The sequence below is a fragment of the Lissotriton vulgaris genome, chromosome 3_1, assembly GCF_964263255.1.
Source record: "Lissotriton vulgaris chromosome 3_1, aLisVul1.2, whole genome shotgun sequence".
In the NCBI taxonomy this organism is placed as follows: Eukaryota; Metazoa; Chordata; class Amphibia; order Caudata; family Salamandridae; genus Lissotriton; species Lissotriton vulgaris.
In genome coordinates this window covers 1452354010-1452426098 of record NC_141689.1, presented here as the reverse complement: position 1 = coordinate 1452426098, position 72089 = coordinate 1452354010, and the positions used below count along the sequence as shown (strand labels likewise).

Here is a 72089-nt window from a genome sequence, read left to right as displayed (position 1 = left end):
AGCGGATTGTTTTCAAGTCCATGTGTATGGTCTATAAAGCCTTGGCCAAAAGCAGCCCCACAGGGATCAGAGCCCTCCTGACATACTACAACCCTGGTAGGAGCCTCCGCTCCTCCAATCACTCTTTTCTCCACATCCCTCGTATTCGGAAAGCCAGATGGGGTGGTAAGGCTTTCTCCCTCCTGGCCCCTAAATGGTGGAATGATCTTCCACTAGAACTTAGGTCCCTCCCTTCCCTCCAAACTTTCAGAGCAGCCCTCAAACACGCCTCTTTATCCAAGCGTACATGTAAGTGCATGACTGCCCGCTTTCTGATCTTTTTGTTAGGCGCCTTGACACCTTCGGGTTTTAGTTTGCGCGGTACAAGATGCAAAATAAATAAATGGTGGCCCAAGTGGCTAGACAAGGATCTACCTCAGGAGGTGTGAAGCAAACTGGAATCTTGCAAATCCTAGCAGAACACATCATTTGTGTAGGTAGAGGGATGATCTTTTTAGGTCTTGCGACCTATCGATGCGCACAAGCGCATCGAGCGTAGCGAGAATTCATGTCGGCGAAAACATCTTCAAACCAAAGGGCTTTCAGCCCCGCGGTTTTCATGCAGTGCCCGTGTACATGCACGCGCATCGCATGCAAGCCCAGCCTCTCCCGCCCCATCCGGCATCAGGCTTCTCCTCCCCTAGCAGCACTCCTCCCACACCAGCAACTCCCCCCTCCCACACCAGCACCTCCCCTTTCTCTCCACGCAATCACAGCCTCCCCCTCCCACACCAGCACCTCCCCCCTCCCACACCAGCACCTCCCCTCTCTTTCCACGCAATCACAGCCTCCCCCTCCCACACCAGCACCTCCCCCCTCCCACACCAGCACCTCCCCTCTCTCTCCACGCAATCACAGCCTCCCCCTCCCACACCAGCACCTCCCCTCTCTCTCCACGCAATCACAGCCATGCTGCACTGCCGAGCCTGGGCTTTTTTATTTAATGCCGGTTCTGTTTTCCTTAGACATCCCTGTAAGTTTAACTTCCTTTTCCTCTCTGTGTGTGACCTACGGTGCATTTCTCTGAAGCAGTCAGTGTTTTTTAATGCCGGTTTTGTTTTCCTTAGACATTCACATTGATGCCATACCTTGAAGTAGTTTCTGCATTGAAGTTTTCCTTGCTACATGTTCTCTGTTTAATGCGACAGGCTTCCCCTACCAGCAGCATCTAGTTTTGCACAGCTTTCGTTTTCCGCTTGTTTTTTTTGATGCCCAGCATGCATCTGCACGGAGCTCTCACGAGTGCTACGCTGTTAGTTTTACATAATCAGCACGGCGCCCGTCATCATGCAATTTTATACACATTAGGTTGTATTTTTGTTATTTATTTAATTATATTTGTTTTCGTATGCGTCTGGTATTTAATCAAATTAATGATGCCTGCTCCTTTAAATCCTGGCTTGCGTTCAGCAGCTGCTGTACTTTCACCCCGCCCTCTTCCCCCCTTTCCATGCTGGATTTGTCCAGGCCCCAGAAGCATCAGCTCCTCGTCCTCCCTGCGGCAATTGAACATGTGGGACTCCTGTGACCCTGCACGGAGCTCTCACGAGTGCTACGCTGTTAGTTTTACATAATCAGCACGGCGCCCGTCATCATGCAATTTTATACACATTAGGTTGTATTTTTGTTATTTATTTAATATATTTGTTTTCGTATGCGTCTGGTATTTAATCAAATTAATGATGCCTGCTCCTTTAAATCCTGGCTTGCGTTCAGCAGCTGCTGTACTTTCACCCCGCCCTCTTCCCCCCTTTCCATGCTGGATTTGTCCAGGCCCCAGAAGCATCAGCTCCTCGTCCTCCCTGCGGCAATTGAACATGTGAGACTCCTGTGACCCACATCACTCTTTATCGTATTTTTCAGTGTTACTTTCCACTGCAACAGGGGTGCCTTGCTTAATATTTGAGCAGGCGCCTACTACACTTGCTGAGTTTGCCAATGCCTTTTTTCATACCTTTCCTTTAAGGGCAAAACAATGAAGAAATGGGGGAGAATTCATGTGCTCCATCGGATAGTCAAACCACCGCTTTTTTCCGTGGCGTTTTCTTCGAGTGCACGTACAGGCACGCGCATTTGGCCCATACACTTTCATGGCCATCTGTTCCTGTTCCTAATGGCCCTCCCCCCTCCCCCAGCACAGCGTGTACTTCTTCCTGTGTTGCTGTCTCCCTCGTGCTTTTCCCCCACCACTCGTGTTGCTCTCTCCCTTGTGAACCCAACCCACCCCCCCCCCCCGCCGCTTGCATTTCCCATACTTGTTTTTATTTTTGACTAAGAAGTCCACGAGAGTGCATGTGCTTGCCTGATATCTCCCTTGTGTGCATCTCTCCTGTTCCTCCGTATTGCGCTCTCTCATATGTCTGCGTCTCTGCCCCCATTCTCTCCTTCACAACCAAATGCTTCTCTCCCCTACGCTGTGATGTTCTCTTGACTGTTGCTGTCTGCCATGTCTGAATTTTGCCCACTCCCTGTGTTGCTGGCTCCTTCGTGTACTTCTTCCTGTGTTGCTGGCATTTGGCCCATACACTTTCATGGCCATCTGTTCCTAATGGCCCTCCCCCAGCACAGCGTGTACTTCTTCCTGTGTTGCTGTCTCCCTCGTGGTTTTCCCCCACCACTCGTGTTCTTCTCTCCCTTGTGAACCCAACCCCCCCCCCCCCGCCGCTTGCATTTCCCGTACTTGTCTTTATTTTTGACTAAGAAGTCCACGAGAGTGCATGTGCTTGCCTGATGTCTCCCTTGTGTGCTTCTCTCCTGTTCCTCCGTATTGCGCTCTCTCGTATGTCTGCGTCTCTGCCCCCACTCTGGACTGCGCACTTCGAAGATCCTTTGCAGAGTGTAAACGAAAATACTGCATCGTTTAAATGCATTATTTTCACATCATAGCAATACGGTACAGCACCATTAAAAGCGCATAGCAGGCTGGGATAGCTTGTTTTTTACTTGGGCAGCGTTACTTTCGTTTTGCAGGTTTCAACTTTTAATTTTCTTTTTGTAGTAGTATGTGCGGTGAGCACAGGGAGGAGGGCTCATGGGAGAGTCCTGCAGTGCAGAGACCTGTAATAGAACTTCATTTTCTGTTCGGGGGTTTTAGGCCTCAATATAGACTGCTTTAGCTGTTTAGCAAAACCTTATGTTGGCACATTACACTACACCACACCACACTTGCATACATACAGTAAGAGGCTTTTGGTCAGCCCCCTTCAGCCATTGTCTTGTTTCCGACAGTCCCCTTCAGGCATTGGCTCAATCGGTTTTCATTCATGTTTTGGGTCCGCCCATGGCCTATCACAATGTTCACATCATCCTTTAAATTGATGACGCATGAAAATGCATTGTTTTTTACCTGCCACAACTTAAATGCACTTGTATAAACATCCACACCACTCAGGGACACCACCACAGCACTGAGGGACACCACCACGGCCCTCAGGGACACCACCACGGCCCTCAGGGACACCACCACGGCCCTCAGGGACACCACCACGGCCCTCAGGGACACCACCACGGCCCTCAGGGACACCAACACGGCCCTCAGGGACACCAACACGGCACTCAGGGACACCAACACAGCACTGATGTACACCACAAAATCAATCAGGGACACCACCACACCACTCAGGGACACCACCACACCACTCAGGGACACCACCACACCACTCAGCACCATAACAGCATCACTCAGCACCGTCACACACCCTCACTCACCCTCACCCTCACACACCCTAAAAATAACACACCCTAACGCTCCCACCCCCTTACACTCACCCCCTCAACCTCACCCCCTCACACTCACTCCCTCAACACCCCACCCTCACCCCCCTCACACCCCCTCATTCACCCTAACACACCCTCACCCCCTAACACACCCTCACCCTCTCACACACCCCATCACTCACGCTCTCACACACCACATCACACACCCCCTCACTCACCCTCTCACGCACTCCCTCACTGACTCTCTCACACCCGCTCAGCCTCACCCTCACTCTCCCTTACACTCCCTCAACCTCCCTCACTCTGCCTCCCCTCCCCTCACACTCACCCTCACCCTCAACTCCCTCATACTAACACCCCTCATCCACAACACCCTTAACAATAACACCACTCACCCTCACCCCCCTCACCCACCCTCAAACTCTCACCCTCACTCACCCTCAAACACTCAGCCTCACTCACCCTCAACCCCTCACCCTCACTCACCATCACCCACCCTCAACACCTCATCCTCACTCACCCTCACCCTCACTCACCCTCAACCCCTCACCCTCAACCCCTCGCACTCAACTCCTCACTCACCCTCAACCCCTCACTCATCCTCACCCCCTCACCCTCACCCTCACACACCCTCAAACACTCACCCTCACTCACCCTCACCCTCACTCACCCTCACTCTCACTCACCCTCACTCACCCTCAACACCTCACTCACCCTCAACACCTCACTCACCCTCAACACCTCACTCACCCTCAACACCTCACTCACCCTCAACACCTCACTCACCCTCACTCACCCTCACACACCCTCACACACCCTCACCCTCAACCCCTCACCCTCACACAGTGCAATAGGTCTCGGACCATTTGAGTTAGAGCTTTTAGAATTGTTTATGGCTTTTTTTATTTGTAATTCTTTAGCATTGGCTACAGAGAACAAAAAAGCTAAAGATTTACAAAAAAAAAATCATAAACAATTCTAACAGCACTAACTCTAATGCTGCGAGACATATTGCATTTCCAACGCCACTGTCAACTACGCAACGCTACTACTCAACACAACTACGCAATGCCACGAAAAGACGCAACACTACTCAACTACGCAACGCCACTCAACTACGCAACGCCACTCACATACGCAACGCCACTCACATACGCAACGCCACTCAACTACGCAACGCTGCCCACTCAACTACGCAACACCACTCACCTACGCAACACCACTCACCTACGCAACACCACTCACCTACGCAACGCCACATACCTACGCAACACCACTCAACTACGCAACGCCACTCAACTACGCAACGCCACTCAACTACGCAACGCCACTCAACTACGCAATGCCACTCAACTACGCAACAACACTCACACATGCAACGCCACTCACACATGCAACGCCACTCACACATGCAACGCCACTCACACATGCAACGCCACTCACACATGCAACGCCACTCAACAACGCAACGCCACTCAACTACGCACACATGCAATGCCACTCACACAGGCAACACAAATCACACAGGCAACGCCTCACACACAGGCAACGCCTCACACACAGGCAACGCCACTCACACACAGGCAACGCCACTCACACACAGGCAACGCCACTCACACACAGGCAACGCCACTCACACACGCAACGCCACTCACACACGCAACGCCACTCACACACGCAACGCCACTCACACACGCAACGCCACTCACACACGCAACGCCACTCACACACGCAACGCCACTCACACACGCAACGCCACTCACACACGCAACGCCACTCACACACGCAACGCCACTCACACACACAACGCCACTCACACACACAACGCCACTCACACACACAACGCCACTCACACACACAACGCCACTCACACACACAACGCCACTCACACACACAACGCCACTCACACACACAACGCCACTCACACACGAAAAACACTCACCTTGCCAATAGATCGCGCAGTACGACAGGTGGAACTATTACAATGGCAAATAACAATGCCTTTCACTGTTGTTATCATTTTGAATACATAAAGGGCTTTGTCATTTACACAACCAATAGCTCAAACTTTCCTACTGCGAGACCTATTGGCAACGCCAGTGCTTGTTATTGTTGTGGCTGGATTTAGATTTTAATTTACCGGAAGACCTCCGGTGCATAGCTCAGTTTGGGCACAAAACTGACTGCTTGTGGGAACAGTCTCTGGGCAGACTAGGCCCACGACTAGGCACAGGATCCACACTAAAGATGTGACTTCTTGTGTTTTATGAAATATAGCTTCACCTCCCAGATAGCATTCAGGTGTTCAAGGGTATACTGAGCACATACGTTTGAGTTGTAGCTCGAGCTCATACACCTCACGCAAATCTGACAGTTGTCTCCAGTCACGGCATTGTTTGAAACCAGTCGCTTGTGTGAGGACATAGCTCTCTAGCACATTGTAATTTTTTTGTGGCATCCTAAAACTGATTACAATATGGAATGGAGCTCCAGATCCACGCTGCAAAAAGAAATAACAGTCATCATAACACAGGGGTGCTGCTTATATGCAGCCATGGTCCATCACTTGGCAGGTGGTACAGAGCCACAAGATGCCACCTAGCAGAACATGGGAAAACTGCTGAAGTTTCTGGATTCAGTCTGGTGCCTGGAGAGTTTACGGGTGAGGAATCTGCAGCTTGAAGTACCGATCAGGAAAACATTCCACACATGTCATGGATTGTAGGAAAGTCCTTTGCGACTACTAATCCTCAAAGTCACTCAATATCTTGTTTGCATCCATTTCCCAAATACACACACACACTGTTGTGAGCCTTATTGTACTCAAACAAAACATTCCTGCAGAAGCGTAGGCATCTACATGTCCACTAAATTGCATCTCTCCAAATTGCACAGAAAACATCAAACCAATATTTGCCAGCATCACTACATTGGGGTTTTTGCCAGCATCAAAAATTAGGCACTGGTGAGATTTTTAAACGCAGCTAAAAAATAGTGAGAGTGGAACCAATATCACCCACCATTATGATTTCTCCCATTATATATGATAGCAGAGTCTGGACCGCCCTGCTAGTTATTGAAGGACTAGAAAAGTGGTCAACCTTCAAATTGCTACGCAGGTTTTCGATCAGAGAAATTAAAAGAAAAACCAAGGTGAGAAGGGTTCAAAGTGAACCAGGAGAATGCAAGGACTAACAGTTTACCACTACCATCCTTCAGAATGGCGGTAAGCAGTTCAGTTTTATTTTCTCATTGAAAGTTCACACATTACTGACTGCTTGTGAGAGCAGCAGGATTCCAGCAGAAAAGACTTGTGGAAACCGGAGATATGTGCCGAGCTCTAGCAGCAAGCGATGTATGTAAATAATGGTATGGAAACTTTCAAAAGAACTGACACACCGTGTAATGATAATCTTAGTGTGTGGATGTTAAGCCTAGTCTGAGCAGAACATCAATTCTAAAGAAAGAACTGTGCAAGATGGAAATGGTTTGGAGTTGCTGCTCAAACAACAAAATCATAGAGGAAGGATTTGTGCTGCTAACAGTTTTCTTCCAGGCAAGGCAGCAAGTTAAATTTAAACTGTGTTAACTAATTATCGTTCTGTAAAAGCCAAATGAACAGCATAACATTTGACGTTAGCTTTTTTTTCTTCCAGAACTCCCTATCCCCCAGCACCCTCCCCAATTCTATGGCAGGACCCAGAGGCGAGGATTAGGCTTTTCCTTCCTCCGCTTTTATTCACAGAAGCCTTTTATCAAAGTACTAAACATTGGAACAAACTATGTGTCCCATGGTGCATTGGGAGAATCAATGAGAAAACAGTCTATCCAATAAGGACGCCTCTGCTTGTATAACGGTTCCCCGCAGATGCTCCTTCGCTGCTCCAGCAGCATCCAGATAAGTTCTCTCGGTTTCCCTTATTGTGATCGTTTTGTACAGTATTTGATGTTTTACTAAGGAATTTAACCTTCATGGCTTAACCGCACCTTGTACCACATACTAAATTGTTTTGTTGGGTTATCTCAAATGTTTTCAATTTCAGGGACCACGGGGAGCCTCACACAGCTCCTACACGGTCACACTCTTTGAATGCTTGCACAAGGTGCGGTCAGCCAAACGCCAGTGGGCCCGCATTCTTCCACTTAGTCAGCTTGCCCCACTGCCTCAAGGAGGTACAATGGAGAGCTTTGAGGAGGATGAGTATATGGAGGAGGAAGTTACTTACCTCCCAATCGACTATCACTTTTGCTAGGTAATGGGTGCCTCCATAATGAAGGCAATATCACAGGTGGTGGTCATCCCTGGAGAAGAGACTCCTGGCATTGCAAGCCCAATGCCAGAAACCACTCAACCAGAAGGAAGACGTGGCTGTGTCTCGAGCCCTATACCCTCCAAGGAACCACACCAAGTCCAACCCAGATAAACGTAAGTGCACGGAGGGGTCCGGTGTAGATCTGGATGCTTTTGAGCACTGGAGGGTGCGTTTTAGATGCCCAGCCCACTCAAGAACCTTTGGTTCAGGGCGCTCTTGAGGAACCCCCAATGTACTCCAGGGGGACTCCCTGAATACTTTAGACAGTGACTGGGAGCAGTCCAGACCCTGGAGTTCTATGAGACCCCCCTTCCAAACCCACAACCCAAGGTCTTCCCAAGGGATTGTCAGGCCTGGATCAACTTCGAGATAACAGATCTCGTGGAGAAGGGAGCTATCATCCCCATTTCCAGACTCCCCAACGGGTCCCTGAGCAATCTCTTCCTAGTAGAGAAGAGAGAGAGGCCAGCATAGGGGGAATCAACCTACAGAGTTCAATGGGTGGCTCGTATAGTGTCACTTCAAAATGGAGGGCATTCACCTCCTCCTGGCTCTTCTGCGGAGCTCGGACTGGATGGTCCGTTTAGACTTAAAAGATGGCAACATGACCGTGCCGATTTTTCCACCCCACTGGCACTTTCTGAAATTCCACTAGGGATCCCAAGTATTCGAAGTCACCTGCCTTCCTTTCAGACTCTCGTCCGCCCCTGGGTGTTTTATCAAGCCAATGAGACCCGTGGCAGAGTTCCTACAGGCATGAGGAGTGCGACTATGTGCAGATGGCCCACTTGAGTTCCTGGGCTTCGTGATCAACATGCGCAAGTCCACTTTGATCCCTGCTCAATCGATTCCATTTCTAGGTATCCTTACCAACTCGGTAGAGGCGACCCTCAGCCTCCATTGCCAAAAATTGTCCAAAATCAGACGCGCTAAGGAGACCCCATACCAAACCTCAGCTCACTCTACGACAGCTGGCCCGCATAGTGGGGCTGCTCTTGGTTTCCAGCGAGTGATATTCCCAGGACCCTTCCACAACGCTTAAAGATAATACACCCCCGGAAGAGTTTATCGTACTCCCGAGACCCACTCTCGGCGGAAGCGAAGGAGGAATTAGTGATGGATCTCCAATATGGAGGACTAGAATGGCCGGGTGATTTCCGGCTACTAACCAGGCCTGGTGATCAAATCAGACGCCAGCAGCTCGGGCACTCGCTGCGGCGAGTTATCTACCGGAGGAAAATGGTCTTCTGAACAAGCCCTTCATATCAACTGCCTAGAGCTGAAGGCAGTACAAAAGGGGGTGGTGATGGACGGAGCATCTGAATCAATCAAACACTCACACCCAGTCAAAAGATCTGAGTTTAATCTATCACTGTTCTTTAGCCCACTCTGCCACCACAGTTCAGACATGGCTATATGCAAATCAGTCTGACCCTGTGCCTCATGGGAACAGTACAGCCTGAGCTGAAGGCAGGTTCGTTTGCATTCAGGTGCTGGACGAAGGACATGGTCCAGTGCACAGTTCTCCTGAAGATTGACATAATGGACCGCTGATACATTTTCCATCATCTATGGCAGGGGTTCCCAAACCGGTCCTGGAGGGCCGGATCCATGCCAGATTTTTTGGATATCCCCATTGAGATAAATGTAGTAATTTTAAAAATCTGGCACGGATCGGCACTCCAGGACCGGTTTGGAGACCCCTGATCTATGGGGTACTCGCTCAAAGGCCCTGTCGGACCTGGCTGGACTCTGTGGGAATATGGTTTGTTCAATCACATATCCCTGACGGAGGAACACCTTCCAGGCCAAGCCAACCAGATCGTGGATTGGCACTCCAGTCACTGGAGAGATGTCAGCCTGTGGCAACTGAACCCCTTAGTCTTTCAGCAGCTTCTGAAAGTTTGGGGCCCTTCTCAATGGATCTCTTTGCCTCCCACCTGGACTTTATTTTTATTTTCCAAAATAGACAATGCCATTACATAACATCCCTTTCAACAAAATCACATTGAATATATGACAAATACTCAAATGTATTCCAAAAATTAAAATACTTCAGTGTCTCCATATGTCAGGGAAGAGGTCAAACGATATCAAAAACAAACAAAAGAAAGAATAAGAGAAAAAAAAAACCAAATAAAAAGGAAATAAACCACATCCTTACACATGAAATAATCCTAAGTTACAGTCGTGTTGGGATAGTGCATCCTTTTCTGGTCACCATTTAGCCCGCCCCCCTCACCCCCGCATCATTTCTCAGCATCAGTCGCTCTTATTCAATAAAAATAGACGCAGTGGCTCCCAAATGTCTCTCAGCCGTTGGCAATTCTTCCGCATGTTTTTCCATAATTTCCCTACAATAGACCACGTCTTTTAACCTATGTTAGACTTTGTCGACACCTGCCCCCACCCCCCCACCACACACACACACACACACACACACACACACACACACACACACAATCGCCACTCGCCGTGCCGCCAGTAGCAAAGCCAGTCACACGAATCTCCTGCTCACTCCCTTAATGTGCGGTACGCAGCAAAGCAAACAGACAAGTGGAGTGCACTGAAGCTCCAGTCACCATGTCCTTTAAATTTCTCACGACAACTTCCCAAAACTCATACACCAGTCTACATCCCCAGGCTAGATGCAAAAAAAAAAATATGCGTTCTCTCCGCAACGCATAGTTATCAGACTCACGCAACCCAAAGCTGTGCAGGAGTGTAATATACCTGATGTATGTATTTAAAATGTATGATAAGTAGATTCCCATTCATACTGAGAGTCCCCGTCAATTCACATACATATTTCCAATCCGCCTCCGAGATCGGCTCGGGTAAACTAGCATTCCATCTCTCCCAGCTCTCGTCCGATTCAATTATGCTTTCATCTCTAATCATCTTGTAGAATCTGGATATCAATGGGAGAGGCAAGTGCAAACGGCAAGGATAACAACGTGGAGGGTTCCTGTGGGTAAGTGGTGTAGTGCCGCCTGCCGCAGTCAATGTATTGCAAATATGAATAGCAATGACTGATTACTAATGTATCGTAGAGTGGCCTGTGTGTTATACAAGCCATTTGGATATATGTATCAAGCATTCGCCCGAGTCCCGCCTCATGAAGTAAACGCATTGACGGCGCTTCGTGAGTTACCAACATCGCAGTGTGATGCTCCAGATACATTTGGCGCATACAATGGCAGTTTGTGCCAGGTGCCCTATCCTCTGCCAGGCGGCTACAGTGATATCCACTGCATTTATTTCCGTTCTCGGGGTTCCACACGCCCGGTGAGAAAGCACACTGTGCAGCAGAACCGGAGAAGCATCCCCTTCCTCCAACGCGAGATGTGGGGTGTACGCATGTGGTCTATGCAAATAAAATACATATGGAGCCTGTGCACTCCGATAATAAATATAGAAGTCCGGTGCTCAGAACCCTCCCTTCTCATACCCCTTAGTGAGTACTGACCATTTCACGAAAGCACTTTTGCTGCCCCACACCAATTGCAACAAGAGCTTGCGAATATTATGGAAGAACCCCATTGTTAGTAACACCGGGATGTTAATAATGAGATATAGAAACCATGGCAAGACCACCATCTTGATAAGTGCAATGCGATCTGTCAGAGACAACGGTAGTGAGATCCACATGTCTACCTGCTTCTCTAGTCTAGTATATACTCTCCCATAATTCTCCCGAACCACTGCGTTTGGATCTCGGTAAATCCAGACTCCAAGATATTTCACTGGGTTTGTAGACTGCCTCCCACCTAGGCTTTCAGGTGGAGAGGTTATGCAGCAGGCGACCAGACCCCTTGGCAGTAGCCACAGATGCTTTCCTTCAGGACTGGAGCACAGAACGGGCCTATGCTCTCTCGCAGTTTGTAATAACACCACTGACGGCCCAAGTGCATAGGAAAAGGAGAGATCTGGTCTCCAGTCTGGAGGTCGCAAGCCTTGTATTCAGTGATCCACATCTCCTGAGAGATCCACAGGAAAACTCATTCCCTGATACTGGGGGGGGGGGGGGTTCCTCCGGTTAACATCATGGGGGATTACTGGGACCGATGGAAAGTCCTGTGAATTTTAGCGGAGGCTTCCGCACTCACGACAAGGTGTGGGCAGACAGTACCACCAGATGATGCAAGTCGGCATGGTCTAAATGGGTATACTGGGGTCTCCAAAGCCAAATGGATCCTGTGGTGACAGGGGTTGTAAACATCCTGAATTTCCTAGCACATAAGGCCTCACAGGGCTTAGCATACAGATCCATTAACTCCTTTCGTTCAGCAATCTCGGCGGGACACCTTCCCATAGGCCACCCAGTGGGGGAACACTCTTAAGGGGTATTAGGTTAGGTCTTCCCCCCAGAACCTAGATATTACGAGATGTTGGACTTGAACGAAGTCCTAAATGTATTCACCTCCTAGCCTTCCAATAGATACTTGTACAGGAAACAAACGGTCAGCGAAATTGGCAATGCTGCTTTACCTCATATCCTGCCGCAGTATATCGGAAGTGCTGCTTTGGATATTACAGGTAGGATTTTCACTCCAGATGGAGTAAATTATCAAATTTCTAGAAGAACAAAATGCAACAAGTGGTGTCTCATTCAGAATTTCAAAGAGTTCCAAAACTTTGTGTGGTCCGGACCCTTAAAATATATAGAAAATGATCAAACAGTAGAGAGAAAACACATTGATTTTGTATTAACCCCTTCGCAGCGCTAAAGGGGCGGGGCGGCCGCATGCTGGTGACTGAGCCGCTCCGTCACCAGCCGCGGTTGAGCTATGCTGGTGACGGAGCGGTTCCGTCATGACCCGCCCCGCTCATTAGAACGCCCGCACAGGCATGAAATCAGCGCCGCGCAGCGCGGCGGCTGGGCCATGACGGAACCGCTCCGTCATCAGCACAGCTCAACTGTAGCTGATGACGGAGCGAATCCGTCATCAGCAGTGGAGGGGTTAATGTAATTATGTTTGTTTTTATTTTGTACGTGTGTGATGCATGTATTTTTGGTATAAGATTTGTTTTTGTTATCTGTGTAAAAATGTTGTAGTTATATTTTTTTGTTCTAATTTAGCATTTTTAGTTCCATAGTGGAATGTGGGTTTATAGGGGAATAGGGTGGGAAGTTATTTAATTGCCTCAAATTGTAAAGCGCTCTGATATCCGGGGGGGGGGGGGGGGGGGGGGGGGAGGGCTGACAGGACAACTGCAAATTGCTTTGACTAAGCCTCAGAGTGGTTTCCTTCCCTACAATTACCAGATGGATTAAATGGGTAACTTAGGATGCGGGATTAATACCTCCCAGTTTGGCGCCCACTCAGTCAGAGGATCTATGGCTTCTAAGGTCTTGTCCTTTGGTGCTTGATTAGAGGATATCCTCAATGCAGCAGACTGGTCTTAAGACTCCACTTTTAAACTGTTTTACTTCAAAACGGGTCTCATCCCTGGCAACCGTAGTGGTGAACCAGCTTTAAACTAGCCTAATCCTCGCCTCCGGGCCCTGCCACAGAATGAAAAGTATCCTAGCCATCGTAACAGAAAGTTTCTATTTTATTAAGGACACAGAGGCAAGGATTAGCCCACCCGTCTAGCCAGGGACTGGCTCCCGCCGACCCACATTAAGACGCAGATCTTAAGGTTCTCAGTGATGCAGGAACTGATTGTATGCAAGTTGAATTATCGTTCTGATTGTTGGTTTGCACTACATTTTTTCATACGATGTTATGCTCATTAATTAGGATGTTCTGCAATTCAATTGACGAACCGACACGTGTAGAAGAGTGCCTCAAATTTCTCTTTGTGCATCTTTCCAAGATCGGAGTTCACTAAACAAGAATATTCAAATTGGGAAGCTGTGTTGGCAGGAAGAAAGAGGAAGGAGGAGCATTTACGGGGACAGTTATACATGCAGAGGCGTTCTGATTGGAGACCTCTTTGATTCTCCCAATGTACCATGGGAAATGTAGTTTGTTCCAATGTTTCGTACTTTGATAAAAGGCTGCTGTGAATAAGAGGGGAGAAATTAAATGCCTAATCCTCGCCTCCGCATCCTTAATAGAATTGAAACTTTGTTACAACAGCTAGGAAATGTCTAATTCCCTTTGCCTCATTTGGCCACTTTTAAACTCTGGAATTTTAAATGCAATCTGTATTGCCAGAAGGTGGGCATTTTAAGGGTATTGCTTTCAAGCAACGTGGAACCCTGTAAACATGTAGACCTCCCATTATCAAGTTTGACAAATTTGCTGTTGAAGGTCCATCAAAACGTAAACTAGATCCTCCTAATGGTAATAGAATGTCTCCTTACCTTATTTTCTAATCCCAAGCATCTCCATATCAAACAGTGGAGATGAGGGGAGTGATCTGAAGACTGGGGCAAGGTAGAGTGACCGGATGTATGACATTCAGACATGCCTTTACAACGCAGGCAAAATAACATACACGCCATTACCACGCATTCCATTACAACGCAAGACGTTACACTGCGTTGCCTTAGGTAAGTGATGAACTTTGGAATAGTATATTTTACTATTCCAAGCCTTGTGCAACAGTAGGGAAGGTGTTGGACTTCAAATCCAACAATGAATTCACTAAAGCAAGTCGCTCTACTTGTGTTGTAATGGAATGCGTGGAAATGACACTTTTGTTGTGCCAGTGGCACAGTTAGTTTAGCTTAATGTCAATCCTATACTCCATATATGGGTGGTGCCCAAAATAAAATTACATACTTTCCCAAGCCAAAAACTAGACGGAGGAAGAGCATGCCCATCTAGAAATTTTCAATTCTGTTCCCTTTCTGTTTGTTGCCATTTCCTTCACTAAGTTAATCGTCCAATTTGCTCACACTGCAGAGATGCAACCACAAGATTGTGACTCGTGGAAAGCAGAGGCACAGAGCAAGGAAAGGATGATCCTAGAGTTACATCAAGCATAGGCTAGGGTCTGCAAAGTAGGTTTCATCAAGTGACAGGTGCAGTATGCCTTACGAGCGGCTAAAAGTGCTAGAGTGGTGAAATGCAAAGTGCCTAGTTGAAAAAGTGCAATTTAAGTCAAAGGCAGAGAAATAGAATTACAAGAGAGAAGAAATTAATGCTCATGGCAATAAAAACCAACATTACCAGCAGCTTCTTTCTCCATCAAATTACTACTAAAATCAATAAAGAATTACAAGCATTGTGTGAACATGTATTAACTGAAACACAATTTTCCGTGGTAGATTCAGCTGTTATCACTTGAATCTTCAATTTCAAAAGTTGCAGAATGTTTCCATAAATGGCACGCAAAATGGTAATTCGCTTTTTCATTCTACCTTTATTACATTTTTCACTTTCCAAAATAAAACAAACCAATATTCTTCTAAAACACTGAATACATGTCCTTTTTTATAATTAAAGTGCATTTTCACCTTTGAAGAGTGTACAAAAATATTTTGTAAAACACATGCATGCAGAAAAGAAATATTTACAAGGCACTTCCAGGCACAACCAAAGGGCTAAGGGAAAAGGAAGGGCAAGTTCTGCACATATAAACATTCACATCCGATTGAGCATTTTAATTTCAGAGGTTGGTTAAAACACTTAGAAACTTTTTTTTATGTCAAACCCTTAATTCATTTAAGTTCACGCCCCCAAAAAATTGGTTAACACCAGGTGGCGCATAGAAGACTAACAAATTCTGCATAAACAGTGTTTTTATTTTGTTAATACATTTGTTTCCTTCCCCTATCCAATTAAAAACCTATAACAAGAAATTTTGTCTAAAATGTGGTGCTGAATATGTGACCTGCTTAAAGGTTTCAGCACTTTTTAAAGTTCGGATTCAAAACCCATATCGAAAGTGTTGCAAAACACTACTATCAAATTCACCTCTATACTGTGACAAACTGCATTTCTGAGGTATATAAAGTCCACCTTTGTTTTACACAAAGGGACATATGCATGTATTGTCGTTACGTGAAGTACAGATTCAGTACTCACAATAAAACGGATTAAGCTAGTATGTTATTTCTGCTCCCGTCCAACAGGAAATGGATAAAAAGTTTTTCACCTCTTAAAATGTGTGTTTGTCACCTCTTAAAACGAAAGGCAGAGCCTGATGAGGACATTTTGCATGCTTCCAGAACCTGCACTAAAACTGGAAAGGCAGCTCCAGAATCTGTTGCCAATGAAGATTACAATATTGGGAGCACCTAAAGTAGTTAAAGCTGATATACCGGAAAAATATATTCATATAAGATTTCTCTAACAAAACATACTTTTCTATCCTGAACGCAAGCTGAAAACCCTGAAAGATTTGGCATGACAGTAATGAGGCCGCAATTTATATAGCATAGCTATAAAAAAAAAAAAAAGCTTAAAAAAAAACTCAATTTACATTATATGGAAGGAAATCTGTGATAAAAGTCCTGCTTCTATTCTTTAGAACTTGCAATCCCATTAAACCCCACCTTGCTCCTCACCATCCCCCAACTAATCGAAAGACCCATTTATTCAGTTGTGGGCACTGTATTTACTCACATTTATGACGGTAAAAATATTAGAAAAATTGTGCTTAAAAACATTCAGTGATTAGAAATCCCCTTGGGATATAAATAATTTTGAAATACATGATGACCGTGTGCCCATACAGAAAATTACAGTGCAAATCTGTGTCATCTACAGTGTCTTTGACCCTAGACAAATGTAAGGTCAAACCTACCTCCCAAAAAGATAAATCCTAATCTGAGGAATTCAACATGATGCTTTTTTTTTTAATTAACATTGTACTTTCTACTACTGCTAAATACAGGAAAGTTCCATACCAAAATGCCCAAGAGGACAACTTCCACGACACAGGTGCTCTAGACGGCGCAAAGCAAAACACACCAAAACTAAGGAAGGAAACAATCAAAAGGCATGATGACTGACAAATTTCATAAAAGACCAACAGGCAATCTACACGATGCTCCAAAAGGGTAAACAGCTAATCTGTGCAGAGGCAGGTTAGTTTTCGTACCTTTGAGACAATACATGCATTCAGATACTGAACACACCTGGTCAAAAAGGCTTACAAAACGTTGGGAAAATTTGATTACCAGCTACTGCCTACTTCATTTTGAACAGTAGCTAAAATAAAGCAAAAAATCCTATACCCTGAAATGTACTAAAGTTCAAGTCCAACTACTGCTTTCCCAGTGACTTACACCATGCTTGTCTTTGGCTAACATGGGGAGAACTACAACTTACTTTCTTCTTCAAAAAAAGAAATATCTCGTAAGAAATTCAAATAAACATACTTGACCGAACAGTATAGGAAGACTTGACCAAAGCCAATGTGTTCATAATCCGAAGAAAGCTCTCCTAATCAAAAACTGTACCTCATTAAATGATCAGCAGAGCCAAATATTAAAAAGGTACAACACGTAGACCATCTAATAACTCACGATTGCACGCTTATCCCAAATATTCCCTGATAAGCCTAACACTGGAAACAATATATTGCAGCCCGCCACAGCAATCAACCTTTGCCCTTTCTGGTGCTTGAGAAAGGATGCGATGGAAAGATATGGTGCTCTATGCTGCTACAGATCTGGCTAAGGTGGCCACTAAAGTATTCCATATCAACACACCTCGATTGTATTGAAAATGTAAAGACAGATGTTAACACAGGCAAACAATGTGGATGGGCTAAAGTCTGTCAAACCCAAGACTACAATGCAAGCCAAGAAACAGTTTAAGTTGCTCTATAGAGGACTTCTTACATGTTACACAGGATAGGATTAGCAGCACCATGTAAAACGTAGCATTTTCCTCTTCTTATCGCTCTCCGCTGTGCAAAAGGAGCTTATGGTACTTTGGGTGATTCATGATGCACAACCCACATATTGATTCATCATTCATCACCACCAAAACCTGAATATTATCAACACAAGAATGTGCGATGTGCATGGGTGGGTTCTTTATCTGGGAGGGCGTCCCAAACATCTTCACCCAGACCCTCAATTTACAGAGGCTCTTGACTTGCAAAAGAAAAGCCAGCTAGACTGCTTCGATTCTCATCAGTAGTACGGGCCACGTTTGTCATAACCTGAATAACTAGGCCACTCTGGAAAGATGCCATGGGAGCACCTGGGACTTCCATATTGATCGAAGGTGATCCCGAAATCTGGTCCATTTCGAGGGTGCTCCCCTTCATTGGCAGTTCTCAGTTCTGAGCGAATGATGCGATAATTCTGGCCCTTGTTGCTGTCCCAGTAAGTCTTTCCCTCGCACTCAAAACACACAGCAAATTCGAGTCTCTCGTGAGACTGAACCCTTTCTGGCAAGCTGACATCAAACGAAAATGTGTCCCGGTCTGAACCCGCATATGTATCCTTTACGTACTGGCACTCGTAGTCCACGAAGGTTTTCCAGGTGTCAAATGTCAACCTTATTTTGACACTCTTGTGGAAAGCAAGATTCTTCACCTTGACAGTGCCTACAATGGCTTTATCCTTCAGCATGCAGTTTTCCAGGCAGACAAAATCTGCCTGGAGTCTATTTCTGAAATCTAGGTAGTCGGCAGAGGGCTGAGCAAAGTCCAATACAAAGCTGTCTTTCTCCACCGTTGTCAAGCCTACAATGTTTTCTATCAGTTCTGTGATGTTGAATGGAACATCAAAAGGGTCATCAAACTCGGAGAACACTTTCACCATTGTGAGTGAAAATCCTTTGTGATCAGCAAAGGTCACACGCTTCTTCCCCTTTTTCTCCCGACGAGACATATCGGAACTGGCATGCTGGCTCACTTCGATCTTGCTATTCAACTGAATGCATGGCCGTAGAGGCTTGGTATGCTTGGTGCCAAGCTTGCATGGGAAGCGGTCTCGTCGCAATGGTGGAGAATGTAGATACAACTGCATGGCTATGTCAACTGCCATTGTTGGCTTGTGAGGAAAGTAATCCAAAACTCTGCAAGACAAAGAAAAACCATCAATAAGTGATTCATAAATGCTGGGGGGAAGAAAATTGACTTATGCATCCCAAAACAAGAGAAAAGTATATTACAAAACTAAATCAATTTTACATGTCTCAAGGGGAAGTGAGAAAAGGAAGCACATGATTGATGGAAGTGCATGCAATACATAACTAATTCAACGCAGTGCAAGTGTAATCACGGTAGAAGAGCTGAAAGATGCACATCCTTCCACTAAAGTAATTGAATTTGGGGACATGAATATTCTACTTGTTCTGCGATTTCAACTACAAACATCCCCCAAATACTACTGCATTCCAACAATGATTACATATACAGAGTAGGATTAACATACACTTGAAGGGTGTGAATACTTCAAAGAAAGTGTCTACAAAAGTAAAAAAATAAAAGAATCACTTGCTTTCAGTGAAAGTCATCAAGTTTAAAGATTAAAGTGTTGATGTAGACACCCATCAATATTAAATTAGCTGTCACCTCATTCAGACTAATCAATTGTTCCCACCAGTGTTGAATGTAAACATTTATTAACATGGAATGCCGCTGCATGAAAATAAAAAAATGGCACCTATTTCCCATGGTACCAAAAAAAACAATAATGCTGTGTTGAAGAACGTTGCTGGTCATTCTGCCATTAGCTTTAAATAGATTTTGAAATTCATTCTTTAACAAATGGCCAACCTACTTTCGAAAAACGTAGCCGTTTTACTCAAATGATAGCTTTCCAATTTTCATTAAATGGGGCAGGTCGCTTCATACTACTTTTTAATTCCATCATGACAGGTACAAGTGCCTCAAACGATAATGCATTATCAGATGCATAGACTCGCACATTATAGCCAAGTATCCCAAGCATTATGAAAGTAGTGGAAGCCACAACCGTAAAGACGGCAAAATGCAAAGGATGGACACTATTTTGATTACATACTAAAGTATCAGATAATAAAAAGGCAGGAAAAAGTGAGCATCTTTTCAAATGTTTCTGTCCTGTAACTTATCATAGGTAGGGGCTCCCAGGACCCTAAGGCCCTTATTATATTGTTGGGCTGCCTGCCACCAGAAGGCCGTTGGCAACGGTTCGGCCAACATCCAAGGCATCGATCCAACCACATTACAATGCAGGCAGTGGGAGCAATAATGCAAATGTTTGCATCAAAGATCCCGTAGAGACGGTGGTCCTATTCCTAACCCTACTAGGGTTTAGGATATAGCGTTCAAGACTGTGTTAATGGTGGTCCGAGGAGACTTGTCCTGTATGGGCCATGGGTTAGTAGCCAGAAAAGGGGGAGGGGGTGGCTGGCACATGTAGTGCCCCACACACACATTATTTCATTTATTTTAAAAGTTTTATATAGCGCTGGCTAGACCCGGAGGTATCAGAGCACTTTACATGAGTATCAGACCATAAGTTGCAAGTTACATCGTTACAAAAGGTTATACAGTTATTAGAGCCTGGCAACAGTGATAAGTAAGGTCGAGACAAACAAATGGACATATACGTAAGAGAAAAAGCAGGCAAGGGGAGATATTCAGGAGAGGAGGGGGTAAGAGCAGGCGAAGTAGAGAGAATGGAGAAGGGGGAAGAGGAGGGGAGGGTGAAAAAACACAGCATGGAAAGAGGGGTGGTGAGGGTGACTGGGACACGAACCGGTAGACGAGTCAGAGCTGCGTCCAAAGTCCAGTAAACTGTGATCCCAGGGGAAGTGGTATAATATCCCCATCTGTTGCACGAGGCTCCCTAAACGCAGTGGATTTGCTCAGAGGGGTCTCTGAGACTCCAAGGCCTACACACTGGATCCTTCCCCAAAAAGGGGAGAGGAAGTGCTTTGGCCAGGGCTGCGACCATACCACAGCTGTGAGTGGCTCCCTTGGCGCAGTGGACTCCATCAGTGGGCTTGCTGAGACTCCAGGGTATAAATATTGGATCTTTCTCCAACAAGGGGAGAAGGAGTGCTTAGTTAAAGGGTCCAGGGGGGCTAGGCGGTGTAGCGGGCCAGGGGAAAGATTCAGGTGAGAGGGGATAGGAGCAAAGGAAGTAGACAATGAGAGAAAGAGTGCTAAATGAGAGACCTTCACTATTTTAGATCTGCCAAGCAGTTTCCAAGGAGAATCTGGCCATTTAGCGCTGATATGGTAGAGGCCACTCCTGAGAACCTGCTTCCGGTTTTCTCTGCTGCAACTCTTGGCTCACCAGGGGAGGAGGAGGCGGGGGGGTGAGGATGAAGATCTGTGGTCCGCAAGAGAAGGTGTGCCGTGCATCAGCCGCAGCAGGCCATACTTTGACAATCACTGCTATAGCGATATCATTAAGTCTGCAATCTTTTTGTAAAATTACTATCTGTAAGGAGCACGTCAACTTTGTAGGTCTAGTTCACATTCTATAAAACTTTTAACAAATATTTATTAGGAATAGTTTTTTGGGGGGTTCTGATGGTGCATTATGCAACTGATAAGGTAATAAGTAAGGTGACAAGTAGAGAACAAGCTGTGGGAATCCAATAATCCATTAAATGAAGGGTATAAAAACAGGAGAACTAAGCCCGCAGATAACATTACCCAGAGACAACGGCCCGACAAATCAAGTCCAGCAAGTTCGAAGGGACTGACCCGATCCAGAAACACCCCCCCCCCCCCCCCCCCCCAAATAATACCCAGAGGAGAGGTAATGTGGCAAACGAGGGAGGAGTTGATGTATCTATAAACTTATCACGTGAATGCTGTCCCTTTGTGGCAGTCCTGGTTAATGCCCCCCTCCACCCTCCCTTGCAGCCAGGTCAGAAGGAAACCCAGGACACCCTAAATAACAGAGTGGTACACTGGCGTGATAAGAATTGTGGATACCCGGTGGAAGGAGCTGACCACATATTTTTAATGTGAAGACTGAGCTGATTGGCCCCCTATTAAGGTCTCTTAAAGGAGGTTGTTTAATTATTAATTTTAGAAACCCAAGCTGGACAAGAAATACCCTAGATAGAGCAATTCCGCCCATGCAGTTCTACCCGAATAGGTCACTACAACTGCTTGGCTTTTTCTGAAGGCACTCAAGGTTGATAATACAGGAAAGACTTGTCAGGCCATTTACGTATGACCCAGGATTTGAAAATCTGAACCAGATTTGAAAAGTTAAAGTTGTACAGCGTAATGATAACCTTCAGAGTATGCAGTGTGCAAGGCACCACACTGTGCATGGATGTGCACAAAATGTCATTTTCTAGTGCCCCTTGAGCTGCGGCCCTTTTCTTGGGCCATAGCAAAAGCCACACTAGAAACATTTTGTGACCTCCTACAAAGCGGTAGTATTATAATAGGATGGGCGGGACCGCCGACTCATTGGTCGAAGGTTCCTGGCAATGGCGGTCAGGCGCTTGCCCATTGTAATGAGGCCCCAAGTTATTTCAGGGGTTCCTTGACGGGGAAAAGATTTAGAAATCATTGGGGCCAGCAAGTCTCTTGCGTCCTACCAAGCAATTTCAACAGCTGCATTTGGACTGGAGAATAATGTGCACTGCTGTTTGACCCATGGCCCATTCACATCAGAGCTGCAGCGGAATAGGTGTCAGATGAGCATGCACAATGTAGTTGGTGTTGTGTAAGCTCACTCCAGCGGGTCGCTACCTCAGTGATTTTTGTTCAGTGGGAAGGTAGGACACTGCCTTTATAAAAGTCAGTTGCAGCACTGCGTTTTTAATTTCTACATCACAATGGCCCTTAGCTCATCTGGCTCCAGCCGTGCTTCATCCAAGGCAGCTCTACTTTCAAAAATGGAAGTGGAAGAGTCTGCAGGCAAGTGCTTACTTAGTCTCCCGTTTTGAAGAGTCCTGTATTTGTTTTAAACACTAAAAGCTAGGTTTTATATAGCTGTAACTTAACCCTATACCTATTCAAAAACTAATTTAAATGTCAAAGCGAAAAAGTTAGTCACATCCATACGAAAGCACGAGATTTACAGTTAAAAAATAAGCACAAGACTTTTCGCAAGATGTACAAAGTCACCGCATCCTACTCATGTGCTCACAAACACCTCCTCCCTTACAGTGTTGCCATATTTCTTAGAAGAACTGGGGAGATATGACCTAATGGCCAGAACTGCTGGATTTGGAACAGGGAAATTAGCGTGGCTTCGAGTTACGCGGTCAGCTTAGTGATTCTGGGCAAATCACTTATTTTACCCAAATAACCACACTAACATGAAGTGGCACACAATTCAAGCTGCTTTGTAGATGCTCAGAGTAGTCACATGGTGCACAGCTCTTTATCTTTTAGTAATGTTCTTGCTCCGACTTTCTAAGCACCAGAAATGTGCCATGTATTCAAATAAATCAATAGTGTCAATTGTTGTCCGTGGGAAGTTCAGCTTAATTATTTGGAAGGTTTCTACTTTGTTCCACCGGTGAAGTTAAATAAACAAAGCAAACTGGTTCTGCTTCACAAATCGAGCATCTGTGAATTGAATATCATCCTGTCAAATGGCATCCATTACATCCGACACTAATGCGAAAAGTAAGTTAACAACCATCACATACGTTTTTAGACTGCACTGCAACACATTTTTGAAATTAACATAATGCACCATTTTCCATGAATTCGGAAATATTATCGAGGATTCCCCTAACACCCCCATGTGTAGTTGTATTTTAAGCATATTCTGATATTTCTTGCTTTCAAAATACTGACTTATTGTACCCTTAAAAAAACAAATTATACATTTTTGAAAGAGCTGTGCACTCAATTACTATTTGTTATACTCTGAAGCAAGTCTGCATGTTTATTGCATTTCTCTTTTGGCAAGCGACCCCACTGCTCCCTGTCTAACCACCAGTGAAGCCCTTAGTCATACCCCAGACTTTACTTATGGCCCATAACAAATGCTTGTGAGTACTCAGGACATAAACGGATACACCATCTAGGCCTCTTCCAAAATAAAGAGAGACCAAAAATCTTCCACTTGCCTTTCCTTTTCATGCTGGTTATGGAGCAGTGAGGGCACAAACGTAATGAACGCCACTCATACAGGGTGTTAACCATCAAAGGGTGCCACCGCCAGACTATAACCAGTGCATGTACTGCTCATTTTTAAAACAGTACGAGACAAACTTAGACCAATAATCGGAGTTTATTAGGTTTGACCAGTTCTCATGCTGGATTATTAAAATGTTAAGATCCTACAACTCATGCACTCCCCAAAAAAAAAATAAGAATAAAAAAACATTGCGGGCGAAATCAGGAACAACTTAAAGTGCTATACTCTTTTTTTGGGGAGGGGCAGGCAACTTTAATTTTATTATACATGTGAAAATTATGCGGTGAAACTTTGATAGTGCTAAAAAAAATTTAACACACGGGCACTATTTGGGCAAATATCTCACTGCACTCGAAGATTACCAATTAGCGTCTGCGAAGGGTGTTCCCATGCGAGTTAATAGGGCCGCACATTTTTTATTAACTTATGATCTCGGAGCTAAAAAACCTTTTTGGGGGGTTAAAGTCTGCAGGTGGAAACTGGCAAGCATGCAAGAAAAGCAGCTGCCACAATTCAAGTGGCCCTGGTTATAGTTAAATGTTGTCATACATCATGAACAAACTCAAAAGAAAAAATAAATAAATAACCCACACACTGAAATATACAAATTTTAGTCAACTGTGTAAATTCTGCCTCAATCAGGCACTGGCTATGGTCGAGTAGCACTGACTAAGATGTGACCACATCGTCCATTACGCCCACCCTTTGGCCCGTACATTTTTAGGGTTCGCCTGGCGTCCACTGCGCAGCAGTGTTCGCGCAGGCGAACTCTTATGTTTTTCAGTACGGGGCTTTGTCCCGCCTCTCTCTTCCATTGGCTAGCTCCATAAATGAAGGCTAGCCATTGGAAGAGATCTGTCCGTAATTCACGGATCAGATTCGTGGGCGTTCCAGTGATTTTTTCGCCCTCCGCCCCTTTGAGAACGTCATTCCGGCGTTGGGCGGATGTTATTTTTGGGGGGGGGGGGGGGGGTGGGGGTACACGGCATGTTGTGTTCAGTTCATCGTGGCTTTTGCGGGAGTGGGCTGCGCGATTTATGTTGCCGGGATGTTTGTGAGCAGGTAAGCAGCATTTTCTTCAATTTTTTTCTTTTAATTTCCGTGTACCATACTGCTTGTCTGTGGTCTTTTGTCTTGTACTGTCGTGCGTGGCTGCTGTCTAGTCTCTGTGTATTGTTGTCCGTGGCTTCGTTCGTGATGTTTTTGGCCTCCATTTTTTCAGGGAGCTGGGGCGGACCGCGAGTGCCGGGCGTGCCCCCTCGTTCCTGTGTTGTAGGTGGTATTTTGACGGTTCAAGTTGTAAACACGGTCTTAGAGTATGTGCTTAGCAAAGTGCAATATGCAATGTAATGTTTTGGTTACTGTTTATTCTAGAATAAAATAACTACTCTGGTTATACCGAATGACAGATTTTTTTGGCCTTACGAGTGAAAACCATGCAGGTTTCCGTTTTTTTAACCTAAAACTAAGAAACCGCCAAAAAGCGATTGGGTGGCTAGCCTGCCATTTAGTTTTGGCTATTCGTGGTTTAGTATCCCCCGTGATATTAACAATCCTCTGTATAGAGATGACTGACATATATAATTTATAACCTCTAATTAAAATGACAAATGGAGGAAGACCTGAATTATTCCCCCCCCCCAAATTATTGTCTTACTTTTGGTTGCTACCCTATCCGGTTTATGTTTTAGATGAGGCAACGCTTCAGTAGTGACATCTGATAAGCAGTTAACCAATATTTGGGGGTTGTACTTATTTTTCTTTATTGATAGTTTTCAATCAATGTCACAGCGATATGTTGATTTTCTCAGTTACTGTTGTGGACGTTCAGAGCCTTAGTCTGCAACAGGATGTAATTTAGTCCAGAATCAGAGGTGTAGCTACACCATTTGCCGCACTGTGACTACCACAGTGGTGGTGCTAGGGAGGAGGAGGTCTCTATGCTGGGACAAGGAGGGAGGGGGCCACCGCCTACAAAACTGGTGCCGCCCTCCATGCTACTCAACTGTCCAGGATGTGGCTTTACAGCAGGACTGCCGGCTCTGGAACTGGGGCGCCAAGTTCCGAGACCCAGCGTCTGCTTCAAATCTTGTAATGGTAGGCAAATCATGACTGACTCGTAATACTTTGTTTGATTAATAAAAATCATTACAATGATGGACATGTCAGTCAATTATTAAAATATTTACACATGCAGGACAAATAAAAATGAACATTAACTGAGTTTGTGTCTTTGCTTACATTATTGTCTTGCTCTTGGTACAGCCCTATAATCCATTAATAGCGTCACAAGTAAATAGCGGGTAATGGAGCACTATATTTAACAATAAGTAATTGTTTAAAACCTAATCGGCACCCGTTAAGAATCGTCATAATCGCGGAGTTCAGGCTACTTAAATGTGTTAATGTTAATAGGTATTTATAAGCGCTCGTACGCCCGGAGGCTTCATGGCGCTGTAGGAAGGAGCTAGCGCAGGGTCACAGGGGAGGGAGCAGCTCAACAGTGCGCCTGAGTGAAAAGCCAGGTTTTCAAGGAATGTCTAAAACTGAGGATGTTGTCATTCAGTTTCAGATGGAGGGGAAGGGAATTCCAAAACCCAGCTGCAAGAAGGTCAAAGCAGCTGCCTCCAAGACGCTTCCGCTTGTAGGATGGGACAGTCAGAAGAGATTTATGAGTGGAGCGAAGATTACGTGAAGGAGTATATCTCTTAAACATGTCTCTGATGAAAAGGGGGCCGGAGTCATGTAGAGATTTGAATACAATGCACCCTGTTTTAAACGCCACACGCTGCTCCACAGGCAGCCAGTGTAGCTGTTTCAGGCCGGATCTTACAGATTGCCTCTTAGAGAGGTTCAGGAGGAGTCTGGCGGCCTGGTTCTGAACTAGCTGAAGGCGTTTGAGCTCTCCAGCTTGAATGCCAAGGTAAAGGCTGTTAGAGAAGTCAAGTCTGGACAGAACCAGGGAGATGACTATCTGAGTTAGAGCGGCCGGGGAAAAGAAGCTAGCAATTTTCTTGATTTTCTTCAGCTGGAAGAAACTAGCTGAGACAACTGCACCGACTTGTTTTTTGAGGGAGAGGTCTTCGCTAATGTGTATTCCCAGACTCTTGACCGAGCATGACTTGGATGGGGGAGTTCCCATACAGGAAGGCCAGAAGCTGGGGTTCCAGCTGAGGGCGCTCAGCCCCGGCAAGACCAGTTCGGTCTTGCCAGGGTTGAGCTTCAGATGACTGCAGTTCATCCATTTCAAAATGTGGGACATAGTGTTTTGAAATTCAACCACAGCATCCTTGGCGTTTAAAGGGAAAATCAACTGCAGGTCATCTGCGTAGTTGAATATCGTTACTTTGGCCCTCCTGAGGGAGTGCAAAAGGGGGCGTAGATATATATTAAGAAGCAGGGGTGATAACGAAGAGCCCTGCGGGACTCCGCAGGTAGAGGGTATGGTGGGGGCAGTGAAAGGTCCGAGTCTGACAGCCTGAGTGCGCCCCGTAATAAATGAGCGGATCCAGCTCAATGCCAGGCCCCTGAGACCTGCCTGTTCGACACGGTCGACCAAGATGTTATAGTCGACCGTGTCGAAAGCGGCTGAGAGGTCCAGCAGTACCAGAGCCTGATGTATTCCCTGATCCGCATTCCGTCGCAGGGTATTCTGCACCGAGAGGATGACCGCCTCGGTGGAATGACATGGGCGGAAACCAGCCTGATTCGGTGCAAAATACTCTGATTCTTCAAAGAATTTGGAGATGCTGTTACAGACATGAGCCTCCAAAAGTTTGGCACAGTAAGGCAGCAGGGAGATGGGCCTATAGTTTTGCAGGTCCTGTGGATTAGCACCTACTTTTTTTTAACAGGGGCTTTTTTAAAATTTTCAGGGACTTTGCCCTGAGAGAGCGTGCCATTCAGTAAAGCAAGTATACCCTCCGGAATACTGGCTCCCACTTCTCTCAGGATAAATGGGGGGCAGATGTCGTCAGGAGAACCTGAAGTAACTTTGGCGAGGAGTTTGAGCAGCGTAATGCTGTCAACTAGGGGAAATGAGCTCAAGGTCACAGCGTTGTGATAATTGTCAGTCAATAAAAGCGGGGACTGAGTAGTAGGTATGCTTCGTTTGATAGCACTGATTTTATCCGAGAAGAAGGAGTTTAGTGAGTTACCCAGCTCCTGAGTAGGGGCTATCGGGAGAGACGTTCTGTCGCTAGCACTCAGGTTCTCTACGATGTTAAACAGCTCTTTAGATTTGTTGTGAGCATTAAGGATCTTTTTGGAGAAGTAGTCAGTTTTGTGTTCCTGAAGCAGTTTGATAGTCCTTACGTGTCTTGCAATAGTTAACTCTGTCTACTTCTAAATAGTCTGTTCGCCACTTGCGCTCCATCTGACGAACTCCAAGTTTAAGACTTTTCAAATGAGGTGAGAACCACCTATGAGCGTCGTTGGGACGAGAGCGTGGAAAGTTAGTGTAAGGAGCATAGACATCGGCTGCCTGAAGTAGCCACATGGAGAATGCTGCTTCCATTTCTTCAGTGTCCTGATCTAAAAGAGGGCAAGAAGATCTTAAAGTGCCAATAAAAGCCGGAGTATCCACATTCTTCCAGGTTCTAGTTTTGCCTCCTGGCGGAATAGGAGGTTTCCTGTTGTTTTCAACGGTCAAGGTAAATTTGATCATAAAGTGATCCGACCAGATGCAAGGCAAGATGGAGTTGATGGCCAGAGGTATGTTCTGAGACCAGATTTGGTCAAGGCTATGACCTTTTGTATGAGTAGGGAGGTGGATTTGCTGTGGACAGCAGTTAAACCAGAGATCCTTATGGTTAAGACACAGCTAAAACTAATAATTCTTTTTAGTTTTATCATCATGCTAAAATGAGTGGCAGGCACTAGTCGATACTAAAATACTAACAATTCCACTAATGGGTGCAGTTCCATTTATAAGTAGGTAAATCCCTGCATAAAATGGTAAAGGTTTTGCTATCACACAAGACAGTAGAAAGGGGCCACCTGCAAAATACAGCTATCAAGCAATACAATATACAAGTTAACGCAGCTTAGCATTGTAAATGAAAATGCTGTTTATCTGTTTTCAAAACCAACACATAAATAAAAAAGTTGTCGTCATTTACAATGCCAATAGCTCTAACTTTTGCAAAGGCGAGACGGTTGCATTGTAAATGCTTGTTAGGTTTCGTCTGGCGTCCACTGCGCAGCAGTGTTCGCGCATGCAAAATCTTTTGAGAATCAGTATGGGGCTTTAACCCGCCTCTCTGTTCCATTGGCTAGCTCCATAAATGGAAGCTAGCCATTGGAACAGAGATGCGTCAGTCATTGCCCGAGCAGATTCGTGGGTGTTCCGGCGATTTTTTTGCTCTCCGCCCCTTTGTGAAAGTCAATGCGGCAGTGGGCGGTGGTTTATTTATTTATTTTTAAGGTTTTTTTGGTCATTTCTCCGAAGATGGCGGCCGGGCAGTAGCTTACTTGAGAAGCTCCGCAGTGCCGTCTTGAACCAGTGTGTGCCTGTTCCCGCCCCCCCTCCCGCTGTCACTGCACCTCGGCTTGCTTCCAGTGTAAGAGGCTGCGACCAAAGGAGATTGCTTTCACTTTGTTTCTCGAGGCCTATTGGAAAAGACAACCATCAATGAGTAATGTTGTTGCAGAATGAGCAACGGCGTCCCCGGCGCTGCACGACCCAGGCCCATCCACGACCATCGGCACCGAGGGGCTGACGCCAGGGTGACCCGGCGCGGTGGAGCCAACCCCGGGGACGTGGAAACCATCTCGGCCTGAACGGAGCACGCTTATGCAGCAGGGGCCCACAGCCTGACCCAGAGCCGCGCATCCCATCTGGAACGGGAAGGAGGGCCAGGATCGATCAGGAGCGCAGACTGTGGGGACAAGCCAGCCTCGGCCCCCCTGCGGGTCGGCGGCACCAAGCGGCGAGAGAGCCTGTGGTAAGAGCTGCTGATCTGTATATTCAGAGTACGGGACAGATCGAGGGATCCTGGCGTCTGACACGGGGGTCCATTTTATCTGTAACCGAGGTGGGGGGGGGGGGTGTCGGCTGGTTCTGGGTTAGAGACCTCAGCGGCTTCCTGCATCTGTTGGGGGCTCTGGTAACCTGTATATGACAGGCTCCAAACTTGGTGATACGACCGAGTGGGTCCATGCACCTGTTCGGAGTGTGTGTAATCCGCAAGTGACAGCTTCCAACCCTCGTAGTATGTCAGTGATTTAGCGCACCTGCAGCGGTGATCCACGGGGGCGTAGCTTCAGGGGGGTGGGGGGCTGTCAATTCTCTAGGCAATAGTCGGGTACAGTTTTTTCAGTCGGGTGTGATGAGGAGTATGTCTGGAATTATTACTTAAAAACACAGACAAAAACAGACGCACACGCACTGCCTCTCGTCTAAGTTTTAAAATTACTTCAATTGTTTTGTTATTTTACAAGATATTATATTTAAAGTACCCCCGTACAATCTGCCCTCCGCTCCTTTCCACCGCCTCTTAAACCCCCTTCTGCATTGCTTCCCTTGTAACGTATTGCAGCATGCAATGCCAGCATGGCTGTAGGAAAACCTGAAGCTCACACCTCCCTAATCTTACTGACCAAGCTACGCCAATGGTTACCCGTCTATTGCCGACAGGATACAGTCCACGTCCCTTTAAGAGAATGCATTGGGTTAATGTACTTAGCACACTTACATAATTGGTCCGCCCTGGAGTAGTCCAGAACATCCGAAGACGTCGGGCTCCGCATCTACCTCATAACATTACATAACCCCCGCCGCCAGATCCATCTGTGAGCAGCACGACGGTCAGAGGAAGTTGGAGTCACGGTGAGATTGCCGGGTGGGATATTTTGCCTGCTGCGCAGTGCTGTCATTGCAAATCTTTCAGAGGTAGTGCAGATGGTGTCGACACACAGATAGTTCTGTAGATTTCAGAGTTTACAGCCCCTGACAATGTCCATTCAACAAATGGTGCGGATTGGTTCTTTCAAGTGACTCCATATGGCGGCCTCAGGTGTATTCCCGTTATTTTTTTTGGACCCCCTGTCCAGCTGCTGTGTCTGCCAGGGAAGATTCGGGGCACTCATGCGGTGTGGGAAGGAGTTTGGCACCCCAAAGTACAGCAGTGCCAGAGCGAATTAATAAAGGGTCCTCCAAGCAGAGGGTGCGATGGAAATTAAGAAATGTTGCTGGTATATGGTAGAAAACCTTGCTGCTGGCACTTGTATGTTTAGGAAACCTATGGGACTACCATTTTAGGTTTGGCCCTTAGCATGGTTTACATATTCCCTTATCTCACGTTTTACAAAAAATAATATAGTTACATACAGGGGCTGCCGGAGGCTCAGCATCTAGCAAGGGGTAACGGGTCAAACCTCTTGATCCATTGGCCTATTGGCTTTGCCAGTGCTGGTTTCAACACATGCCCAGCACCTTGAGATACACGCTCACCTTCTGACCGCCCCACTTCTAGCGAAGCTCAACTACACTTTGCTTGCTCTCCCCCAACGGAGACAGATTGAGCATAACCGCACAGGAACTCTGGACGCACCCAGGCATGCTCAGTCCCTCTTCGCACCTTTAAACCACGCTGTGCACAACCCTTCAAACACACTCCTATTTCCTGAGCCACAACTTTCACGCCTGTGTGGGTGGGGGTGGCGCTCTAGGTGTGTGGGTGGGGGTGGCGCTCTAGGTGTGTGGGTGGGGGTGGCGCTCTAGGTGTGTGGGTGGGGGTGGCGCTCTAGGTGTGTGGGTGGGGGTGGCGCTCTAGGTGTGTGGGTGGGGGTGGCGCTCTAGGTGTGTGGGTGGGGGTGGCGCTCTAGGTGTGTGGGTGGGGGTGGCGCTCTAGGTGTGTGGGTGGGGGTGGCGCTCTAGGTGTGTGGGTGGGGGTGGCGCTCGGTGTGTGGGTGGGGGGGCTCTCTGTGTGTGGGGGGCTCTCTGTGTGTGTGGGGCTCGGTGTGTGTGGGGCTCGGTGTGTGTGGGGCTCGGTGTGTGTGGGGCTCGGTGTGTGTGGGGCTCGGTGTGTGTGGGGCTCGGTGTGTGTGGGGCTCGGTGTGTGTGGGGCTCGGTGTGTGTGGGGCTCGGTGTGTGTGGGGCTCGGTGTGTGTGGGGCTCGGTGTGTGTGGGGCTCGGTGTGTGTGGGGCTCTAGGTGTAGGTGGGGTGTAGGTGTGTGGCTCTAGGTGTAGGTGTGTGGCTCTAAGTGTGTGTGTGTGTGTGGGTGCAAATACAATAGGTCTCGTGTTTGCGAGAAATTAAGCTATTGGGATTGTAAATGACAATGCCATTTATCTCTTTTCAAAAAACACAAATAAAAATGGTGTCATTTACAATGCCAATAGCTAACTTTTTCGAAGGCGAAACCGTTGCATTGTAAATGCTTGTTCTTTATGTTTTGGCTCCCATGGTACGCGTCAAGGTTCCAACCCACAGCAATTAAGTAACATGCAAGCTTCCTTGGTGCAGCCTGCATGGGTCAGTGGTACCATGAGACTCTGGTATCACGTTACAGAGGGTTGCATTGGGTTCCTGCAACCAGATATATTACTTTAATTAAATTGGGGTGGAAAGGGTCCCTAAGGGAGGCTATGTCAGGGTCCCTACCCTTCCCCTCTTAAGTTCGCATACATTTCAAAAATAAAAATCTCAGGACATAGGGAGCATTAAGGACTGAAAATTGAGTTGCTACAGTGGGTTAACCGAGTGGTACAATCCTGGGTGTAGCAGTGGCGGATGGAAGAAGAGACTCCCTCAGGCAATGGGGTTAAAGTATTTGTTTGGGATCATTGTTGATACCATCTTCCAGATATCAATAACTTTACTAAGAGAGTAACCCTTTTATGACCCCCTCCAAGCACCTACTTAATTGCAACTTTCTAGAGAACCACTTTATGTAGTTACAACAAAAATAAGAAAAGCATGCTCCAAGTAAAGTTCTAACTATTTGCCAAATTTGGTGTTTCCATCCAGCCACTTTCCTCAGCATCAGAAGGTTACGTTTTCTTGGGAAAGTGATGTTCTGCCCCCAATTCCTGTTTACGGATCCGTGTGAAACTTTCCATGAAGGGGTCAAAAGCTGGTTAACTTTTTTAAAATGTTGGAACACTGTCATAAGGATGCATGAGGGTCTCCTTGAATATCAAGCAAAGCAAAACATCGCTTTAGAAACCTCACAAAGAATAGGGGTTTTCCCCCTCAGTGAAGCAAGTGTATGATCCCTGCACTTCATAACCCACCAGCTGCCCCCCAGCCACCCCGACAAAAACTTTGCCTACTGTGGCTTAATTCTACAGTCATAAGCCATTCATATGCCTTGCCAGCAAAAATTGCAGGAATACACTGCACTTTAAACTGATTCTTTGCCAGCATTTCAGCATGCAACAGACAGGCTGCATACAGACTGATAGACAAACTTAAGTGCTAATTATTTAGATTATCGGGTAAAAATGTGAATTGCTTAATGTAAAACTAAAGTTGCAGTGACATTCAAAATGTACAAACTGCACAAAGCAGTCATAGCTGGTGTACAATTAAGAGGCAACCTTCCTTTAAACTAGAAGCAAACTTAATATTACTGAACTGTGCACAAATAATTTAGATGTCTGACCTTAATGTGACATGCTTAGGAATGCTCGTCACAACTGCTGAATGACCAGGCTTTAATCAAATGTGTTATTTTACTAAACATTGTTTTGCGATCGAATTTCGGATTCTCACCCTATTTCACATAATGCCTGAAAACAGTTGCACATCCAAAACAATATTTCTTGCTTATATCATTGAAATGCATTACTAAAAAGTATTTTTGGCGAAGATGTTCATCTTTTAACAGAGTTCGTGTACGCAAGATCGCAGCGAAAAATTATCAGAAGGCGAAACTACAATTGATGCGTATGGGACTAGTACTTAAAAAATGGACTGACTTAATGCTCCTTTAATCTCACTCTTTTCCTTTGAACTGGACCTCTTCATAGGTTCTTCTAACTCTAAAATCCTCATTCGAACTTTAAAATAGGGTATATTCCTTTATGGAATACGCGTGATGCATTATTGGTCTGGTTTTAATCACCTTTGAGAGTTCTGTTACTTTCAATATGAATGGACTAAAGAAAAATGTAACTAAATGTGCCAACGTACTGTCAAATATGGAGACAAAGCGCACCACAGCTCTCCTAGAAGGATACAAAAGATATATCTAAACTCTGCAAAATTTCAAATTGTCACAGAGTTTACACCCCAGGTAAATAGAAAATATATGCAGTGGAAGAAGGTGGAATGCAATACGGTATACTTTGCATTGATAAATACAGAGGATCATGCTGAACCTATCTGGGAAGGCTTCTGTGTCAAACGCATTTGTAGGTATTGTAAGCTTTGCCTTTATCACTTTCAATAGAGTGGAGATGACGTCTAGCGCGAGTGCCTGAAAGGCAGGGAATAAAAATGCGTCCTTTCGATTTGATACGTTAGATATAGATAGGCAGCTCAATCTTGCAGCCACACTCCCAGCAATTAGCGGTTATTTTTTTCACTATTGGTATTCCTCCTAAATGCCAGTTGCCTTTAGGTTTTTAATCTTTTTGCTAAAGCAAACTACATACGTTTTGCCAAAGCTGACACCCACCTAGTTTTCACTAAAGTATGTAATCATTGTATTCAGTAACTTCTAATCCTGTTGTGCTTAAACGTATGGCAGCTTACAATCAAACATGAACTCTTTAGACATATAGAAGCCTTCCAGACTTTGTACAAGAGCAGACTTTCATAGTGCTTTCTAGTCACAATCCTCAGATTACTCCAAGCACTTGCTCAAACTGATCGATGACGAGAACCATGTAATGACCTTTTGTGCAAGGGGGGGGGGGGGGGGGAGAGTACATACATTACAAGAAACTGCTTTGTGGCGGCTATGCGGATCTTACGCAGTAAAAAAATTTTTTTTTACAAAAACTATGCTTGGTCCGAATACAAAAGTGAAAGCAAGAAGCATTTTAATTTGACAGGATATTGCTTAATGCTAGTTTAAATAGGATCACACCAAAAGGCACTTGCTGAAGCCCTCTACTGTAGGCTTGCATGCATCACTTATCTGTTAAAAAGAGATTCATCTGTTTTAAATGAATCTCACGCTGTAACCACAAGATGAACGGATTGACCGGGTTAAGTTAATAGCCACCACGTACAAGAGAGAAAATGTTTAATATTCTAAGATTTATTTATTTAAAGAGGTTTTATATAGCGCTGGCTAGACCCGAAGGTATCAGAGCACTTTACAAGAGAATCAACAATGTAACAGAAAAAGATCAGGAATTTACACAATACATGTAAAAATAGGCAATACAATTAGGAGCGGTGGGAAAAGGAGAGATAAAAGTGGTGGAGGGGGAAGGGGAGGTGAGAGAGGGAGGCTAAGGGCAGAGACAACACAGAGAGACGAAAGGAAGTCTGTCTAAAAGCCCGACTGGGTAGGTGACGACAAAAGGAAGGAATCGACGGCCCATCTCCCTTACAGCTAAACCAGGTAGCTCCATCGGGCATAAAACAGAATAGTTCAGTCTCGATACATTGAGAGAAAAGAGAAGGAGAGACCTAAATAGAGGGAGGATGCGGGAGAAAAAGACAGGAGAGACGAAAAGGAAGTGCAACATTGTGGTTCAACAATGTAACAGAAAAAGATCAACAATTACACATTATATCAAACAATCAGCAAAACAATAGGAGGAGAGAAAGGAGAGAGAACAAGCAGTGGCGTTGCCAATAGGTCTCGCAATAGGAAAGTTGGAGCTATTACAATTGCAAATAACAATGTCTTTTATTTTTGTTTTTATTTTTAAAACATAAAGGGCTTTGTCATTTACAAAACCAATAGCTCCAACTTTCCTACTGCAAGACCTATTGGCAACGCCAGTGCTTGTTATATTCACCAATCTTCGTGCCTTGGTTCATGGATGCTCCAACCATTAGTGCATTTATTGATGCATTAAACCCTTTCGTCCTTGCTTCTTAATGTCTTCCTTAAAGTGTTCATTCATTCATTCAGCAGTTCCTCCAAGCATTCACGCCTTCCTCCCTCCATGCATTCACGCCTTCCTCGAGTTCATTCTTTCATTGCAAACATTTCCTTGACACAAACTCTTATTTCTCGCATTCTTAACTTCATTCACACTAGCACATCAGTGTTCCTGCATTCGTTATCTCCCGTTGTAATTGTTATGCATATGTGCATTTCATCCGTGAATGTGTTTTTTTTTTAAGGTTTTTGTTTATTCAGTCACTCCTCTGTTTACATGCCATTCATTTTGCTCCTCTCTCAATGCATCCATGATGGGTGGTGTTTTTGGGGTCACATAGGGCTTAGGTCGCTTAGGGCTTGTTCCATGCACATGCCGCCTTTTATATGCTGTCAGTCGTCCCCTTCCCTTTTGTTGTTATTTGCACTGGCTAATTATCTCGTGCGTGCATGCACCTGAGCCCGCCCCTTGCCGTGTGCCCCGGGGTCGCCAGCGTACCATCTCTGTGCGGTGTTCGCCATTGACACCCAGAGTGTTTTCACGTTGTGGATATTACACGGCTGCTGCATAAGCACCCGAAGGCTGATAGGCAGGGGTTAGCTGAGCTCGGGTGATTGTCAGAGTGAAACGTGCCATGCATGTGCGTGTGTAAAGGCTTCCGTGTGTGTGTGTGAGAGCATCCCACCCCCCTGCCGCTCCTGATGTCTGTGTCAGAAGAGGGAGTGGGAGGAGGGAAGAGGACAAAGATAGGCTTCAGTCGCTAACCTCGAGGGTGCGTGCGCTGCACAGTGGTGGCTAGCTAGCGCCTCTGCGGAGCTGCATCTGCAGAGAAGGCACACACCGCAGTGTACGTACCACAACCTGCGCGCTGCTCACCCGCAGACAGATGGCCAAGAACAGAGGGTCCTCGCTATGATTATGAATCCAACCGTGGGAGGCGGCTGGCTGATATTTTGTAAGAGGATAGCTGCCCCATCTTTATTTAAAAACGAGACGCTGTTAGGACTGGACATCCGAGCCAAGCGCTGCGGTTGTCTGAGGCTGTTCTGCAGTTAGACGTGTGTCCACCATCGCACATCGACTGCAGGTTCAGTCTACGGACACGGGTTTGATCAGATATGGCCCCCGTGCAGACTGTGCCTTGCCTGTGTTGTCCCTGTGTCAGAATCTAGACTCGTATCAGTCGCATGCGGAAGCATCGCTGGCAGTGTGCCAGCCTGCGGAGGGCATCTCCCGGCCTGTGGGCAGTGTTTTGTACATCTCTGGTGGATAGTGACTGAGGTCAGTCATCCCGCGAGGACAGGGAGGCTCTGCCTGCATCCATCACGCTGGGCTCATCAGATGTACGCTGCTGTCAGATGCTCTTAGCTGTGTGCCGAGGCTGCAGAACGGGCTCTTTAAATGCGCTGCTCTGCATGGGGACTGAAAAAACCCGTAGTAACACGAGGCCGTCCTTCGTGTGCTGAGCTTCCATTTTCATAGGTTCAATCCCTGCATGTGATATACAACGCCCAGGGTTATTCCGAGCCGCTGCTTTGAGACTGCTGTATCATATTGCACGTACCAGGCATGCATGCAAGCTTTCCATCCTGCAATATTCTGATAGGGTGTGTCCTTGCACAATGGAAAGAGAATGTTTAGCTTTGATAACTGGCCCCCAAGGTGATGGTGCTGTTCAAGTGTCAAAGTAGATAAAAAAGTACTCGCCACCAAACAAGCATCGCAAGCAGTGTTGGAATTTTGTCGAATACTATGTTTTAAACTTCTGCGAGCTGTACGCTGAAAATGAACTGTTTCCCTGTTAGCAAATTGCCTTGAGTTGGTAGATCAGAACGAATGGAGGATTGCTGATTATGACAACAAGCGTTAAGAGCGGCCGGCCGGGAAACAAAGTACGGTCGGACTGCGGCCGGCCATGATTCAATTAGGGGAGGAGAAGCCGCAGAGCGCACGCTGGGCGAAGCCCTTTGATGTGCTGTACGGCCGCGAATGCGCGTGCTTGTTTGGTCACATGATTCACATGAACGTAATGAAAACCGCAGCACAAGAAGCCCTTGGTTTGATGAGGATTTCGAGCATTTGAATTCTCGCACCCTCAATGCGCTTGCGCGCATTGTAGGTCACGAGACCTAAAATGTGAGGGTTAAGGGAGGTGAGAAAGTGAGGATAGGGGAAGAGACAACAGCAGAGACAAAAGGAAGTCTGTCTAAAGACCAACTGGGTAGGTGAATACCATAGGATGTAATCCACAGCCCATCTCAGCTATAGCTAAACCAGGTAGCTCCATTGGGCATCAGACAGAATAGGTCAGTCTCAATACCATTGAGAGAGGAGAGAAATAAAAAGAGGAAGGAAGCAAGGAGACGAAAAGAAGTCTGTCAAAAGAGACTGTGTAGGTGACGTCCAGGGAGTGAATCACCAGCCTATCTTCCCTATAGCTAAACAAGGCAGCTCCATCGGGCGTCAGACAAAATAGCTAGATCTCAAATGATGAGTGAAAAATTCACAGATAGAACGGGGGGGACTAAAGGGCCAGGACAGGTGAGGGCAAGGGTCAGAAGCAGGAAAGTGGAGAAGAGTAGAGCGGGGAGGGGTAGAGGGAGATACGGTCAGAAGAGACGCAGGAGGGTTTGTTGTGGCTGTCATTTTAGGCAGGTACCAGCAGTATTTACTTGAGGATCAGAGTTACAGGTTATAAGTTACATTTGTTCCAAGAGCGAAATAAATATAGGAATTAGGAGTGTGACAGGGGGAGGGAGGGAGGGAGGGAGGGAGGGAAAGGAAGGCAGGAGAGACAAAGGGAAGTTTGCCCAAAGACCGACTAGGTAGGTGATGTCCAAGGAGAGAGTTCCGGGGAGAGAGTCCCAAGCTCGTCACCTCTATAGCTAAACAAAGTAGCTCTATCGGTCATCAGTCAAAATAGCTAGGTCTCAGCTGAAGAGTTCACATGAGGAAGTCCATTGGATACATATGATGGTCACTATAAGCAGAGACAGCTGAGGGCAGGGGCCATTAGCTGGAAGGGAGAAGAGTAGAGCGGTAGGGGGTAAGAGAAGGGGGGGGGGAGAGAAAAAGTCAGGAAAGACGCAGGAGGACTTGCCCAATGACCGGCGATGCAGGATGAGCTTGCAATCATATGGGAGGTGGGGGGGCACAGCGGATTGAGAGTGAAGAGCTCATAACACTCTGCAGATAGTTAAAACGCTGGGTGAATATGCGCAAATGTCTCTATAACGAATGTGTTTATTATGGCCGCCATCTTAGGGTCAGGCTACAACAGAGAGAACCTCTGGAGCTCGTTCTGCGAGCCTCAGTGGATTCTGGAGACCGCCATGCCCCCTGCTCAGCCTCCTCTGGGGATGTCGCACCCGGCGCAGAGTGGGAGGCGGGGGCAGTCTTGAATTCCCAGTGTCACGCTGCAGCGCTCCGTGTGCTAGTGTGGTCTGTCCATCGCAGGTCCTCCAAATCTTGACCGGCGGGAGGAAGCAGGACGGGCTGGGGAGGGCAGTGCAACGGGAGGACTCTGGCACAAGTAACCCCCCGCGGGTGAATGCGATGCCGCTCCAGGTCGCCGGGCAGCCAGCTGGAGTTAAATTGCACCAAAGTTCGGGGTCCGCCGCCATCTTCAGGTCGGGCACGGCAGCCGTGAGGCAGCGCCAGCGGGTGCATTGCCGCGTGGAAAAGCAGAGTGTGTCCGTTGCTATTTGCGCTGGTGGCCAGCTCACCTCCGGTGCAAGGGCAGGCACCTCCTACACATAGGATTGGCTTTCGCGTGTCTTTCAATAATGAAAAGCACGCAAATGGCTAAAGGCAGGCACATGTCCCACCTCTTTTTTTAATGTTCGCTCCAGAGAGCAAAACCCAGTGGGAGTGAGCAGCAGCGCGCGCAGGATGGCAGCTGCATTCCTCGTGGGTCAGGGGACTGTGCTTTCTCTTGCTTGTTGTTTTGTGTTCTCTTGTTACCTGATCGGTTGGGTTTTTTTTGTAAAGAGCGTTTAGTGCAGGTAGTTTTCATTTTTGTGTTCTTTTGTGTCTAATGCCCAGGTCTGCCTTTTCCCCTCTTGATGTTTTCAATCAGCTGAGTTTAGGCCTTTTTCTAGGTTTTTGTATTTTGCCAAGTATCTTCAGTCAGGTGATTTTGGAGCTCTAGTCCCAGTGCTTAGCATTGTCAGGGTACTTATTAGCTTTTCAAGTTTCCCATGCTGGAAAACGACTTACAAGTTTTAAAAACTAAGGCAGGTAAGACTGATTTTTCAAAACGTGACCGCACAACCTCTAGATTTATTCTATTCAGAATATCTGCCACTGGAGCTTCGTTTCTAGGGCTTGCTTGAATGAACTTGTATTTTGCAAACTGTCTTAACTTTTCTTATGCTGAACGAAGACAGGGCGATGGCAAGAGAGGGTTCTTCTTTAGGGAATCGATCTGCCCCTGGAGGTTGTGTGGAGGACAGTAAAAGCTGGTGTAGCATCTCTCGCACACTCCCTCTTTTGTACTTCAGAACTAAGGGGACTATGAAGTAATATTCCTCATCGGACCCGGGACGGCAGCGAGTGCTGCAGTACTGTGAAAGGAGCCGCACTGAGGAGACTGGGCTGCAGAGTGAGAACTAGTTCTAGAACTGGGTAGAGTGCTACCAGTTCCCGCTAAAAGCGTTTCTGGGCCTCTCTGGTATATGAGGCGCTATACAAATGATACTCTCGTACAGGGACAATGAGCACCATGTGTCCCTGTCTGTCTCAGTGCTCTACCTGTATTGGTGCAGCAGACACCTCCCTTGATAATGATGCATCCCTTCTGGGAGGACAGCGTGGGCTTCTAGGCACTTTAATTCGGGACAGTTCCATATGTGCGTGCAGTGCTATGACACATGGAAAGGGAGACAGAAAGAGTTTCCCTTCTTTTATCATTTGACATTTAATAAGAATGCCCTTTGTGTAATTAGGAATATAAAACATGGTGGTAATTAGAACCCCATCTTATAACAGGCAGAGGCCTTATCCACAGCGTCAGGGTGTGTTATTACTTTAGGGTGTATTGCAGAGAAAGGAATCATGCCTAGCAGGCTAAAACTGAAGATTTTTGATTTTCTGTTTCTACCTCCCCGTCGCCACTACCACCCAATCGCCAAAGGCAAAACCTTGCCTATGTGCGAGACCTATTGGCTTTGCCAATGTTTGTTTAACCTGCATTCATTCAAAGGCAGTCTAGTCAGGCTCAAAACCATATCTGCTCTGGTCCCATGTGACTGTGTACCTGCCTACCCAGCATAGGCAAGCAATATGAACACCAGATCAATCACATAGTGGGTAAGAGGCCACTACCAGGTTTGAGTCTGGTACCGTCATGCAGTACCCTACAGTCCTTTGCGTATTAAAAGGCCTTAGTGCATTTGCGAATGTCTACGATGTACTAACTCGCCGCTGGTTCTGCGACCACAGAGACCAGTAAGTTAAAAGTAGAAATGTCAGAGGACCGGAGATCACAATCTATTGAAAGAATGCTCCGGACATCACCGGCACCAGAGGATAAAAAAATAAATTAAGTTAGTGCAGCCACCACGGTGCCGTATGCCATAACGTTTTGCTAACTATCATCGGCTCACAGTAGTTCGCATAATTCTCCTTCAAACCATAAGAAAGGAGCCGCTTCCCGATAGTCAGTAAAGTCAAATATTACAAACTCGACATTTAAAACAGCGGAGAAAAGTGCGAGGGTATAGAAAAATACCTTTCTGTTCAAGGCTGCCTTTCACAACGAAGTTTACGCACGAGAAAGGTCGCATAGCGTAAAGAATAAGCCGATAATACTTCGGGCTTAGGGTCCTTTAAAACATCACCAGCTAAAAGTTAACACGAGAGCCACTCTATGCACTGCTAGTGGAATCAGAAAGTGACGACTTTAGAGGTCACTGCTACATGCAGCGCTCATGGTTTGTTGGCATGTAGATGCAACAGGCTCGCATTACGGCACAACAGAGCTATTATGTAACAGAGCTCTTATGCAACTAGCCATTACAGCGCCATTCTCTGCGGACAACCGATACAAAGACAGCCCTGTAAAGCTGGCAATTGCCGACTGTGCCTGTAACCTTGTTCAATGTCACCATACAGAGGCGGCAGAAATAAACAGGAAGTTACAATCATGTTCAAAAGACCTTTATTAAAATATATATAAATACATATATTAGCAATATGACATGGCAACGGGTTCCCACCTAAAAACGTGAATCCTGGTACCCTAGAGTTGGTAGCTCGAGGCGATGCAGAGTCTTTACATTCTGGGGTCCGGATAATGCCTCGGGGCACTAGAAGAATTTTCCAGCCCCTGTTGACAAGCTCACCCACTTAAAATGTCTACACCCACTCCGATAGACCACACACACCTTGAGGAGATGGCATGTCCTCAGCCATTGTTCCGTGGGGAAAGCCCACATAACCAGACTATAAACAAATGGAGACGAAGCATAGCGACTGGCACCCACCATGTTATAAAGCATACACACTTTGAAGAACTGAATAAAACTAGGATATTAAATTGCACAATTAGACAATGGAATGTTTACACCTGGCACTGCGGCAGTAGCAGGTGCGCCATGCCCCCACTGATGATTCAAGATACTACTACACTTGAAAACTCACCCCCAATTACAAGTTACACTACATATCGACTCTTGGGATTTATCAACATTTATTGTTTAGTTAATTAAAAGTATAATCACAATAAAACACGATAAATGACGCAACGGCGGTGCAAGTCCGGCATAAATCTGCCCCTTAGTTCCGACTTCCGGAAATACAGCCACTCGCACAAAACCCAGAGCAGGGAAGCAAGCTGTTGAGGTAGATATGCAACCCCTGGCTACTCACACTTTAAAACAGGTGGAGGAGGAGGACTGGGGAACCCCATCTGTAAAATATCCACACATTTTGAACTCCTGTATTATTGCTTTTTGCACATTCGATGTTTTTGATATACAGCTGTTCTCTGTATTTGGAAAAGATCATTTGTATGTATATTTTTAATGATATTCTGATGTTCTGCTCAACAGTATAATGAATTTGTTTTTATCCATTTTTATTGTACTTTTTTGACCTGTGTGTACTTGTATGGATGTATTAATTCCGAATAAAGATCATTTGACTTGACTGGGGAAGGCTCGGGGGTGCCCTATCTGTCCAATGCTGCGTCAAGCCTTACGCCTGCTTCAAGCAGGCGCAGGGTTTTGACGCAGCATTGGCCTAAAAGTGACTGAGTGAAATCTTGTAGACTTCACTCAGCCACTTTTGCGAGGCGCACCTGCCCCGGAACGCCCACCCTGCGCCGGAACGCCCACATGTGGCGCAGGGCTTTACAACGTGACGCATCTGCCTATATTCGTCACGTTGTAAATAGGTCGCTGGGATGCACCACGTTTACGCCGCCGTTGCGTGACGCAACGGCGGTGCAAGTCCGGCATAAATCTTCCCCTTAATTCCGACTTCCGGAAATACAGCCACTCACACAAAACCCAGAGCAGGGAAGCAAGCTGTTAAGAGGTAGATATGCAACCCCTGGATACTCACACTTTAAACAGGTGGAGGAGGACTGGGGAAACAAGAGGCTTATGGTCTCCTGCCAGTAGGCACAGTTTCGACATCTTTCCTCCACAGCCACCCCTCTTTCACAGGCAATCAATCCTAACGAGATTGGAAGCATGTATCGTGGGCTAATGAATCATTCTACAGCCAGGGTTTCCAACCAGAATCAGTGTGTGTCCAGTGAGCGTTAGGCATGGAGCAAATCAACCACACCGCTAGCCCAGTATACTGTACGATCAACCTATTTTTCTTGTACATAACAATAGAAGGTAGGAAAGATTTTCGGGTCATGTAAGAGTGCTGGGACACAGACATTTTTGCCAACCGTAAAATTAAGCCTCATTAGTAATAGAGGCTAAAGCCTATACACCCATACATTATTCTGGTATGTTTCCATGCTAAATAAACTACCACTGTATTAAGAACAGAGGATCCGAGTAGCAATAAGAAGGATGAGGCCAGAGAATAAAGAGTCTGGGAATTATTCAGAGAGTAATTTAAGGTCCAATTTCTATTAAACGGATTATCCCATCGACTACTGCCGTTGTGACAACAGCATTTGTTTACTGTGTGCCTAAACTAGTTTCCACATGGTTGTTGGTCTTACGTCTGCCCTCACTTGACACTTTAAATAAGAAATGTTTCTAGATCAAAAATTACTCTAAAAAAAAAAAAAGAGGCGGAAAAACAGTTGCTGTACAGATGGCCTTCATCGATGGGACTGATAAGTATTAAGGAGGGTAATGCTATAGCAAAGTGTAAATTGAGACCCCAGGAGTAATGCTTCAATTACTTACCGGTAATTGCATTACTCTGAGTCCTACTCCCTCGCTTCCCTTACTTACAGAATGAGGCATCCCTGCCTCACCAGACACCCGTACCCACGTGATTTGTCACGTGGGGACTATATATAGCCCCCAGCCCCCTCATACCTCCTGTAATACCACACAGATCGAAACCATACCAAAAGGTTGGCCTGGACCATCAGGGAGGGAGGGAGGGATGTAAGTAAGGGAAGCGAGGGAGTAGGACTCAGAGTAATGCAATTACCGGTAAGTAATTGAAGCATTACCTCATCGTCCCTCCCTCGCTTCCCTTCCTTACAGAATGAGATGTACAAAGCCAAACAGGACAACCAAAGAAGGTATGCAAAAAACAGGTTTATTAAAAAACACAGAAGACCAGGGGAAAAACCACTATTCAGGAATCATAGTGGAAAGAACCCTGTGTCCAAACACATCAGCACAGTCAACCTCCTGGCCAATCCTGTAATGAGAGGCAAAGGTCAGCGGGGAAGCCCAGGTGGCAGCCCGGCAGATTTCCGAAATGGAAGCTCCTTGGACCTCCGCACAGGAAGCAGCCATGGAGCGAGTGGAACAACCCTGAACCCCCAAAGGAGAAAGGTGTCCCCCCTCTTTGTATGCCAAAGAAATCAGAGAACGAACCCAACGACTCAAGGAAGGAGTAGAAGGACGCAAACCCCTATTCACAGGACCAAAATTAACAAAAAGGGAATCCGAGAGACGGAAAGGAGCGACCCGCTCCAAATAGACCAGGAGAGCCCTCCTAACATCTAAAGAGTGAAGCCGCACCTCAGACTCCGAGGACGGGGAACCAAAAAAGGAAGGAAGAACCAACTCCTGATCCCTGTGGAATTGAGAGTCCACCTTAGGACGAAAGGAAAGAATAGGTCGCAACACGATCCTGTCATCAAAAACCCGAAAAAAAGGGTGTTTGGAAGAAAGAGCACCCAGTTCACTCAGGCGGCGAGCAGATGAAATGGCCACCAAAAAGAAAGTCTTGAAGGACAACAGGCGCAGATCCACAGAAACCAACGGCTCAAAGGGAGATGACATCAAGGCGTCCAAGACCAGAGAAAGATCCCAGGTCGGAAAATGCCGCCGAGGGGTAGGAAGAACGTTACTCAAACCCTTAAAAAGGCGACTGACCAACCCCTCAGAATCCGAGAGATTGCCCCAAGAGCTCCTAAACGCCCTAATCGCAGCCCACTGTAAACGAAGGGAAGACACCTTCAAGCCCAAGGAAGCACCCTCCTGAAGAAACAGCATCACCTCAAACAAAGAAGAGGAAGAGGGGTCCAAACCTTTGACAAGACACCACCGACTGAAAGAACGCCAGTGCCGTAGGTAAGACTTGTTGGTCGAAGCGCGTCTAGCCGCCTGCAGAGTAGAGGTCAAACCAGCCGGAACCCCACGTCGCAGAAGACCTAGGCGTTCAACCTCCAAGCCGCCAAGCGCATCCGGCCCAGAACATCCTGCTGAAACGCCGGGAAGACCAAAGGGGGAGGAGACAGAGGCAGCAACCACTCCACCTCCGACCTCAACTCCACCAGGAGAGGAAACCAGGAGGCACGAGGCCACGCCGGAGCCACCAGAATCACAGAAGCCCCCGAGGACCGGACCCTTAGCAGGAAGCGGAGAAGAAGGGGGAAAGGAGGAAACGCATACAGAAGCCCGCGGGGCCAAGGGCAAGAGAGAGCATCCACCGCCCAGGCCGACCCCTCCCGACAGCGGGAGACAAACCGGGACACCAAGGCATTTCCCACATCCGCAAAGAGGTCCACCACCGGAACCCCCCAACGCAACGTCAGAGCCACAAACAACTCCCGACGAAGGCAGAAATCCACAGACGACGGAATGGCCCTGCTGAGGGCATCCGCCCGGGAATTGGACACCCCCCGAATATGGATCGCCGAGAGAGCCAACAGATGAGACTCCGCCCAAACAAACAACCGCCTCGCCACAAGGGACAGAGAAGAGGACCTCGTCCCCCCCTGCCTGTTGACGTAAGCCATGGCCGAGACGTTGTCCGTTCTGACCAGGACCACGGAACCCAGCAGAAACTGGGAGAAGGCCAACAGAGCCAGACGGACAGCCTCCAACTCCCTCCAGTTCGATGACATCCTGCTCTGAGCGGGAGACCAGAAGCCCCTGGACTGATGAACCCCCAGCCAGGCCCCCCAACCCGAGAGGCTGGCATCGGTCGTCACCACAACCGGAGCCGGAGGAGAGAGAGAGACACCCTTCAGCAAATGATCCCGAACCAGCCACCAACCCAGAGAAGACCTGATCTGAGGGGAAACCGGGATCGGAGAAGAGAGGGGAAGGCAATGGGGAGACCAATGCGCCAGAACATGAGCCAACAGTGTGTGTAAATGAAATCTGGCCCAAGGAACCAGAAACACCGTGGCAGCCATATCCCCCTGGACCTGCAGCCAACGTGCCGCCACCTGCACCGGACCGGACAGCAGAGACAGGATGTGAGACTGAATCTTGACCACCCGAGCCTCGGGCAGAGTGACCACTCCCAAATCTGTCCGAAACCTGGCCCCAATGAAGAGACGATCCTGGGAAGGAACAAGAAACGACTTGCCCAGATTGACAAGAAAGCCGTGCCCCCTCAAAACGGCCAGCACCAAGTCTGTGTGAGCGACAGTCAACTGGAAAGAGGGAGCATGAACCAGCCAGTCGTCCAGATAAGGATGTAAAAATATCCCCTGACAGTGGACCAGGGCCACCAAGGGGGCCAAGAGCTTGGTGAAGACCCGAGGGGCGGACTTCAGCCCGAATGGCAAAACCGCAAACTGGAAGTGGAAGCCGCCAACTGCAAAGCGAAGAAACCGCTGATGAGTCCGAGCCACAGGAACGTGAAGGTAGGCGTCCTGTAAATCGATAGACGTCATGAAGTCCCGGACCCCCACCAACGGAATGATGGACTGCAAAGTCACCATCTTGAAGTGAACGGTCCGAACCCAACCATTCACCCTCTTCAGGTCCAGAACCGGCCGGAATCCCCCTGACACCTTCTGGACCAGAAACAAAATGGAATAACATCCCAGACCTCGCTGCGCCAGCGGGACCGGAACAATCGCCTTCTTTGACAGAAGATCCCGAACCCCCTCCAGTAGAGCCTCCCTCTTGGATGGAGACCTGGGGATAGGAGTAAGGATGGTGCCCCAGCCGGGCGGAACGGCGACAAAGTCGATAACATAGCCTCTCCTGACAATAGTCAATGCCCAGCGATCCCTTACATCCAGCTGCCAAGCGTCCAGGAAAGACAACAGCCTTCCGCCCACAGGACCCGAGGGCGAAACACAGTCGACGTCAGGACTTCCTCTTGAAGGTATCCGCCGGAAGCTTGGGACCAGGCAAGGCCGAAGATTTCCTGGGCCTGAATTGGCGTTGACGAGCAGAAAAGTTCCTGGAGGACTGGCGGGAAGACTGAAAAGACGCAGAGGAGGAAGGAGCAGGATTCCAAAAACGGCGAGAACCAGAGGAAGACGCCTTGCCCTTGTAAGGCAGAGCATGCTTACGGTCCTTGAACGCCTTAGTGACCATACTATCCAGCTGGTCACCAAAGAGCAACTTGCCATCAAAGGGAATCTTAAGGAGCGAGGACTTCTCCGAAGAATCAGCCTTCCAGTCACGCATCCACAAGTTCCGACGAGCCAAAACCAAGGAGCCAGAGGTCATGGCCGCAGAGCGAAGAACATCTGAAGAGACGTCAGCCAAGAGCTTAGCCTGCTGCTCCATGTGGACAAGCAAGCCAGAGCAGTCCGACTCCTCCTGAACAGCCGTGGCCAGCTTGCCAAAGTCAGACACCAAAGATTGCGCCGCATACGCTGAGTAGATACCAGCACGTAAAGACAAATTCCCAGCGGAAAAGGCCTTCTTCAGCGCACCATCCACCTTTTTATCCGTGGCATCCGAAGGCGAACAATCCTCAGGATTAATAGAAGTGCGCCCAATAAGAGTGGCCAACATGGCATCCACCTTCACAGAGTGAGGAAGAGAGACCTCCCCTTCCTCCAGGGAATAAAGCTTCTGCAAAAAGCGAGGAACAGAGGAGCGCTCAAGGTCTCGCCATTCCCCCGAAATCAAGTCTTTGATGCGACCATGAAAGGGCATAGAGAGTACAGGAGGCTTAACATATTGGGGAAAAATGTCCTCGGACCCCATGGGAGCAGCAAAAGGAGAAAACCCCAAGTTCTCCCTGATGTGCTGGAGAATAGCAGGCACCTCCTCCCTACGCACAAACTTCCCCGAAGATGTAGAAGGCATGGCAGAGTCCGAAGAAGAACAAGAAGAGTCCTCAGAGGGAGAGTCCACCGGACCCCCCGCACCACGAGAAGACCTGCGCCGTGGCTTAGCACCTCTCGCCTCCAAAGCACGAGACACAGCAGCCTCAATCATGGACTGCACCTCAGAAGCAGACAGAAGGGCAGAAGAATCCACCGGACCCTGGGACCTGGTCCTACGAGCCGGGACAGGCACCTCACCATCCTCATCAGAGGAGGACAAAACCCTCAAGCGCTTCGATGTCCGTTTAGCCATAGTGAAACTGACAGGGCAGAAAGCCGAGGTAAGCCCTTAAATAATGTGCAACCCAGCCCCAGCCGGGTAAACCAATAGAAACAAAGACACACGAGGCCACCAATAAAGAAGCCTCGCAGACACTGAATCCAATCACCAAAAACACAAAAATGAATAAAAACGACCTCAAAACGAGGCCCCTACCGTATAGGAGCATCGGGAACAGCCAGCCGAGAAGCCACAGCACATCCGCCAGCCGCCACCTCCATTCCGGCCATCTGAACCGGAACTACAGCCCCAGCCACTCAGGGCCGGTGACTCCGTCACCCGGAACCCGATCGCCCAGCCGCCGAGAAGTGCACCGCAACAACACCAACGCGGTGGGGAAGGCTTGCATACTCCAGGTCGGCGCCGCCAGACCCAGGACGGCAATTGCAAGAGAGGGAGAAGCCCTCAAGAAAGTGAAAAGACCGCAGCTCCGCAGAACGGCCAGCGCGTGGGACGCGCGTCTCACAGTGGTGAGACAGAAAAAAACAGGAGGTATGAGGGGGCTGGGGGCTATATATAGTCCCCACGTGACAAATCACGTGGGTACGGGTGTCTGGTGAGGCAGGGATGCCTCATTCTGTAAGGAAGGGAAGCGAGGGAGGGACGATGAGGTAATGCTGGTAGACACCTACCTATTCTCTCCCAGACCACCGTTCACTGATAAGGTGTGTATACACACACCTCCCCCAATGAATTCTACTTTATGTCCAATTAGGTGGTTACGTATATATTACCCACACCGACTAAAAATGTGTGAAGGGAAGGAAGGATCAGTTTATGCTGCAGGTTTAACTAAATAATGTGACAAGAAAAGACAAAATTGTGCAACTCATTTCGACAGTATTAATGTGTCTTTTTTACCCATGTTAACACTGGCTGGAGTAAGGACACATGTGTAACACTCAAATACAGCAACAAGCAACTAAAAGGTAACCAGTCTACTTCTAATGCAGGACAGTATGTCGTTCTAGGAACTTTTGATCCGTTTGAGTAATAAACTATTTTTTTATAACATGTGCTAATCATGTAGCAGATGATGTACTACATGGCAAATGAATAAAGTGCATAATTATGCGAAAACGATACAGCCTCACATCACAATTCCAGTGACCATGCATATAACTCAAGAAAATTGAACCGTTTCAAATAACGTGTGTACTCACCAGTCATTGGATGTATATATTAAGTAAGGAACAGTATCATGTGTGCTTAGAGCAGTCAATACAACAATGCAGTGTCCGGAACCCTGAAACCACTCCCAGCATGCAAAGTGAAGGAGATCCAACAACTGTTTGCTAATTCAAGGCACTGCTGATACTACGTGTGCACCAGTGTTCTGCAGGCAGATGAACATCCAGTACCAAGACACTGCTATCACCTGGGGTAATAATGGTGCCAACGGCTCTTATTCGCCGGAAAACAAAAAATGTGAAGTACTCCTTACCAATAAGAAATGATACACCACCAAACATCTACAGACTGTTGTAAGGTCTAAAACGCCCACTGCACCGTCTTTGCGGTACTGCCCCGAACGAAGGGATTATTGCCACAGGAGAGGAGGCAGATTTGTTAAACAAGACGCCATGGTCAAAATGAAAGCCATCCATTTTTGGGGATGGATGGTTTTGTGACGGAAAAGATGACTAACCAGAAGGATACGTACAGCAACATTAAGTTGGTAGTCAGCATTGTGTGGTCAAGCAAAACCCCGTGCGTTGTTCAGTAACTGCGAGGTAGCAACGAACGTTTTTCTGGGGCTATTCTTCAAACAGGCTGACGAGTGAGCAGTACCTCCAATTATATGGAGAAAATAATCCACATTAGATTTTTTTTTTTACTCCTTCGTAGTTCGATTAATAGGCCCATGAGTACTCAGGCTAATCTGAAAACGTGAACACAAGGCATGGTTTATTTTGACAATAGGCGGCAGCCATCGGAGTACCTACCTACCCCTTTCCCCTGAAATTCTATCATCCTAGACACGATGTGCAAATGTATGTATCATATGTATATATTTCTACTTTTTTTTCTTTAATCTTCGAAAGTAATGACGAGGACGCTTCGTCCAGCACCCCAACAGCTCGGGTCGAACTTGCAAGGCGTATTTTAGCAGTAATGTAAAATGCAACCCATAGGTACCACCTTGCTGGGCCAGTGAGTAAACGGAGTGACATTTCGATGTTTATTTAAAAAAAAGTGTCTCAGTCACGGGAAAGAAGAACAAGTTTCTCTTTCTGGCGAATGATTAAGGTTCCTTTGCGGTCGCACAAAATAAAGAAGGAAATACTATTGGCATCTAAATTTTTTTTTTAAAAAGAACACAAAACAAAAGGTTTAGCAATATGACCCATGTCCCTTTGTTAGCAATTTCCTTCTCGTTCCATAGGGTCTCCAACTCGTTGACTTGTGCTCAGGCACATTTATGCGCACTCCCAGTAGATGCTACATACAAAGCAGGAATCCGCGTTCCAGCTCGGGGATGTCCGCGTCTAGCCTACAGAGAAAGCATCGCCCTACGGCGGCAGCACCGTTGTTGCGGTCTGATGAATCTCACCTGGTGGAGCTCATTGTGTTGTCGAACCATTGGAGGGGGTCGTGCAGTCACGGCGGAGCCTGGGAGAGAGAGGCGGCAGCAGGGGCCTGAGGGGCAGAAAATAGCAGCGATAAGTACACGAGCTGACAAAGAACAGGCACACACCCCCCTGCAGACCGGCTTCCATCCCCAGGGAACTGACGTAACAATAACTTTCGCACCTCAAACCCCGCGCTTTCCAATAATGCCCACCTATTCGCCCAAATAGGATCCGGGCCATTTAAGTGTACCCCTAAACTTCCTCTTAAAGACTAGACAAGAAACTCACCGCCAACCCTCGGTGGAGACTACCGGCTGGACCCCGGGTAGAAACCCCATCTGCAAGATGGCCGTCGCACTGGCTCGTCGCTTGGACTACGTTCGTCCATCTTTAGTTTTTACGACACGTACACACAGCGGCCATCTTGGAAGAGGAGGAGTCAGGGAAATTAAGAAAACGTAATGGAAAACGAGTAGCTTTTAAAAATCGGAAATACCGTAGGACGTTTTTCCCAAGCCAGTTTCAACGGCACAATTTTTCTCAGTCCATTGTTGTCCCTCAAAAGAACAACGAACTCAATGCTTCGTCCAGACTTAAATACAGAATAAAACAAGGTTGAATTAGATACAGCCTTGCAAATTATCAATATGAACACTGCCCGATTGCGGCCGAAGGCAGCCAGGGGGAGCTCAAGTCGCCCTGAGAACTTTCAGCTGGACTGGAACCACTCTTTCATTCCACCCATCATCGGCGACCCAAAATAACTGATCCCGCATTGGGGCAGGTTTATTTAGTGTTGGTGTAACCAATTTCCGAAAAATTAAACATTGGTTTCTTTGTATACATTATTAAGCGGCTCCTGAATTATTACAGTTAAAAGTATTTTTTAAATGTAATCGATGCTCCCGTGTGCCAATATTCTGAATCCAACCCCCATACATACAGCACCACATAAACCAGTTACTGTTCACTAGTCCTTCATCAGTCCTTCCAATGCGTTAAATAGGCACTTTTAATCAAGGAAGTCGGTTTAAATGAGCCACACATATAAACCCATTCATAAAGCAGGATGGGAGAACAGGTTCAAACACGCTGAAGAACTACCTCAGTAGCCTTGGATCAGTCGGACAGTCCACGTAGCTCCCCCTAGCAAATTAAGAGGCTAAGCACTATCCATTGGGCACCTTTACAGCTCCCCGCGTGGGATCTTCGGTGGATGGCTTAACAGTATTGCTGGATGTGCTTGACGGCACTCTGCAACAGATCGCACGCATTTCACAAGATCTTGAACTCTAGAAAGTGTACACTTTCGGTCCAAAGAACCTGAACATTCCGGAAGACTGGAAAAACAGCGTTGGGAGATCGAAAAGATTCACAAGCAGTTATGGACTGAACTACCCTAGCAGAATCCCACAATAGAACACATTGGGAAAACGTGCACATTCAGTCATGCCGATAATGTTTAAATGAGCCAATACAATCTCCACTGCCTGCAGAATATTTTCCCTTAAAAGTATAGAACGTTTGTGTGCACCCTGCCTCACGCATGCAACAAAACTGTTTGCTAACAGATCCACTAAGCAACTCAATGCATCAGCAAGCGAGTGTGCAACACCACTAAAGCACCGACATTCTTACCTGGTGCAGTTCATAGGAGGCTCGTGGGTGCCTTGTTAATCACCAGTGCGGCGCTGCACGAAGCTGCCCCGAGCCGTGCTCTCCCGCATGGCTTTAAGGGGCTCCCACGTGCCAGTGCAGACTTCTCGTCTCCGGTGCAGCGCCCGTTGTAACCTCAAGAGCACTTTCATTGTAAAAGACTGCAATGGGTCCACTAGACCTGGCGGTTGTTCACGTGAAGCCTCCCCAGGGACCAATGGGAAGCCGCGAGGCTAGCCTTCAGAACCAATAGCAACGCAGCCAGAGCGTGAAAGAGAAGATATGTGTCCTTGGCCACGTGATAACTGGCCTGCAAGGGTCAGCAGGGTCGCACAAGAGGGCCAGGAATACCTGGCTGTTGCACCAAAATTACGCAAGAGGCCGCCCGTGTAGCTGAGCTAGGGGAGAGACATTGGCTTGTTTGCACAGATACACACATATAAGTGCAACTGATATGCAGCTTCACCAGAAGCCTGATTGCTTATTTATTTTAGCTTTTTTGTAATATAGCGCGTACTTTAGCCGAAGGTGTCAGAGCGCTTTACAATAGAGCCAGTTACATTACATAAAGACTTCAGAAACTGCACAGAAGGGCTCATCCTTTCCCCAAGGGCTCCTGTCCCTCGCAATATTCACTCCTAGGCTGCAGCAGTTAAGCACGTGTTCACTGCATGCAAAGCACGCTGGCAGCATTCATATATATTCTCTAAATAGCCCAATGCTAGTGAAACATAGTGAGTAAAATGTAAACGCTTTTTCCATCTTCCTAGCTCGACTGCACTGTCCAGAAGGTATTTTCTTGTATAATAATATTAGAAAATTATGATAATCCTAAGGCACTGTTGCTTTCATCTACGAAAAAACTACTTTTCTTTCTTAAGTGATAGTAACCCACACCTTTCTACAGAGTATTGCCACCTCTCCTATGTCACACAATAAATCACATACCACTCCGAATTTATTTCCCAAAAAAGGCCGCTTTATTAAGACAGGAATGCAGCGAAACTTTCATAAATACAAACATTGTAAATTATTGAAAACACTAATACATAGAACTCTAAAAGTCCCCCTTCAATATAAACACCATGTTCTACCACCTTTGCCATTCTTCCTCCATTCGCCGCCTTTTCCTTGCATAACCCAATCGCACGATCTCCCCCATCAAGCATGAAGCATCCCCAAGCGATCTGTTCTAGTGTTGTTCAAAACGAATATATGATTTTTCCACGATTACAAGTTCCACGCATGGCATTACCACGCGAATTTTAGTTTGCATGTGTCTTTTCCACGCAGCATTTTACTACGCTTGTTTTAACACCGCAATAATCACGTTACGAAACATCTCACGTCCCATTGAAATTTACATAATGATAGTGATAGGCTACATGCAGTACGAAGGAAAAAGATCGATGGTTTAAACAATAAAAAACAACTGATTTCCTTACATTTTCTTTTCTTTTTTTCATAATGCCCTTAAATAATACCTTTATTTTCAAAGTTTAGATTCTTATCTGTCCCCTGGGCGTCTTTCACCATCAGCCCTTTCATCCACCGACCACGGAAACAAGCGTCAAAACACGTCTATCAAAACTGATAAAGGACTTCTGTTTTGACAGTGAGGCTCTTTCCGTGTTCTTCTAATTTTTTTATTAATATCCGCTTGTTTTTTTTGGGGGGGAGACCCCCCCACCCCCCCTAGCCCCCCCAGCTCCCCCCCCCCCCCATCCCCGCCGGCCCCCGCCCCCAAGCCCACGCAGATCGTAAAGGCAGAAGGAATACCACTCGCGTGGTAAAGACGTTTGTTGAAGGCACCCGCGTTCAAAAGACGTTTGCGTGGTGAGTGACCCGTGGTAAACGTTATGCGTGGTAAGTCCTTCGTGGTAAATGATGTTTCCCGTTCAAAACATGCTAGCTTACTATTCAGCTCCCATGTGTTCTGTCTCCCCCCCCCCCCCGAGGGATGGATAAGCCCTCTCACGAAGAATATATGATGTTACAACGCATGCAATTACAACGCATGCTTTTACAACGCAGTCTTAACATCGCAACTACCATTAATTGCATGCTTTTACAACGCATGCCTTTACACCACATTTCTTAAAACTTCCATTACAACACATTCCATTACAATGCATACCATAACAACGCATACTACTGTAAAAGTGCAACAGTAGAGTAAGTGTTGGATAGTGTAGTGGTAAAAATTACTATTCCCACTCCAGTGAGTGTAACAGTAGGGTAAGTGTTGGATAGTGTATGGGTAAAAATAACTAAGTTTTGGATAGTGTAGGGGTAAACATTACTATTCCCACTCCAGTGAGTGCAACAGTAGGGAACATGTTGGATAGTGTAGGGGTAAAAATTACTATTCCCATAGTAGGATTGTCCCATTTGAGATAAGTGCACCCCATCAGAATGAAAATTTGTCACATCGACTTGTATCAGAGCTGTATGAGATACAACTGAAATACCCACATTTTCACAAAAAAATCTCATTGCTCTATTTAACTTTCTCTGAGCTTTGTCTATTGCTGCATGTTTCTTTGCTCTCCAATGTTTTCTGGGCAAAAATTTGGTCTAAATTAAACTGTGCTTCCCCAATTAGCTTTATAACCGACAAGTCCAATTTCATTAGTTTTATTAATGCTTAACCAGATAAACTGACTAAATCATTTTCACCTAAATGAATTAACAAAATGTCAGGGCATTGTCTGGACGAGAAAAGTTCTGTTAATATGGGCAACAAACTTCCCCAATGCATACCACTTTTACTCCTCCATACCACTTCATTTCTGGTACTTGGAAGTCCAAGAGAACTGCCATATATTTGTTGTTCAGCCTACCATGCCTCCCATTTTATGAAGGAATATCCTACTATCCAGGTAATCATTTTAAAAGACATTGGCCCATGAACGTAACCTAAGGTTAAAAGAAAAAGAAATTACCAAATTGCGTGACGCAATTAATGTCTATCTTCTTACATATTTCTTGCAACGGTTTGATTTCCATCTCCCTATTCTCTTTATTTCAGACCATGACCAATCCAATCTTGCGGCTTCAGTTGCAGCCCCAATACGAAAAGAATGTGTGCCATAGTTCAAAGGATTCTTTTCCAAGTTGATCAAAGTTTTACGGAAGACACATAATACATTTGAAACAGTCACTTTGTTACCATCTTCATGGCAAAAAAAATCCCTTTTCTTTAGCTCCCTTTCAGTCTTTGTAAAATGTTTCCGTTCTTCAACTGGGCAACAACCCAAAACTCCACTCTTATTGAGGCACACCCATTTACCTCTCCCCATTTAATCTGTTGTGGTTGCTCTCAACCAAATCCTTAACTGATCATATTCCAGAAATATCTCATAACTTGTAACTCCTCCTTGAACTCTCAATCCTAGTAACAGATGCTCTCAGATGACTTAAAGACCCCAAAAAATAACCATAACATGCATAGTTTAAACAACAGTTCTATGAACTTATTATACAACACATCGGAAGCTGTAGTAACAATTTTTGCAACAATTAGAAAGTTACAGGTTCTCGCAGTAACCTTTTATTTTGTTGTTCCCTACTCAAACCTTTAAAAACTTTTCAAACTAAAAATATCTTGAACGGCTGTACCGCAATTAGTGGCAGCTGCCAAGTTTAGGCCAGCGCAATTGCGCACTTTTGGATTCTGCTGCAGTGGCATCACGCCCTGACATTTGGGACATAGGGCATTTGAGCCCTCTGAGAAGGCCAGTTGGCCAGGGGGTCATGTGAGGTTGGTAGGGCGCCAGGCCCTAGTGTTATTTATGTGGTGCCCAGGAAATGTGATTTATGCACCCAGATTTATGCCTCTAATATGATTTATGCTTATGAGGTTAGTGCCTAATGTGATTTTTGCTTGTGAGGTTATTGCATAATGTGTTTATGCTTATGAGGTTTTCGCATAATGTGTTTTTCGCCTGATGTAATGCTGATTGCATAATTTGATTTATGTTGGAGAATATAATGCTGAGTACAGTCTTTCACCAGTAATTACTGGTTGTGTTCTACATTCACTATTTGTGCTGTGTGGTGGTTCTGACAGTGACTCAATTGGCCCTGTCATGTGTATATAATCCCCTGTAAATATTGCCTAGTGGCCCGTTGGCACAGTGTATATTGTGTGATTACTATTCTAATGTGTTGTGGATAATACAAAAGCTCTTTTGATATATAACCTTGTGTGGAGTTCCTTTTGTGGTGTGCCTAGTGTGTTGCTGCTGTGTGTGTGTTGCGCAAATGCTTTACACATTACCTCTGGTATAAGCCTGACTGCTCGTGGCAAGCTACCAAGGGGTGAGCAGGGGTTATCTTCAGCATGTAACTCCCTTACCCTGACTAGAGTGGTGTGTGTCTGGCTTAGGCGCAAGCCCTAGCCAACCAGAAATCCCATTTCTAACAGGGAGCAAGTCTTGTACGGCTCAGAAGAGTTCTCTAGTACCTCAGTGCATTCCCCATAAAATGCACTTGATGGATGACATTTTTTAAGGAGTAGTTTAGATTAGCATCTTAGGTTGTGGTTGTTATGCAAGATTGATGAGGGGGGGGGGGGTAATGTGTGATTTTATAAGCAAAGCCAAGCTCAAGTGTTAATCCTTTTAGGGATTTTACAAAATAGGAGTAATTCTGTCAAACTGTGTCGCATGATTGATCAGCCTTGCTGCATAGTAGAGCATGCCCTAAAAGAATTTAACAGTGGCTTTAAAGTCACTTTTGGATATGAAGGGTCTGATATTGTGCAGCAACTTCAGTTGAAATCTACCACACTTTCTTGATTTCTTTGAAATGAAGATCAAGATCAAGATTGAAGGAGCTATCCAGCGTGATACCCAGGGATTTGATTTCACAAGTTTGGGGAAGCTGGTTAGAGCCTGTAGCTTGGGTATTCAGTGGTGCTGGAAGTATGTTTGCGGGTGATACTGCAGCACCTCTTCGTATGGTGGCAAAAGGAGACCGCAATATTATGCTGCCTTTGAAGTGTTTGTTTTGCCAGTCTGTTTAAATATCTACCCTGCACAATTACCTGTTGTAAATAAACAGTACTTGTTGAAAATATTTGTTTAGTAAACTACAGCTATTTATACTGACTATGCAGATTTTGTTTTATGTTTGCCTTGGGTGCATCTTGTAACTTGAATTGAGTGGCTTTGCCTTGGGCACAACAGACGGTGAAAGAAAAAAAAAATACCTCACAGTTTCATGAAAACAGAGATGTATTAAATAATCCTTTCTGATGTATGATCTGAACTGAAACACAATAAGGGGAGGAGTGATGGAAAGTAAAATCTTTAGTTTTATCAAAACAAAGCAACACTGGCTTACATTTGGGAGCCAATAATGAAAAGAAATTCAATTCATAATAACAAATGCTTTCCTATTCTGTGTTTCCACACTTCTCCTGAGAAAAAAACTCTATTCCTCTTGTGTGGGTGGGCACAGCAAGTGAGACCAACATTTTCTGTAAAACAATACCAGTTTTTGCGATGGGTAGATGCAGTCTTTGGGCCCAGGCTCGGCCACACCCCAGGAAAACCTACCAATCCCAGATGTTGAAAACTAGGCTCCCAGAAGAGTAAAGTGTGGTGTGCTTTGCATGGATCCTAGAAGAGTTTCTTGGCCACAATCCCCTACAAACCCTAAGCTTCAGCTTAAATAATGCATTTTACTCACATTTCATTGACAGACATTTCCAGAATCTATAGGAATCCCCAAAATTCCTATCACACAGCATTCCCACATGTCTCCAAACTTAAAAGCCTTCACCATTTGTGTGTTTTGTTAGTACCTGTGTTATGAAAGTTCCCAAATTGTAATGTGGAGCTATCAATATTTCTTGTCAAAATGGCCTGTCTTGGCGATTGGGGTAGCTTTGGTGTTTGGGCTGTGTGCCCTGCTACCAAGGGAAACCTACCAAACCCTAATATTTTTCAAATCTAGACACCCAGGAGAGTCCAGGGTGGTGTGCCTTGCATGAATCCCACAAGTTCTTCATAATCACAATGCTTTGAAAACCTCAAACTTTTCCAAAAGAACAAGTTACTTACCTTCGGTAATGATCTATCTGTAAGAAACAAAGGTTAGTTATAGATTACTTACCGTAGAATATCCCCGGGCGTCAGACTGGATCCGGAAAGTTTTTTGTCAGCAGTAACCCTGCGCGCCGGTCGACTGCATCCGTCGTCGGCGTTGTGGTCGCTGGGATGAAGTGATGATGATGCGGAAGTTACTTAGATGCCGCCCTTGATCGCTGACATCAGCTCTGTACACGACTTTCTGCGCCAGGAACACAGAGCCATGCAAGACACTGACCACTTGTGCACAAAATTAGGGCCCTGAAAGGATCTCCTTAACCCTTGAAATCATTTCGCAGAACGGGGAGGATGGGTGGTGCGGTAAAGAATCTATAACTAACCTACTTTACTTACAGATATATCGTTACCGAAGGTAAGTAACTTGTTCATCTGAAAGAAACAGTTAGTTATAGATTCCTTACCTTAGAATAGATACCCCAGCAATACCAACCCCTGGAGGTGGGTCTGCGAACCAAGATCACACCAGAAAGTCCTGGAGAAAAGAACGGCCAAAGAAGCCGTCTCTCTCCACTTGGCTGTCCAGGCAGTAGTGTTTGGTGAACGTGTGCAGAGATGGCCATGTAGCTACCTGACAGATACTCACAACACAAAGAGGGAGGTACCCTTAAGACCGTTTAGGGGACAGGGTAAATAGTACACAACAACAAAAAGTCCCTAGTTGGAGGAAGTATATCCTAAGGCGTAAGGTAACCTAGGCCCAGTGGCTTGCAGGTTATCTACGCTAACAGAGACTACAAATATGTCAAGACACCCTATTACAAATAATCAGTCAGTGTAAACACCCTATCTGTACGTCACACAACACTTGAGAGACATAAATTTCTGCTAGTGTAAAAACAACAATTTATTAAAAACATTATACAGAATCAATTTGCACCAGAAAATACATTATACAATGAAATACATATTAAAAAAACCAAAAGTCGACGCGGCGTTTCGGTGTCTTTTGTTGATGCCAACACCTTCTTCAGGACAAGGGTTTTTAGTTAAAAATCTCTGGAAAGTAAAATTACAAAAAACATACAATCAATAGGGGCCTATTGTACACTGACTGTTTAGGGTTACATTAATAGTTACATTAACATAGCTCACATTATAATCCTTCTGTGAGAAAGTTTACATTATAGAACAAACATTCAGCCTATGCGTGGTTTTGCATTACTATATCTATGATTAAAATACAGAAAATTTAATCAAATTCTCATTTTCTCCCAAATTAATACCTCCATTCCTCGGATTTAAGGTTCTAACTTGGAGCGACAGGACTACTTCTGTTTGCGTTAATACTTCCATACTTGATGGATTTGCATGCATTATATCTAAGCATACCGTAATGGTTAACTACCCATATACAACCTTTCCCAATGTCTCTACCCCACTGGGGGAGGAGCCATTCACTGTTAGACACATAGTGTTATTATCATTTGATCATTTGGGACTCTTTCGTTCCGGTATATTCCGTATCTTTAGACTGATGGTCTATTTATTTACACTTGCACATTCACAATCACACCTGATATATCACTGTAGTGTGTGCAACCTACCTCAAACTATATGAGGGATTTGAAGCAGTTGATATCATTTAAACAGGCTGCAGATTGTTTTAACTTTGATCTGTCTCCTGTAAACTTTGTCTTCAGTGGCGGAAGGCTATCGTTAATTATTCCACCTGAGGGGTAAGTTTACAAAATTCAAAAAAATGCCCTGGTATTATGGAAATCCAATTTTTCTTTATTAATAAAGGTTCGTTACCTGAATGAATATATTCGAATGTGTGGTCTTTGCTGTATCTGGGGCGACCACCGTATATCTTTAGGCTTTACTCAGATATAACTATATAGGACAGAAATACACAGGAGTTTTGATGAAGGTAGTATGGGAACAATACAATCCTGAGTTCTTTGTTAAAAGCACAAAAAATTCAATCTTTAGTGAATGTACCTTTAATAATGTTATATCAGAACCGATTCAACTTTCCATCTTGGATAGAGGCATGTGTTTCTTTAATGCCTTCTGCCGGCTTATCTTTGCTTCCCTTCTTTGAAGTATTACTTGAGGCCAATTGGAATATCTGCACCAAAGAAAGAAAAAGGGGGCCGGTCGGCAGTGTATTCATGATTCCCCTTGTCTGCCTCACTTAATTAGCAGCGATGGTGATTCTTATAACCTTATTTTCAAAAAAGCGATCGCCTTAAGGGCCGCTCGGGTTGTATTTAGCATTATACTCTCTTTCTTAGTATTCAGCATTATACTCCCTTTCTTCGTATTTGGGAATGTTATATTGCGCTTATTCTTTCTAAATTTTAGCGGATGCCTGGGCAGGAGTCACTCAATAGAGATAGTTAGATGAGCACCCTTCCCGTTACTAGTGTTACGTGCAGCGAAAGGCCACTCCATCTTTATCAGACTTCATAACTCGAATTTTCAGTATGGGCCAAGTATGCACTATTTAACAACCAGGGGCAGGCATTTCTTTCCCAACCCCCGACCAGAATCTCTATTTTTAAACGGAGGACTCTCTATCTTTCTAATTTCTTAGCGCATTGATAAATTGCGGGCAGATCTTACCTTCCCTGTTGGTATCGGCCTCCCCGTCGCCTTGTTCCAGATACAGCTTCCTCATGGGCTGTTTTACCAATGGTGTCTAAGAACTTATATAGGGCTTTTCCGTGCGAAATTGGTACTAATTAAACACCGGTGCGAATACCTCTCGCGCTCTGTATTTTTGGGCAAAAACAAGCCGCCATGTTGGAGTGGGAAAAACATTCTTATCGACACTTTATCATATATGGCGCTCCTTATAGTGATACTTATTAAAAGTCATCGTTATTTAAATCATTGTTTCCTCTTTTTTCTATTTAGGAGGCTGTCTGGTATATTATTAGATGTCGAGCGATAATATGATGTGACCGGCTCGGCAGGGCCATAGTGAGAAATCGCGTCGGCCATCTTTGCCTAGTCATGTTTACTGTCGATGTGCTATTATTTACTAGAACACAAGAGTAACCGATCTCTAATATTTGCTCATTATTATTGGCTACCTAGAAAGACAATTTAGTCAGGTTACGTGATTAGTGTCTTCATTGCTGAAATCTACCTCTACCGGTTTTCGCGTAACCTGCTGAATCTATAGTTTCCACCACTAATGTTTATTATGAAATGTATAAACATTGCCGGACTTACTGTATTTCTCAATGTGCAGAACAATTTATACTGCGCTTGATTACAAATGAGGGTCTGTAGGTCGTGTAATAATAGGTCCTGTTACTGTTTTATAAACTATGACCCTTCTCTTACCCAGTCTGTTTCTGCTGAAATCTTCTACAAGGAGGGGTACCGAGGTTTCCTCCTGTACCTATGCACTAGGCTGTGATTATAAGGACAGTTTTATAAGATCCTCTCCCAGTCTTCTTTAGTGTTCAGTCCTTGGCTGACAGTGTTGAATTTAGACATGTAAAATTGTTCACGTTTCTTACGTTTAGTATTTACATCTCCTCCTCTCATGTTCATTTTAATGGATTCTACAACACACCATTTAAGATCTTGGTTGGTGTGTTTGGCTGTGAGCCAATGGCCTACCAGAGGTGCGGTGCTCTTTTTAGTCCTTAAGGCAGACCTATGTTCATTAAGTCTGATCCTTATTTCCCTAGAAGTTTCTCCTATGTATGTCAGCCTGCAGGGGCACTGAATAAGGTAAATCAGATTTTTAGAACGACAATTCTGAAAATCAGAGAATCTGTGATTCTTACCATTAACAGATATTTCTGTGCCGCTTATGATGTCTTTACAATTCCCACATCCACTGCATGGAAAAGTTCCTGTGGGAAGGGGATTCCTATCTATTGTCGCTTGTTGATCATTCCTGACTTCTCTATAGGCTTATACTAAACTATTTCTGATTGTTTTGTTCCTCCTATATGCAAACATAGGTTTGGGGAGGATGGTGCCATTTTGGTTACTAACCAACTTCCAATTCCTATGTATTATATTCTTGATTTTATTGTTAATACTGCTGTGGTTAGTTACAAAAATCAGTGGTCTGTTCTGCTCTGCCTTCTCTATTTTGTTGAAGAATTCATCTCTGTTAAAATATTTGGCCCTTTTGTACGAATGGCGTATCATTTTTTTAGGGTATCCCCTTTCTAAAAATTTCTCTGTCAGTATTTGGGCATGTTTATCGTAATCTATATTTTTGGAGCAGTTTCTTCTCAATCTCAGAAACTGTCCATAGGGTATGTTATTTTTTTGACAGGCCGGATGGTGACTTTTAAAGTGTAGCATTGTGTTCCTGTCTGTAGGCTTTGTATATAACTCTACCATAAGATTACCTTCACTGTGTTTAATCACTACATCCAGGAACTCACACTTTTGATTGCTGATGTTATGCGTGAATTTTAAATTGGTATCGCCCAAGTTTAGCCAGTCTATGAAATCAATCAAGATTGATTCTGGGCCGGTCCAAATAAAGAAAATGTCATCAATGTATCGTGTCCATTGTGACACGTTCTCAAAAAATGGGGCTACTGGGTTAAAAATGTGCGTATCTTCAAACCTTGATACGTAGAGACATGCTAGGCTCGGCGCACAGGTGGCCCCCATGCTTGTCCCTTTAATCTGTTTAAAAAGATTTTTTTCAAATAAAAAAATATTATTCTTCAATATTAGTGTTGCACATTCAACTATGAATGTTGAGTGGGAATTAAGATCTTGATCATCGATTTGTAACATCTCAGCCACCATTTGTATCGTGTCATCTTGCGGTATATTCGTATATAAGGCCTCTATGTCTAGGGAGACCAAGAACTGGATGTCAGAATTAAAAGGAAGACCTTCGATTTTTGCGATCATGGAAGTGGTGTCTTTTATGTACGCACTTTGCTTTTTAACTAATGGTTGTAAAAAAATGTCTATATACTTGCTTAGGGGTTCAGTTATTGAATTGATACTTGACACGATAGGTCTCATTGGGGGATCTAATATATTCTTGTGTACTTTAGGGAGACCGTAAAGTGCAGGAGTAGTCGGATATTCGTTTTTTAGGAAGAGGTATTCGTCTTGGCAGATAATACCGTCTTCTTTGGCCCATTGTAATAGTCTCGAGATTTTGTCTGTGAGTAACTTAAGATCTTCACTTGTGGAAGGGCAGTAATGTTGTTTGTTGTTGAGCATGGTATACATACGGGTGTTATAATCTTTTGTGTCCATTATAACAATACTGCCCCCCTTGTCTGCTGGTTTTATTGTGATTGAGATGTCCTCTTCTAGTGATTTGAGTGCGTCTCTTTCTTGTTTCGTAAAATTTTGTTCTACCCAATGTTTTTTCTCCAGAAGCTCCGATATACTTTTCTCTACACTATGTTCAAAAACCTCTACATCTTTTTTAACCATGTTAATCTGAGGGGTCCATTTTGATTTGGGCCTAAGTCCTGATTTATTCTCGTTTGGGATTTTGGGTTTGCCTTCAAAGAAAGCGTTTAACCTGACTTTTCTAAAAAAGCTTTGCAGGTCACGTTCTAAACTATATTTATCTATAGGGTTGGCGATAGCGAACCCTAAACCTTTCTCTAAGACCTTTTTATGGTCATCCAAGATTGGTCTGGATGACAAATTGATAATGGGAGCTTTTTTATCTAGTCCCAGTTTTTCTTGCTCCTTGTATTGTAGGGACGTGGTTGGTATTGTTTCTGAGGGATATATGTTCCCCTCCCTCTTCCTCTGCCCCTCTGGGCTCCAAAATTCTTTTGTCGGTCTTCTAAAAAAGGAAGGCTTTGTCTTATGTTATTGGTTGCTGAATCTGCTTCTTTATTACTATTATCTTGTGGTACCTCATTTTCCGATTCTGAGCTCGTATACGAGGTGTCAAAGAACCGTACTTTTCTATTCTGAAAGTTCCTATTGGGTTGATTCCACTGCCTCCTATTATTATGATCTTCCTGTGGTTTATCATAAAAGTCCTTCTGCAGATAGGGATAGACTTTTTCTATGTCATATTGGGCAACATCCTTTCTGAATTTGTTAGATTTTTTATTGGTCATAAATTCCTGATATCCGGCTATGTCTGCTTGAATGTCTTCTAATTTACGTTTAGCATTTTCTAACGCATCGCATTCCTGCAGTTTAGTTTCTAATTCTTCAATTTCAGCCCTTTCTATTATCAGGACATCTTGTGCGGTCTCAATTATGAGTAGCATCCAGTCCCTACTGCATCTGTTTGCTATTAGTGTCCAATTTTCAATGAATTTTTTGACCTTAACAAAAACTCCAGGTTCATTTGTTATCTGAAGCCCTTTGGGGATGATACCTTTTTTGCAGTATTCAATCAAAAAATCCGCATGTAATTCAGTCCTTATAATTTTCTTTTTTAGGTTCCATAATTCTCTCCATTTCTCATCTTTACTGTTATCTATTATTACAGTAGGAGTCTTCTTTGAGGAACCATGGATCAGTTTATTAAACTGATCCTCAGAAAAACCATATGTTTTTATACCTTCCATTAATATATCACAAAAAACTCCCCAGCTAAAAAGCTGTATATATACTCACAACACAAAGAGGGAGGTACCCTTTAGACCGTTTAGGGGACAGGGTAAATAGTACACAACAACAAAAAGTCCCTAGTTGGAGGAAGTATATCCTAAGGCGTGAGGTAACCTAGGCCCAGTGGCTTGCAGGTTATCTACGCTAACAGAGACTACAAATATGTCAAGACACCCTATTACAAATAATCAGTCAGTGTAAACACCCTATCTGTACGTCACACAACACTTGAGAGACATAAATTTCTGCTAGTGTAAAAACAACAATTTATTAAAAACATTATACAGAATCAATTTGCACCAGAAAATACATTATACATCAAAACTCCTGTGTATTTCTGTCCTATATAGTTATATCTGAGTAAAGCCTAAAGATATACGGTGGTCGCCCCAGATACAGCAAAGACCACACATTCGAATATATTCATTCAGGTAACGAACCTTTATTAATAAAGAAAAATTGGATTTCCATAATACCAGGGCATTTTTTTGAATTTTGTAAACTTACCCCTCAGGTGGAATAATTAACGATAACCTTCCGCCACTGAAGACAAAGTTTACAGGAGACAGATCAAAGTTAAAAAAATCTGCAGCCTGTTTAAATGATATCAACTGCTTCAAATCCCTCATATAGTTTGAGGTAGGTTGCACACACTACAGTGATATATCAGGTGTGATTGTGAATGTGCAAGTGTAAATAAATAGACCATCAGTCTAAAGATACGGAATATACCGGAACGAAAGAGTCCCAAATGATCAAATGATAATAACACTATGTGTCTAACAGTGAATGGCTCCTCCCCCAGCGGGGTAGAGACATTGGGAAAGGTTGTATATGGGTAGTTAACCATTACGGTATGCTTAGATATAATGCATGCAAATCCATCAAGTATGGAAGTATTAACGCAAACAGAAGTAGTCCTGTCGCTCCAAGTTAGAACCTTAAATCCGAGGAATGGAGGTATTAATTTGGGAGAAAATGAGAATTTGATTAAATTTTCTGTATTTTAATCATAGATATAGTAATGCAAAACCACGCATAGGCTGAATGTTTGTTCTATAATGTAAACTTTCTCACAGAAGGATTATAATGTGAGCTATGTTAATGTAACTATTAATGTAACCCTAAACAGTCAGTGTACAATAGGCCCCTATTGATTGTATGTTTTTTGTAATTTTACTTTCCAGAGATTTTTAACTAAAAACCCTTGTCCTGAAGAAGGTGTTGGCATCAACAAAAGACACCGAAACGCCGCGTCGACTTTTGGTTTTTTAAATATGTATTTCATTGTATAATGTATTTTCTGGTGCAAATTGATTCTGTATAATGTTTTTAATAAATTGTTGTTTTTACACTAGCAGAAATTTATGTCTCTCAAGTGTTGTGTGACGTACAGATAGGGTGTTTACACTGACTGATTATTTGTAATAGGGTGTCTTGACATATTTGTAGTCTCTGTTAGCGTAGATAACCTGCAAGCCACTGGGCCTAGGTTACCTTACGCCTTAGGATATACTTCCTCCAACTGGGGACTTTTTGTTGTTGTGTGCTACCTGACAGATGTCATTTAGGGGGACTCCCCATCCCAAAGCTTAGTAGCTGCTGTCGCCCTGGTGGAATGGGCGTGCAGCCGCACTAGAGGCTCCTTATTAACCAAAGAATAACAGGTTTTTATGCACAGAACAACCCACCGGGAGATGGTCCATTTGTGCACAGCCTGACCTTTCTTAGCGCCCATGTAACCAACAAAGAGTTGGTCGTCCACCCAGAATTGTTTTGTTCGATCCAAGTAGAAGGAGAGTGCACATTTTGGATCCAGATGGTGGAGCCTCTATTTCTCTTTTGAAGGATGCGGAGGCAGAAAGAAGGTGGGCAAAGTGATGGTTTGGCCAATATGAAAAGAAGTCGCCACCTTTAGAAGAAAGGAAGGTTGAGTTCTCAAGACAACCTTGTCCAGATGAACAGCTAGAAAAGGAGGCTTGCAAGACAGAGCTTGTAGCTCACTCACCCTGCGCGCAGAGGTGAGGGTCACCAGAAAAGCAGTTTTCAGAGTGAGGAGTCTGAGAGGACAGTTATGTAGCCGCTCAAAGGGAACGTACATCAGATAAGTAAGAACCAAGTTCAAGTCCCACTGAGGGAACAGGAGGAAACAGATGAGTAATGCCCTTAAGAAATCTATTTCCAACAGCGGACTTGAAAAGAGAAGGCTGCTCAGGAAGGCTGAAATGGCAGAGTCCTGCTGTGCCAAAGACAGGAGGAACAAAAGAACTTCAGAAAGAGCGGCAGAAAGGGGATCCACAGCCTTTGATGTGCACCATGCCACAAATTTATTCCATCTGCAGGCGTATACCGTCTGAGTGGAGGGACACCTGACTGCCAAGATTACATCACAAACTTCGGGAGGCAAGTCAAATGACATCAACTGCCACTTCTCTATCTCCGCACTAGGAGGTGGAGGCTGACAGGTTTGGGTGGAGGACCGTCCCCTGCTGCTGTGACAGAAGATCTTCCTGAAGATGCAGTCGGATCGGAGGATCGATAGCCATGTTGAGAAACTTGGGATACCAGAACCTTCATGCCCAATCCGGAGCCCCAAGAATGACTTAGGTCCGGTTGCACTTGGATTTTTACAGCACTCTGGGCAGAAGTGGTATAGCCGTAAAGGTGTATAGAAGACCGCAACTCCATTCGCGACGAAAAGCGTCGCCTAGCGAGTGCCGCCGTGGAAATTCCCGCACGCAGAACTGCTGACATTGCACATTCTCTTCAATGACGAATAGATCTAACCAAGGCTCTCCCCACTGCAGAAAGAGACCTTGCACCACCTCAGTGCGAAGACGCCATTCATGATCCATCATGCACCTGCGGCTGAGTTTATCTGCCCTGGCTTTCAGTGAACCTTCCAGGTGTTGAACCACCAGGGATATGCCCTGATATTCCAGCCCCATGTCCAGAGGCACAGGGCCTCCTGATATAGGGTCCACGACACCACCCTGCCCTGTTTGTTGCAGTACCACATGGCTGTGGTTTTGTCCGTGAACACCTGCACTACTCCTTCCTGGACAGAATGAAGGAATGCCTTTAGTGCAAGTCGGAATGACCTAAGCTCCAGAAGGTTGATGTGGAGCTCGGACTCCGCTGGAGACCAGAGGCCTCTGATCTCCTCCTCTCCCATGTGGCCGCCCCATCCCAGAAGGGATGCGTCTGTCACCACTGTGTGCTCTGGTTGGGGAAGAGAGAGGGATCTGCCATTGACCCAATCCTGGTTCGTGAGCCACCACTGCAATTGTTGTGCAATGCCCTCTGAGATCTGGATGCAATCAGACAGATTCCCCTGATGCTGCGCCCACTGGAACTTCAGGTCCCACTGCAGAGCCCACATATGCCACCTGGCATGATCAGCTAGCAGGATGCAGGAGGCCATGAGGCCCAGCAGCCTCAGGGTCATCCTGACCGAATCCGGGGATAGAGATTGAAAGATCGGAATCATAGCTCGAATATCCCGGACTCTCTATTCGGGAGGATACACCCGAAACTGCGTGGTGTCCAGAACCTCTGCGATGAAAAGGAGCTTCTGAGAGGGAATCAGGTGCGACTCCGGCACGTTGATGGAGAACCCCAGCAAATGCAGAAGGTCGGCCGTAGCCTGGAGGTGGAAGACGACTGCCTGGGACAAGCCTGCCTTCAACAACCCGTCGTCGAAATTGGGGAAGACTGGAACTCCTGATCTGCACAGATGAGCTGCGACCACCGCCATCACTTTCGTGAACACCCGAGGGGCGCTGGTAACGCCAAAGGGGAGCACGGTAAACTGAACTCCTGGCCTACCCTGAACTTCAGGTAACGCCGATGGGCCAGTGGGCTGGCAGGAGGGGGATGTGAAAATAAGCGTCCTGCAAGTCCAACTCTACCAACCAGTCTCTAAGGTAGAGGGCAGACAAGACCTGAGCTAGCGTCAACATTTTGAACTTCTCCTTCCTGATTGGACGCAGGCCTTTGTCCTTCTTGGGCACCAGAAAGTAGTGGGAATAGCAACCACAACCTTCTCCTGGAGCAGTAAGGCACTCAATGGCCCCCTTGGCCAAGAGGGACGAAACTTCCTGTTGGAGAAGGGCCAGGTGATCCTCCGACATGCGATGGTACTGAGGTGGCATGGAAGAAGGGGTAGTCTCGAAGGGGAGAGAGTAGCCTCTTCACACTATCTGTAGAACCCACCTGTTGATGTGATGGGGCGCCAGTGAGGAAGGTGATGGTGGATCCTGCCGCCCACTGGCGTTTGTTGGCCCTGGAAGGTCGGACTAGGAGGGTTTGGAGGCTGATGCAGAGGGGGCTGTGGTGGACTGGCCCGCTCGCTGGCCCCCAGAATCACGCCGGAGGTTCCCACTTCCCCGTCGCACTGGGGCTGCGGCCTGTGGCTCTGGGCGAGATGTAGTGAGGCACCCTTTCCATAGCCACGAAAGGGGCGAAAGGAAGACTGTGTAGGGTGGGTAGTGGAAAGGCCCAAAGACCTGGCCATAGCCCAAAAGTCCTTAAAGCTCTCTTGCGTGTTGTCTGCCTTGTCGCCAAAAAGGCGACGCCCATCAAAGGGCATGTCCATAAGTGTGGATTGGACATCCCCGGAAAAACCAGTCGACCGCAACCAGGCATAGCGCCGAAGGGCTACTGACATGGCAATCGTCCTGCCAAGTGTGTCAGCGGTATCCACCCCTCAGCAGATGGTAAACTTCGCTGCGTCTCTCCCCTCAGCGACAGCATGGGAGAGCATGGCTCGGGCCTCCTCCAGGCACTGAGGCAGCACTTGCACCACCGTATCCCACACAGAGTGGGAATAACGGTTCAACAGACATGCTGTGTTTGCCGACCGCAGTCCCAAGCTGGAGGAAGAAAACATCTTCTTCCCAAGTTTGTCCAGCTTCTTGGATTCCCTATCAGGTGGAGCTGTAGGGAAGGTGTCTTTGGGCATAGAGGCTTGGGCCACCAAGCTCTCAGGGGAAGCTGGACCAACTTGGGAAGAAGATGTTTTCTTCCTCCAGCTTGGTTCTGCGGTCGGTAAACACAACATGTCTGTTGGGCCGTTATTCCCACTCTGTGTGGGATACGGTGGTGCAATTGCTGCCTCAGTGCCCAGAGGAGGCCTGAGTCCTGCTCTCCCGTGCAGATGCTGATGGGAGAGACGCAGCAAAGTTTACCATCCTCTGTGGCCTGGATACCGCTGACGCACTTGGCAGGACGATTGCCACGTCAGTAGCCCTTTGGCGCTACGCCTGGTTGTGTTTTACTGTTTTTTCCGGGGGTGACCAACCTCACTTATGGACATGCCCTTTGATGGCCGTCACCATTTTTGGCAACAAGGCAGACAACACGCGGACTCGGCTGGGGGCCCTAGGAAGAAGTAAGTATTGTGTAGCATAGGTTTAGTTGTTTTGCCAAGAATTTACCAAAGGTTTCTCTAGGTTCTAACCAGCTCCATACCTTCGTTAGAATGAAGAAGGTCTGGTAGCTCTTGTCTCGGGACAAGTGCTCGCCCCGGAGTGTCTCCGTACCCGTCTATCTGCTGGGTACAGAAACAACATGTGTGGATTCCGGAGCTATTGGGGACGCATATAATTTTAAACACCTGGCTTCGGTATCGGATGGAGCACTGCTTTTGTGGGTGCCATCGAGGACTGCTGGAAGGCGCCAAATGAAACTGATTTTACCGCCGCAACTCCGCTGTCCGCAGTGATGAAGTAAATAAAAATGGCGGATGATGTTAAATACCACTACTCCCGACATAGAAGGCACGGAGACAAACTAGATTTCCCTCCTGTGCACCGGGCTTAGGAGAATTTCAACTGCCTGAACCTCTGTCAAGGTACACTTGCCTCTATTGACATACTAAAGGATGTTTGCTTTCAAGGATCATTAATTAAAGTGGCCTGACCCTAAGATGGTGGCCGTCTGAAGTGTACGGGAAACTTTGTGCCTGCTCCTGGGGAGCTGAGGTGCTAACAACTGGCGATTTTGACAACTATAGTTCTGAAAGCTGTGTGTGCAAACTCTAAGGAAGTTTTCCTACGAATCAGACCTCATCAACACAATAATCTCTATCTGAGAGGGTCTGACCTTAAGATGGCGCCCGTGATTTGCTTGTCGGCAAAATCGAGAGGTCTGCCTGTGCCAATTGAGAGGTATGGGTGCA

General features: G+C 45.9%; 1 protein-coding gene across 3 annotated transcripts; it reads right to left on the bottom strand.

The window, feature by feature from the left end:
- Positions 1-15369: 15369 nt before the first annotated feature.
- PPP1R3B (protein phosphatase 1 regulatory subunit 3B) lies at positions 15370-53417 on the bottom strand. 3 transcript variants are annotated; one of them, XM_086961935.1, is made up of 3 exons: positions 53235-53415; positions 51578-51663; positions 15370-19006 (listed from the first exon to the last, which is right to left on the bottom strand). In XM_086961935.1, the coding sequence occupies exons 2-3, from the start codon at positions 51589-51591 to the stop codon at positions 18115-18117; spliced, it is 906 nt and encodes a 301-aa protein (XP_086818061.1). In that variant the 5' UTR covers positions 51592-51663; positions 53235-53415; the 3' UTR covers positions 15370-18114. The 3 variants fall into 3 exon arrangements, with proteins under 3 accessions (XP_086818061.1, XP_086818062.1, XP_086818063.1); XM_086961936.1 differs by lacking the exon at positions 53235-53415 and adding an exon at positions 51885-51974; XM_086961937.1 differs by lacking the exon at positions 51578-51663 and having other exon boundaries at positions 53235-53417.
- Between the last annotated feature and the right edge of the window lie 18672 nt (positions 53418-72089).